Here is a 71,433-nt window from a genome sequence, read left to right on the forward strand (position 1 = left end):
GGCCCGGCATAACTTTGGTAATTCCTTCACAAGTTTATGCCGAGTCCGGCATAAAAGTTTGCCCATTAAAAGTATTCCCCCACCAGCATAAACTTCTTAAGTAATTATCAAAGTTATGTCGGACCCGGCATACTTATGCCAAGTCTACCCATAAGGCATGCCGAGTCCGGCATAAATTTGGTAATGCCTTAACAAGAGTATGCCGGGTCCGGCATACACACGACCCAAACCTTGCTTGCAATTTTTTTTTTTAATTTATGCTTGAGCGGGGGTTCGAACTCAGAACCTCATGATTTCTGAGTGAACGCTCAGAGTTGCAATGCGAAGGGCAAAAATTAAAGACCAGCAATATGAGGGGCATAATTTAAAGACCACAAATATGAGGGGCAAAATTTAAAGACCACCCCAAAAGAAGGGCAATCCGCGCAAAAAAATGACGCTAATTAATATGCTTCTTTGACTAACAAAAATACTAACAAAGCCTTCAAGATTTATCCAAGTAGAGTAACGTATTTTTTAATGGGACAAAATTTCAAACGGTAGCTAAATATTAAGCTAGCGTTTTGCCATTGATTTTGGATAAGAGTTTGAAAATTTATCTTCAAAATATCTGTTTTCCATGAGATTTGATCAGATTTTGAAAATTTATCTTCAAAATATCTATAAGTTCCAGCTTTTTAGAGAAGTTTCACTTCCACTCACAAAACATCAAATTTTTTTCAAGTAAAATACACGCCGAAACACAACTTCAAGTAGCAAAAATTACAAGTGAGAGGCCGAGAAAGGTTCCGATCATCACTATTGGGAGCTCGGTAAGCTCACGAGTCACCCAAGACAGACCGGACCCTTCATTGAAACAGGAAGCAGTGACCCCAATTCTAATGAACTTTTCAAGTGAGAGGGGAAACTCTAATGGCAATCCCAGGGGAACGGCGTTGAGATTACAGCTCTCACCATCACAGAGAGTAGCTCAAGGAAGTGATAAAGGTAAGAACAAAACCCCAGAGGCAGCAGATGGCTCAGATCGAGAAGACAACGCTAGCCCTAGTCAAGTACCGATTGCTATGGGTGACCCACCGGCGCAATCCATAGATCTGGACGATGCTAAGGTCCCTTGGGCTAGCCTTTTCTCAGGCAATCGAGCAGCGGCTAATGGTATGTCCCTCACCTACATCACCCCGACTCTGATAGATGGAATGATGGTGGCTACACTTGATAAAACTGAGATTGAGAACGAGAATTCCAAATGGAGATGTGCGCTTATTGTGTATATCTTGGGGGAGGTCCCAGTATTTAAGCAAATGGAGAGGTATATGCTATGAATTGGCAGAATGTGGCAACACCAGATCTGTATCTGCATGAAGAGGGGTATTATATGGTGAAATTTAAGAGCATGGATGATTTGAACGAAATTCTTCTAGCAGGACCTTACAGCTTCAACAGCAGGCCTATGATTCTCAAACAATGGGAACCTAAGCTAGATTTCTCTACGGCATTCTTGACTGATATACCTCTGTGGGTAAAATTGCCTAAATTGCATGTCAATTGTTGGAGCCCAGATTCCCTTAGTCGTATTGGCAGCACTATTGGTAATCCCCTATTTGCAGATGAATGCACAACAAATCAGTCTAGGGTGTCGTTTGCTCGTATGTTGATAGAGGTAAATGTTACTAAACCCCTCCCTGACATGATCTCAGTCATGGATCCTGATGGGGTGCGGTTTGATCAACAAATTACCTATGATTGGAAGCCCACCTACTGCACTAAATGTCTTAGTATTGGGCACCAATGTAGAGAAGAGGTTAGAGAACCACTTAAAGCTAGAGCACAACCAAGGAGGAGAAGAAGACAACAACAGCCGGCTTAAGCTTGGGCGAATAAGGCAGGGGGAAATGGTAAAATTGCTAATGATACGGGAATTAGTAATGGGCCTTTAGGGGAAGCTGACGAGACTGTGGTAGATCCTCAGCAAAATTCTCCATCTCAACAAGGCCAGCAAGTTCTAACAAGTCAACAAAACCAAGAAAATGGTGAGCGCAGTGAGCATGAGGGTCTCAAAACAGCTTCACGATATCAAAATGGGAATGCATTGGTGGAAGTACCTCTGACCACTACTCAGCCAATGGCTACACCAACTAAACTCGATTGTGGTAACGGGCAACAGGTCGAGGAACACGTGATTATCAGCCTTCTTCCATCTGTGAAGAAGGGGGTTTTTCACTCAATCAATGATTTGGATGACGTGGAATGTTAGGGGGCTCAATAAGCGACACAAGCAAAAAGAGTTGAGCCTCTATATAAAGGAAAATAAAATTAAACTGGCGGGATTACTTGAGACTAGAGTAAAGGAGGAGAAGACTACAGGAATATGTGATAGAATTGCACCTACTTGGTAGCTGATTCATAACTATAATTATGCCCTAACGGCAGAGTTTGGCTGATTTGGGATAACACTGTATTCAAGGTGATACCACTAGTAAGTGATGCTCAACTCATCCACTGCCAAGTATTCAATAGGAGATCTGGGGATAGCTGGTTGATGACAGTGGTTTATGCATTTAATACCATTGAACAGAGGAAAAGTTTATGGCAACAATTGTATACCTTAGGCCAGATGATTACCACACCATGGCTTATTTGGGGAGATTTCAATGCTATTATGTGTGCCCAAGACAGATTATATGGTGCGCCGGTTACTAGTGCTGAAGTTAAAGATTTTAATGAGTGTGTGCAACAGCTGATACTCACTGAATTATCATGGCGGGGTAATTACTATACCTGGTCAAACAAGCAAAGAGGTGATGCAAGGGTATGGAGTAGACTTGATAGAGCGCTTGGTAATGAAGAGTGGATGCTACATTACGGGCATTTGGTAACTGAATACAAACTGCCTCATATCTCCGATCATTCACCAATGCTCCTCCCACTGAAGACAGAAGTGAGAAGCATTAAGGTCCCCTTTAAGTTTTTCAATGTATGGGTAGAACACCCAAAGTTCCTGCAAATAGTAGAAAATGAGTGGAAAAGAAAATCTAGACGGAGTAAAATGCAGGATATATGGTAGAACTTGAAGGCACTTCGATCCCCTCTTAAAACTCTCAATTCTACAGAGTTCAGATCTATCACTGAGAAGATAGAACTAGCCAGAAGCAAACTTAGTGACATTCAGCAGTCCTTGGCGCAACAATATAGTGACCAACTTGAAGATGAAGAATTTCGGCTCACCCAACAGTTAGAGCATTGGTCCTTGATTGAAGAAAGGGTCCTACAACAGAAGTCCAGAGTCAGTTGGATTAAATTAGGGGATGCTAGCAACAAATACTTTAGTGCTGTCATGAAGGAGAGAAAGCATAGAAAACAGATCAATGAACTCACAGCAATCACTGGTGCACAATTGACTGATCCCGAAGCCATCCAAGAAGAAATCATCCAGTTTTACAAAAGCTTGATGGGTAGCTCTACTTATGTGCTTCTTGCTGTCAGTAGAAACACAATGAGGAAGGGACCTATGTTGGATTGTCACCAAAAATTAATGTTGTGTGCTTCAATAACAGATCAAGAAGTGTATGATGGCCTATGTGGAATTGGCGACGATAAATCTCCGGGAGTGGATGGATATAATGCTTATTTTTTCAAGAAAGCATGGAGTATAATTGGAAAACAAATTACTGAGGCAATACTTGAATACTTTGACACAGGGCAGCTGTACAAAGGCGTTAATTGTACAGCCATCACTTTGGTTCCCAAGGTCCCTAATCCTACTACTATAAAGATTATCGACCTATCACTTGCTGTACAGTGCTATACAAAATTATTGCTAAAGTGTTAGCGGCTAGACTCCAAAAAGTACTTCCGTCAATAATCTTAGAGGCACAATCAGGATTCGTACCAGGCAGGAAAATCTCGGACAATGTGATTCTGGCCCATGAATTGGTGAAGTCCTATGCTAGAAAGCACATTTCACCGAGATGTATGATTAAAGTAGATATGCAAAAAGCCTATGATTCGGTGGAATGGCCATGCTTGGAGCAAGTTATGGAGGGTCTCGGGTTTCCTACAAAATTCAGAGACTGGATATTTGGGTGTGTTAAAACGGTGAACTATTCAATAGTTATAAATGGGGAATCTACTAAACCTTTCAATGCAGCTAAAGGGCTAAGGCAGGGGGATCCCATCTCTCCATTCCTATTTGCCATAGCCATGGAGTATTTAAGTAGAAACCTCAACGAGCTCAAAGAAGATAAACAGTTTAAATACCATCCAAGATGTGGCAAACTCGGCATCACCCATTTAAGCTTCGCGGATGATCTACTCTTATTCACAAGAGGTGATCATAAATCAGTGGTACAACTCCAAGAGAAATTCCTGATCTTTTCAAAGGCATCTGGACTCCAAGCGAATTTAAATAAAAGCTCTGTGTATTTGGGGGTGTTGAAGACACTGAAAAAGACCTGATCATGAGACAGTTGGGATATGTGGCTGGGGAATTACCTTTCAAATATCTAGATATTCCCCTAGACACAAAGAAGCTGAAAATTACATAGTGGCAACCACTGATAATTAAGATAGTTGCGAAAATTTCTTCATGGACTGCGAAAAAATTATCTTATGCTGGTCGAGTGCAATTAGTAAAGACTATACTCTTTGGCATTCAGTCATACTGGGCTCAAATTTTTGTCTTTCCGACCAAAGTTATGAAAGCAGTCGAAGCATATTGCAGGAGTTACATCTGGTCCGGATCCAACATTATTACTAAAAGAGCTTTGGTGCCCTGGCAGCGAATGTGCTCACCTAAGACGGCTGGGGGCTTGAATTTACCAAATCTAAAGCTATGGAACAAGGCAGCTGTAGCAAAGAATTGTTGGGATCTGGCCAAGAAAGAGGACAAAATGTAGATTAAATGGATCCATGTGTATTACATGAAAGGAAAAACACTGAATGAGATGCACATCCCAACCCAAGCAAGTTGGATGGTCAGGAAAATCATAGGCTCCAGGGAGGAGATAAGCCAAATAAGTCTCACAGAGAACACCAAAAGGAGCTACATACACCAGATCTATCTACACCTCCTAGGACCACTGCCTAAGGTAAGTTGGAGGACGCTAATGTTTAGGAACACCACCAGGCCTAAAGTTATCTTCACGTTATGGTTACAGGTCCAAAATTGACTCATGACAGTGGATAAGTTATTGAAATGGGGCCTACCCGTCGATCCACTATGTGTGTTATGTACAGTTGAGAATGAGAATAGAGATCACTTATTTCTTCACTGCATATTTACTCAAAATCTATGGAGAAGAATAAGGAGCTGGCTATGATTAAATTGGCCAGATAGAGGGAACTGGGAACTACATATGAAGGAGGTGCTTACTAGAACCAAAGTCAAGACAACTCAAGCAAGTTTGTTAAGAATGGTGTATACAGAGTATGTCAATGCAGTTTGGAGGGAGAGGAACACAAGAATATTTGACAAGCGCCAACAAACAAAGGAAAAAATTGCAAGAGACATCGCCTGTACCTGCAATTTTCGAGCTACTCCAGCAGTCAGTATATTACTTCGAAAATGCTTATTTTGAGGTTGAGTATAGATGCGGTATTGAGGATTATCTTACTACTAGCTTAGTGAAGCAAGGGAAAGTCTCCTTAGGAGGTGTGCCATCTGTTTCCTGGCAGTGGGATAGGATTAGAGAACAGTCAGTATATAGCGAAAGCAGCCTGCGGTGGGTATGCTCAATTTTGTAATGTTATCCTTTGGTAATGAATAAAATGCATAGTTACCAAAAAAAAAAAATACAACTTTCAAAAACTCAAATTTTTAAGTTTCAACTTTCAAAATCTATTGCCAAACGAGAGCTAGTAAGCATTTTAAAAATTAGCCATCTCACCTAATTTTTTGGAAAAATTACGTGAGAAGTCACGATACCATAAATAAGAACATAAATAGCAGAACTTTTCGTATTCTACAAAAACAACACTGTTTATTACATATATAACACATTAAAAGAAGTATATGAAGAATGGGAATATTCCCAAAATCAGGGATTCAGTCATATCTTTTAGTCTTTATTTTCATCTATCCATCATTTAAGAGATAAACACATCATTTATTCTCTTATTTAAGATAAAATTGTACTACGTATCAATCTTCTCCAACATATATATCCTCCATCTCCTATTACTCATCCCTCCATTCCTTCATTTTCAAGTTGAAAAAACACCATGTCTATTTATGGTATAAATATATTTTTGCAAAAATACCATGTATATATATGGTGTGTGTGTGTGTGTATGTGTGTGTGTGTGTGTATATATATATATATATATATATATATTCGAAAATACCATGTACATTTATGCTATAAATATATTTTCGCCAAAATACCAAGTATATTTATGGTATAAATAGATAATTTCGAAAATACCATGTATTGTTATGATAGAAACTTTACATGTATTAAGAAAAAAGGAATAAACGTTTAACAAGAAAAGAAACAAAACTATATTTACGAATGATTGTATACGAAAGATAAATATTCTGCCCAAAAAAATAGGAAGAGTTAGTATGAGATTGATTCACGTTCAACTGAATTGCAGGGATTTTCCTTTGAAAGTTTTATAATTAGTTGCTATGAAATGAAAACTAAATAACCTTGCTACGACTATGCAATTATTTTCTAACTATTGCCTAGTTATGTTCTTTCCTTTGTCTAGTTATGTTCTAACTATTGCCTAGTTATGCAAAAAATTTCTCTTTACTGCTGTTGTGGCCTCGCTAAATTGGTCACAAAAATTGGGCCGGAAATCTTGTACCTCTGACCCAATGAGGCCTAAAGCCATTGGTCACTTATTTTACGGGTTCAATTTCATTCTCTCTCCTCCAAAATTTTCTTTTCTTCTATTTTATGTGTTAAAATCACTCTGTTAATAACCGAAGTTGGGACACATGTTTCATGTTTGTAAAGTGATGTATATCAGTGATTATTATCGAGAAAAAAATAAATTAAGGCATGTATTCATTCGTAAATTGTTCCATTATGGACACAGTGTATTTTTAACTAGAACAAATACAATGTGCCTTTTTTAATGTACATCACATGTGCAATTTGATTAGGACACACAACTTAACAAATTTTTTGTTCTTTTAGTTCATATTGTGTAAACCAAATTTTAGTCTGCAAGTAAAAAAAGGATGTATATCATGTTTGTAATGTGATGTATATCAATACCTCTTATGTAAATCAGTAATTACTATCGAGCAAAAGGAAATTAAAGCATATATTCATTCGTAAAATGTTGCATTAAAGGATACATAGTGTATTTATAATGAATCGGGGCATGCAAAAGTAGTTCTTTAACAAGTATCAGGCTGCGAATCTCAGTGTACATGGAATGAACTACGGGCAATTTGCTCAATTGCCCTTATTCGGGAGTGGTGTTTAATTTTTTCCCTTCGCCTAAACTACCCCAAGGTTGTGAGTTCGAATCTCGGGTCAGTAATAAATAAAAAAATCGCAAGATAGAATTTCGTAGCAAAAGTTGGCCTAACTTTTTGTAGAATTCCAGCAGAGTAAAAAAGAAAAAATTCTACCTTGCAAACTTTTGCTTTAAGGTAGAATTTTCGCCAATCCTTGCCTTGCGAAATTGTCTTTTTTTACTGAGTGGGATTCGAACCCAGAACCTTGAGATATTTTCGGCTACTTTTTTAAACGAAGGGCAAAATTAAAGACCAACGTCTTCGAAGGCCAATCCGTGCAAAAATATGATGAACTACGAGCCCAGAACTATTCCCTCTCGTTTCATGTAAGTCATATTTCATATTTGATGGGATGTAGAGTTTAATTTTTTTAAAAAAAATTAAGTCTTAAAATCATATAATTATAGTAAAATGAAAACTTAATATTTTGTTTTGTCTTCGAGTATTAAAATATGTCTTTTGAAGAACTAAAAATGACAGAGTGCCACATAAAATAAAATAGAAGAAGTATCACAAAATGGTTAAAACTTTTGAGATCAAGTGATTTGCATTTGGAAAAACATTTGGTATGTAGAAGTTGAATTTAATTGTGGTTGGACATGAATTTCACTTGAAAAATTAAATCTTGTGGCAAAAAGTATAAGTTTTACAATATTTTACTATCTTTTTCCTTCATCCATATTTATGTGATTGTGTTTTAAGGCCCACGAAACTTAAAATGAATGAAAATCTTTTGAAATTTATAATCTAAAATAAGTCATAAATATTTGTATAGCTATAAATTATTTCATTAAGATGACAATAATAAATTAAAATTAAATTATTTTTAATATCTAAAAATGACATTTTTATAGACCAATTAAATAAAAATATCACAAAAAATGAGTCAAAGGGTGTATAGATTTGAGGAGTCAAACTTTAACTTGCATACAGTGATTTCAGTATAAGCATTGTCACGGTCAAACACATTTAGTCAAGCCCAACCCCAATTCCAGATCTAAGCCCCGTTTGGTCATACAGATTTTTTAACCTTTTTAAAGACAATCTCGGTTATATATTGAACGGCAAAGGGTAAAAAATAACCCGAAAATGGCTCATAAATACCCTCTATTCACCTATTGGTCTAAAAATACCCCTAACCAATATTTTGGCTCAAAAAATACCTCTCAAACTAACACTCAAACCTTCCAATTTTAAAAAGTCATGTGGCTTATTGTGATTGGCTACAAATATTATCTACTCCTAATTAATTTAAAAAGTAAAACCCACCCACTTTTAAACTCATACCCGCTGACCCGACCCGTTTCTTTTAGATATGAATTTAAGTGATCCTTCGGACACACTTAATTCCCAAGTAAATAACTAGATAATCACCAGAAGTGGCTCAAACATATACGTACAAAAGGATTATGCTGCTCTTTCCTGCCATCAACCAAAGGACAAAGATATCGCAGCATACAACTATTCCTTGTGGCCAACTTTTTAATTCGTCTGGGATAGTAATTAAATGTAGAACGAAATCAAGTAGGTACTTGGCTGTTTGAATCACTTCTAAATTTTCACCTCATCAGTCACAACCTTTGCAGCACCACCATAGGACTGATTCTACATCGATGATTCAAGAATTAAGGACGAGAGTTGCTTATATTACAACTGCAAATTAAAATGTCACAGATTGCTAACTAAGCAAAAGTAGTATTTCAATTAATCACAACAAACAAATAACCAGAAACAAACCAAATACAGTAACCAAGTAATCTGCACCAAGGATAGCCTATATCATATTATAAATTAGTATCCTTATGGGAACTGTCCATCTGGAAAGGATCACATCTGGCCATCTGGGTATGATCTCTTGGTCTGGCAAAAATGGTCCAAGCCCATTTGACCCGCCCAACATTCCACGGTTTGGGCTGGGCATAATTTTAGCCCATCTTGACCCGTGAAATAAAGTCGCCCAAACCTAACCCGTGAAGTAGCCCAAATACAACCCGTGACAAGTTTTAACTAGAGCTGTCAATATGGGCTTGGCCCGCGAGGCCGGCCCAACCCAACCCTTCATTTAAGTAGGGTTGGGCTAAGATTTCTTTGGACCATATAGAAGTGAGGCTCAAAAGCCCAGCCTCTCTTGGCCCGCTGGCCTCAAGGGTTGGGCTGAGGCCAGCCCTTGAGGCCAGAAAAGAATAATAAATTAATTAATTTAAAAAAAAAATATAAGTAAATTAAACAAAAAGATAAAAAGTAATGATAAAAAAAGAATGTACTTACTACTAAGTAGTAAATTAGAAACTAAAGTAATACTTTTTAGTCTTAGAATTTATATTATGCTTAATTTCTTTTGAACGTGATCTGAATTAGCGATCAAAAATAATAATTTATATTTGTTCTCTTAAATTTTTTTCTTCTATGATATGATTTTGCTTAAGAAAGGTGTGGTAGAAGATTCTATTTCATATTGTAAAAGTTTCATGTTCAAATTGTACCAAAAATCACTTAGAAAATGTTATTTCGGAAGACGAAAAAACTTAAAGGGCTGGCCCATCCTAACCCGCGGCCCGCTTAAGGCTGGGTTGGACTGCCATTTTGTAGGCCCTTCAATTAAACGGGTCAACCCATCCTAGCCCATTTAATTCTTTGGCTCTTTAGGGCTGGGTTGGGTTGGGCTGGGTTGGCCCATATTGACACCTCTAGTTTTAACCATTGCTGTGTCGTGAACAATATTGATTGATTAGTAAGCAAAGCAGGCCAGCACAAAGGAAGTCATCATTGTTTATTCTATTTGAAGCCCTTTTTCAAGTGTAAAAAAAAAAAGAAAAAAGTTGAATAAAGTAATATGTCAATTATCCAAAAACATAGTGTTTGTCCACGTATCAACCTTGCATCATTGTATAAGAACTGTACAATTGTGAAGACTAGGGGTGTACAAAGTAAACCGATAAATCGAGTCAAACCGAGAAAAAAACTCGACTAGTGATTTAGTTTGACTTGGTTTGGTGTTGGAAAAAAAAACCCGACCATAATTGGTTTGGTTTGGTTTTAACTAAAAAAAGTCAAACCGAACCAAACCAACCCGACATTACATGTATTCAATTTTTTAAAAAATTTATGCATAAAAATATTTATTTGTAAAGTAATTTATAAATATTTCTTAAATTTTTCGTAATTTTTTATCTATTATCATATTATTCAAGCTTGAACTTAGAATTTTGAATTTCAATAAGTTTTATATCCTATGGATGTTAGTAACTCAAATAAAGTTCAAACCAAAACCAACTCAACACTAATCCTAACAAAAGAAATTCAATTTACCACTAGAAATGACAATAATGTTGGATATCTATTCTTTAGTTTTGCATAATTGATTTAGAGAGTAAAAATACATAACTTAAGTTTTTTTTCTTTGTCATATATTTAATACTTATTTTAGCATGACTTAATATTTTTAGATTATGGTCATTTTCTTTTATGGCTTGTTAATTAGCAATATTTATTTTAACCGATTATATTAGCTTTTGTTGAATATTTTAATACAATGTCATCACTCTTCTCACATTTTGTGTTATTTTCTTAAGAAACACCTTAATTATATAATTGTATCTTACTAGGACTAAAGAAATATTTAAAGTAAAAGTTATATGTTTTGTATCAAAACTACTCCGAAAAAAAACCCGAAAAATCCGAGAAAATCGAACAACCCGAACAACCCGAGAAAACCCGAGGTTGAAAAATCTGAATTTTATTGGTTTGGTTTGGTGTATAAATTTTAAAACCCGACGCAATTGGTTTGGTTTGGTTTGGTGTTTAAAAAATCCGAACCAACCCGGTCCATGTACACCCCTAGTGAAGACACTTCTATTACATTCTTTTAACTTAAATTGTAAAATAAAGTAAAACCTAGATATACTTATTTTTCTTTCCTTAAAAATGAAATCAAAGGCCAAAATGTCCAACACAAAAGAGTGAAGAACACAAATATTTCTAAAGGCAGTAAATGTTCTGGTTAAGAATACTTGAGTATTCATTAAAATGCAAGAAAATAAAAAAGAAAAAATAAAAGAAAAACTCTATTCAATACATTTTTTCATTCAGATGTTAGTAATAAAACACCTAGTTTAAAAAAAAAAAAATTGAATGCTCTCTTAGTTGAAGTGACAATGTAAGTACCACTGCAATTTGATAAAATCAGATAATATATATGCTTATGGTGAACTGCTGGGTTTAATTTATTAGAAAAGAAAAAAAATGAAAAGAAAATATCCTGAAAAAATCGCAATTCATGTTTTGGTGACGCAATTTTTTGAGAATAAGTTATACTAGATTTACAAACTAGTTAAAAAAATAGTTTGAAAAATCGTAAATGAGAAGATTGAATTTGTATTATTGATTAGTAATAAATAAGGTTGATGAGGATGTTTATTAATATCTTCAAAAGAAAAAAAGTTGGGCCAAGTTGGGCGGGTTAGGTTATAACCCATTATTTAGCCCGTGTTGATCCAACCCATCTTAGCCCAAACAACTTTGGGCAGGGTTGGGCATTGATTCATTTTTTTATTCAGCCCATCTTGACCCGCTCAATTTCAGCCCAAACCACCCATTTATCACCTCTAGATCTCTATAAAGATGTCCACAGAGATTCTCGCATCCGATGCCTGTGGAGTTTGTAGCCTTCTCCAATTGCTTCCGGTGGAATGTGGGGTTACCTTAAAAGAAATGGGTCGGGTCAGCCGGTATGGGGATAAAAGTGGGTGGGTTTTACTTTTTAAATTAATTAGGAGTAAATAATATATGTAGCCAATCACAATAAGTCACATGACTTTTTAAAATTGAAAGGTTTAGGGTGTTAGTTTGAGGGGTATTCTTCAGCCAAAAATATAGGTTAGGCGTATTTTTAGACCAATAGGTGGATGGAGGGTATTTATAAGTCAGGGTATTGGGCGTACAATAATGTAGGCCCAATACATCAAGGATACGTAGACGTTCGGATCGTCATTTTAGGGATTGAAAAGGTGCCCGAAGTAAGTTTTGTTTGAAAAAACTTACTGTTTTTTCCATACTTTGACCAATAATTAGTCGTGTGTCAAGACTCCGAAACGTCAATATTTTATATAAAACCTGATATTTTTTCTGCGTACAATAATGTAGGCCCAATACATCAAGGATACGTAAACGTTCGGATCGTCATTTTAGGGGTTGAAAAGGTGCCCGAAGTAAGTTTTGTTTGAAAAAATTTAGTGTTTTTTCCATACTTTGACCAACGATTAGTCGTGTGTCAAGACTCCGAAACGTTATACTTTGACCAACGTTTACTGCATTATAGAAAAAAAAAATTTAGTACTGTTTCTATAATGCAGTATTTTACTGCGTTATAGAATTACTATTTTTTTTGTAATGTTTCTATAACGCAGTAAAATACTACGCTAAAGCAGTTAATGGCTCTGTCTTCGTGAACTGCTTTAGCGCAGTAAATTACTGCTCTAAAGGTAGTTTTGTAACTTTTTTTTTGTTGAGATATTTTGATTCAAAGTGATTTTTTGGAGGCATTTTAGTTCCGGACTCTAATAATAGATAGTGTCAAGCCCGTTTGCACGTATCACAATTCATCCTAAATTATTTCTTGATTAGACCAACCATTACCAGAGTTCAATTGTTCATATGAGTAAATTTAATGGATTCAGCCACCTTGATGCAATGCAGCCAGCTATCAGTTAATGAAAAAGGGTACAGTGAAATTACATTCGTGCGTGAAACCTATTAACGTTTTTTTTTTCATACTAATTTGATTTAATTTATTTTTTTTACGCTACAAAAGTCGTGAATTCATAAAAAGGAGGCGGTGCTAATCTTATGACAGCGCCTAACAGACAACGTGGCGAGTAAACACGCAATTGTCCCATTTTCCAAGATAAGTCCACGTTTCATTTGGAGCCCTTTTGTTGAAAAATACAACTAAGGTAAAAGGCAAAGGAGGCGGCGATTTTAATTTGAAAATAATGCTAAGTGCTACTTACAAGCAATCTTTTTCTCTAAAGGTTGGCCAAAATAACCAAAATAAAGGTTGGCCAAAATAAAGGCTTTAACCAAACACTTCAACTCCTAAAATAAGTATTTTTAGCCTTCTAAAAATTTGGCCAAAACCGCTTATAATAAGAAGAGGTGCGTTGTCATAGAGATCATAGGAGTGCTTGCTTTGAAGTTTAATGTAACCATATGTGGTGTAGCGGATCAGTGGTCGGATACAAAATTTTCACTCAGGAAATTCGGAAAAAAATAATAAAAGCTAATATAAAAAATAAAGTTATTCGTGGGAATCAAATCTAGAACACTAGAGATAATTATGAATACTCTGGACCACTTGACCTAATCTTTTATAATATTCAGAGTATTCAAAAATTAATATATGTACAAAAATATAGAAAATCTACCCTATATATAATGTAATTTTTCACCTCCCCGCCCTCTTAATCTGCCCCTGTAGTTGATAGAGTTACTTCTCTCTTGACCAGAGGTCTCGAATTCAAGTCCTATATATAGAAAAATTCTTGATATGGAGTGATTCCTCATAAATTGGCCCTACACAGAACGAATTCGAATATAGTCAAGCTCCAATACAAATGCCAAACAACGGAAAAAAAAGGAGAAATTTAGGACCCGTTTGGCCATGAGAATTATTCACTTTTTTCTGAAAAATTATTTCACTTTATTTAGAAATTAACTTTCGGTTATGAAAATTTCAAATACAACTTGGTTGAAGTTGTATTGAATTTGAAAAACACCTAAAATCTTATTTTTACTTTCAATACATTCAAACAATTAAATATTTTTTACAAAACTTATAACCAATTACAACTCTATCTTTAACTCTTAACTTTAAAATTTTAAATAAAGTGAAAAATATTTGATTTTCTATCGCCAAACGCCTACTTAATGTAGGAAAGAGACAAGGAGGTGCGTTAATCTCAGATAGCACCTAACGTAGGAAGTGGCGAGTAAACACGCAATTGTCCCATTTTCCAACCGCATTCGGTGATAAGTCCACGTTTGGTTCGAGTCCTTTTGTTGAAAAAGACAACTCAGGCATAAAGCCTGAGGAGGCGGCGTTTTTTATTAGCTCCTCTCTTGTTCTCCTCCTCACACGTCATCATTATTCCCCACACGCATTCTGTGCCATTTAGCGCCGTACGTGCTTCCTTTGTCCCACGCAATAAAAACCCTCTGAGATGTGCTGTTTTTTTGTTTACCTTTTTCATTTTTGAGATTTTATTTTCCCTCCTTCAAGTGAAAATAACAAAAAAGATAATCTACTTTCATAGCTCTATTTTAGCATAAAGTTGACATTTCGTACTTAGATATCGTAATCTTTCCACTTTCACATTTCTTTTTATAGGTTGTGCTACATTAAAGACCAATAAAAATACCTCTATTCATGAATCATGCATGAGCATAAACAGAGGAGTGCAAGGGAGGTTAATTGAACTAGAGGTGTTCATGGTTCGGTTTGCGTCGGTTATTGATTAAAATCATAACCAAATCAATTTATCGGTTTTGAAAAAATCTCTTTATCTGAATTCTTGATTACCACTATCTGCATGTTATATGTTCTTTAATTTTTATGTCTAAGATTTCTGTAGAGGGGTGCGATGCAGTATTTATGAGATGCAAGGATTTTATTTTAAGACAATTAATTGTTAAAAACACACGTGAAGTATTTTTTTAGTTTTATACCTGAACTATCAAATGTGAGAGTTTCATTCCTAAATTATTATCAATTAGTTTGCAAAACATACCTCGAATATTACTTGTTCATTTTTCCTACCTGAACTATCACCAATTATTTTGTAAAACACACCTCATTAAATGTGAACAACTAATAATTGTGATGTGTTTTGCAACCAGGTGATATTTTAGGCAGGAAAAATAAATAACTGATAGTTGAAATATGTTTTGTAAATTAATTGATAATAATTTAGGTACAAAACTCTCACACTTAATAGTTCAATAAAAATAAAATTGAAGTGTGTTTCTGACCATTATTTTTTAATTTTAATTGGAAAAATAACCATGCTCCTGATGCCTGCCGGATGGCGTCTCCATAAGGAATTAAGAAAGGAATAAAAAAATCAAAAGATAGCTAAACCAAATCTACTCCAAAAAAATCCGCCGACTTAAAGTAGTAAATATAAATATAATGGGCGTAGGGCCCACTCGAAGCTGCAGCGACGAAACGACTCACACAAGTCTACATGTGGGGGCCTACACTGTCTCCTGTTAGCTTCTCTTGTTTTTTCCACCGTTTCATTTTCTCCTTCGTTCCTATTTACTTATTCATGATTTGACTTAACACACCCTTAAGAATAATAAATAATAGTAGACGCTCTATGCCCGTATCGCGTACGGGCCCAACACTTCGGATTATAGTGTATCTATGTATATGTAGTTGTGTTTAGATAGTGATAATATATATATATATATACACACACACTATGTTCCAAATACGATTAGTATAACACTGTAGTTTGTGCTCCGTATCTAAAACTTTATTATATTCGTGTTTGCTACGAAAATTTATTAATACTTTTTAAAAGAGAAGACTTGTTTAAAAGAAAACTATTTTCCTCTCTTTGAGATAAAATAATAGCAATATTTAAGCATCAGTTGATACTTTCAATTTTAATTCGATTAATTTAAAGATGTAAAATACTTATTGTTTTTTATTAACTTTTGATTTGGATAATTTTAATTCAAATTATTAAATTAATTTTACATGTTTAAAACAAAACAAAGTAGAAATTAATTTTCTATTTAAATGAAGAAATGCTATTTTTTAATTTTTGGTAAATATTCTCGGTTTAGCATATTTTACTTGTCATGTTGTCTTTTGCATGATTGTTTAAGGAAATGTGAATTAGAATTATTCATTTGATATTAATCTCTTTTCACATTTATTAGAGTAAGAATAAAAATAAAAAAGTAATTAAATTATATTTTATTTTTTAAATATATATACTTTGGGAATTACATGAATATTATTTGATTTTTTAATATATGGGGTGCACGTTCCTTTTTTTTTTTTTTTTTAACGTTGGCTTTTTTTTTTTAAATATGGGGTCCACTTTTTTTTTTATGAGTTCCGAGAGGGTGGGGTCCACTTTTTTTCATGAGTTCGGAGAGGGTGGGGTCCACCCTCCCTTTTTTTTTTTAAGAGTGACTGACGACGAAGCATGGATAAATCGATGCTTCTATATAGTAGAAAAATAGAAATATAATAAAGTATTTCTATCTACTTTTTAGAAGAGTTGGTAATATAAAGTATAAAAAGTCATTTTTTTGTCCTTAAATAAAAAAGTGGGTGGGACCACAAAGGATTTTTTTGCCGTTAAATAAAAAAGTAGGACTGAATACGGACGACGATCTTGCCTCTATAAACCGGCTCTTCTATATAGTAGTAATAGTAAAGTAATACATATCATTTTTTTATCAAATTTTGATTTGGATAATTCTAATTCAAATTATTATATTAATTTTACATGTTTAAAATGAAACAAAATAGAAATTGTAAATATTTTTTGTTTAACTCATTTTACTTGTCATGTTATTTTTCACACGGTTTTTTAAGGAAACGTCAATTCGAATTATAATTTCACTAATTTATCTTATTAATTATTTGATCTTCATTTAATATTATATTTTCTTTTATGACATTAATCTCTTTTCACATTTATTAGAGTAAGGAAAAAATGAAAAAATAATTAAATTCTATCTTATTTTAATATATAAGTATTTTAAATATGTTGCTGTACAATAATTTCATTTGCTCCCACTAATGGGTTGATACGCATGTGGCAATAAATCCATCATTATTGATTTAATTGTTTGATTTTCTAAGCACTTTTTTTTAACATTATTTGTTTTTTTTTTAATATGGGTTTCACTTTATTTTTTAATATTGCTTGATTGTTTTAGTATGGGATCCACTTTTCTTTTCCTGTGAGTTTGGATGTGGTGGGTTCTACTTTTTTTTTTTCTTAAATACTGGTTGGTGTTTAATATGGGGCCATGCAGAACTTCTATTTTTTAATTTTTATTAAATATTTTTTGTTTAACTCATTTTACTTGTCACGTTATTTTTTACACGATTTTTTAAGGAAACGTCAATTAGAATTATAATTTCACTAATTTACCTTATTAATTATTTGATCTCCATTTAGTATTATTTTTTCTTTTATGACATTAATCTCTTTTCACATTTATTAGAGTAAGGAAAAAATGAAAAAGTAATTAAAATCTATCTTATTTTAATATATAAGTATTTTAAGTATGTTGCTGTACAATAATTTCATTTGCTCCCACTAATGGGTTGATACGCATGTGGCAATGAATCCATCATTATTGATTTAATTGTTTGATTTTCTAAGCACTTTTTTTTTTAACATTGTTTTTTTTTTAATACGGGATTCACTTTTTTTTTTTTAATATTGCTTGATTTTGTTAATATGGGGTCCACTTTTTTTTGTGTGGCCTTTTTTGTTTAACTCATTTTACTTGTCATGTTATTTTTTACGCGATTTTGTAAGGAAACGTCAATTAGAATTATAATTTTATTAATTTACCTTATTAATTATTTGATCTCCATTTAATATTATTTTTTCTTTTATGACATTAATCTCTTTTCATATTTATTAGAGTAAGGAAAAAATGAAAAAGTAATTAAATTCTATCTTATTTTAATATATAAGTATTTTAAGTATGTTGTTGTACAATAATTTCATTTGCTCCCACTAATGGGTTGATACGCATGTGGCAATAAATCCATTATTATTGATTTAATTGTTTGATTTTCTAAGCACTTTTGTATTTTAAGTATGTTGCTGTATAATAATTCATTTGCTCCCTCTAATGGGTTAATATGCATGTAGCAATGAATCAATCATTATTCATTTAATTGTTTGATTTCTAAGCACTTTTTTCTTTTTAACATTGTTTGTTTTTTTAATATGGGATTCACTTTTTTTTTTAATATTCCTTGATTTTGTTAATATGGGATCCATTTTTTTTTTCTCGTGAGTTTGGATGTGGTGGATTCCACTTTTTTTTTTAATTACTGGTTGGCGTATAATATGGGGCCAATTTTATTTTTTTAATATTAGTTGTTGTTTAATATATATGGGGCCCATAATTTTTTATTTTTGAAACAGACGATACACAATTTTTTAAGAAAACGTCAATTAGAACTATAATTTCACTAATTTACCTTATTAATTATTTGATCTCCATTTAATTTTATTTTTCTTTTATGACATCAATCTATTTTCACATTTATTAGAGTAAGGAAAAAATGAAAAAGTAATTAAATTCTATCGTATTTTAATTATATAAGTATTTTAAGTATGTTGCTGTATAATAATTTTATTTGCTTCCACTATTAGGTTGATACGCATGTGGCAATAAATCCATCATTATTGATTTAATTGTTTGATTTTCTAAGCACTTAATTTTTTAACATTGTTTGTTTTTTTAATATGGGATTCACTTTTTTTTTTTTTTTTAATATTGCTTGTTTTTGTTAATATGGGATCCACTTTTTTTTTTAATTACTGGTTGGTGTTTAATATGGGGCCCAAATTTTATTTTTTTAATATTAATTATTGTTTAATATATATGGGGAATTTTTTTTTAATTATTAATTATTAGTTGTTGTTTAAAATAATAATATATATGGGGCCACAACTTTTTTGGGGCCCTCAATTTTTTATTACGAAAACGGACGACGAATAATATTCCACTCGTGCTTCTATATAGTGTAAATGTTATAATTATTATCTTTTTTTAGTTTTCTTTTCTTTAGTCCAAAATAAATAAATTTTATAAAGCCCAAACAAATATTTTTTTTCATTTTAATTTATGTGAACTCATTTTTTTGTGAACCCACTTTTTTATTAATTCGTGCAAAAAATAATGATCTCTTTCTAAATTTGAAAATAATTTATTTTTATGCAATAATTTATAGCCACACAAAATACATGTGACTTATTTAACTTTACAAGTTTAAAAGTGTTCTCTACTTTCTTAAACTGCGCACTCAGTCAAATAGGTTAACATAAATTGAAACAGCGGGAGTATTACTTAATTTTTGTCAAAGTTACTCTCCTGATGAGTTTTTTCAAATCTCAATATTGACTATTTCTAATTTTAAAAAGAAATTAAGAAAAATAACATGATAATATTGTCAATGACCCTTTAACTAATGTAATTAAATAACTTACTTTCTCAACGAGTGTGCCACATTTCAAAAATTTATTTATTTTGGGTTGAAGAAGTATAAGTCATTTCACTCATTGAGAAATGGATGAAAATAATCAGTACTTTATAATAAGGATAAAAAATGTATAAAAATATATTATCTCTTGAATTTTATATTAAACAAATATAAAAATGAACATCTAATTTAAGTATAGTAAATAAATAAAATTGGACTTGAAATAGCTTCTTACCTCAGTTAGCCATGAGCCCATCTGCTTCCTTCCACGAATATCCAACTGATGCTTTATATGGAATTATACTTTTTTCTTTCAATTTACAATTAAATAATTAAAGTACCATTTTATTAGACACTTGAACGTAGGAATGGGATGAACTCATGAGAGCAATTAATATAGTGGCAAATATAATATTTGTGGACGGCGAAATAATACACGTGCCGCCTACTTTGGACACGACAGGTTCCCCGTCAACACGGATTCGTAATGATCTAGGACCACATCACTGTTTTCTTGCCTTAAAATAATCCCCAGTGACTTGATTTCTGCGAGTTACAACGTGAGACTGCAGTAATTTACAATGCTCTCCTCCAACTACTCAGACTCTTCCATTTGAACTTCATTTGGTAGTTCCTTCTTTTGTTAAATAAAGCCTGGACTAGATGCAATAATATATTTTAATGGTTTCTCAAGTATTTTCCCAGAAAAAATTAGTAGTAGAAGGTTGTACCAAACAAATTTAGAATAACTGCCGCTCAACAAACATCATCCGACTTTGACAGAGCCCAGAAGGTCAATTTCCGGCTTGTCGCCTAACAATTGCTGAACCCAAGAAATAAACTTAGATGTAATCCACTTTACCCCATCCTAATTAACGGAAATACCTTTTCTTATTCTCACCTACATTTTCAGAAACAAACAACATTTGGATTGGCTTGTTAAGATTTGGCGGATCACTTGGCCGGTCGGTGGCTATAACGAATAATACGCTCTTAGTTCCCAATGATTAAGACCCACATTTGAACTATTTGCACTGTCAGGTGGCTAATAAAAACACCAAATTGTCAAAACAACTCCTCAAACCAATAGATAAAACAGAGTAAGAGCCCGTTTGGATTGGCTTATAAATTGCTTTATAAGTTGCTTATAAACTATTTTCAGCTTTTTTGAGTGTTTGGCTGGTCAGCTTAAAATCATTTTGTGCTTAAAATAAGTTCAAAAAAATAATTGAACTCTGACTTAGCTTATCTAAAACAAGCTTATAAGCTAAAAACAACTTATAAACTAAAAAAATAAGTTAGACTACCCAACTTATTTTTTTTAAGTTATAAGCAAAAACAACTTATAGGCATAAGCCCATCCAAACAAGCTCTAAGCAACTTGAGCAAAGCAAAGAATAGTTCTTGAACATCTAAGAAAAGAAGACAAGCGGATAGGAAACATCCATTTCTTTGAAAGAAGTAAAATCCGAAACTTTCATTAATCAACGGATGTAAAAGACGAGTAATTGAACTACAAATGGTAGAAACATCAATCAGAAGGCTGCAAAAAAAAAAAAAAAAGTCTTCAACGTATATACAAAAATTAGCCATTAATCACTCTCTCTAATTAGTAAACGTCAAGCTTCCATAGGGGGAGCAAGGTTAAGATCAAGATTTAGTTCTCTTCTAGCTATAGAAGATGAATCAGATTCACTATGAAGTACTCTACCAGTTACGCCATTAAACTGAGCCACCACCGGTTCAAACCGGCGTGGTTGTAGCCGGTTCACTAATCCTGTTCGCACAAAATTACCATCAAACAAGAAGACTGGTTGTCCATTTGGCAGAACCGCCATAGACGGTTGGTGATGGAAAACTGGGAACCCATTTCTAACATAGTCGCCACCTTCAACGACAGCCCCAAAGTGGCGCGTGAGACCAAGCTCAAGTGGCGCGTGCACACCAGTTTCTCCACTAGCTGAGTCAGTAGAACTGCTGTTATTACTAGGTGGAACTGACATCATAGCTAGTTGATGATAGAAAATCGGAAACCCGTTTCTTACTAACCCAACTTCAGCATTGCTACCGACTTTTTCGACTGTGCCAAGGCGGCGCGTGAGATCAAGCTCAGACAGCGCGTGAACAACAGTTTCCCCACTAGAAGACTCTGAAGCACTGCTACTAAGGAAAACCGGAAACCCAACTTCAGTAGAGCCGCCACCATCGTTACCTCCATCAACAGCAGTGCCAAGGCGGCGCGTGAGATCAAGCTGAAGCGGCGCGTGAACACCAGTTTCTCCACTAGACGACTCTGTAGGACTGCCACTATCACGGGAACTTTGATTTTCTGATGGTAGAGGGAAGTTTATCTTGGCTTTGGGTCCACGGAACTCTATAGCGGCAGCATCGTAAGCCTTTGCAGCCTCCTCAGCACTGTCAAAGGTGCCTAACCAAACACGACTCTTCTTGCCGGGGTCACGGATTTCAGCAGCATAACGACCCCATGGCCTCTTCCTTACTCCTCTGTAATGAACTTCTTTATTATTCACTCCATTTGTCTTCACATTTCCTACTTTCAAACAGCCGTTAGCTTTTTCTTTCATTTTTTTGTGACTGGATTTGTAAGAATAACTTAGAGTAGCTATGGGTGGGTTGTTCCACTTATGATGTGCATTGAGTTTGTTTATATAATGGAGGATAGAGGTGAAAGTAGAGCGGGTAAGAACTTTCTCTACATTTAACGGTGTAAATTAAAGGGTAAATCCGTTGGCGGCGTGTCGAACATTTTTCACTTGAACAAAACTAATTAGTAATACTCCCTCCCTTCATTTTTACTTGTACCACTTCTAATTATTAGTAAATTATCTAATAATTGAAAGCAACTAAATATATTTTAAAAATTAAACAAGTATGGAGGTTCAAACTGAACAAGTAAGGGGAGTAATTTATCTACTCCCTCTCAAATATAAGGATCAAACTTAATAACTTTAACAGTCAATTTTGATATAAATTTTTTAAAATTGTAAAAATAAAATTTTATATTTAAAAATTATATAATTTTTTTTTATAAATTATGATAATTTATAATTTTTACTGACGGAGTACTAGTCATAATTAACTTCTTACCTCCTTTTGAGAGTGAGATCCGTGAGTGGGGTTAAAAATGCGGTCAACGTGCAGTTTGATTGGAGATGGGGCGCGTGGGGGGGGGGGGGGGGGGGGTTTGGGGAGCTGAGAGTAATAATGTGTATGGGATTACGTGGGCAGGCGGGCATTTCTAAAGACAAAAGCGGCCCCGCCGGCTTTTGGATTTTTACATTTCACAAGACGGCCGCCGCTGTTTTCTGGAATTTGGGCTTCCCTGTGTTAATTCTAGAACACTCTTGTCCTAGAGTCCGCGATTTTTATAGCACAAAAAATAAAAAGTTAAACCAATTTAGCATAAAAAATAAATATTACTAGATTTTACGCATTAAATTAGTGCGTGAAAGGACCAAACTGCAAACAATGCAAATTAGGCCTTTCACGCACGAATTTCGTGCGTGAAGGAAGTCTTCTGATTTTTTTTTTGTGTTACCTTTCAAATCACGTATTTTTCATACTTTGGGCAAAGATTAATCATGTTTCAAAACCCCAAAATATCAATATTTTATATAAAACTTAATATCTTTTTTTACGTACAATAATGTCGGCTCATTACATCAAGTCCACCTAAACGTTTGGATCGTCGTTTTAGGGGTTCTAAAGTGCCCCGAAGTAAGTTTTGAAACTTGTCATATTTATAAAGTTTTGATTTAAGTGTTTTATTATATTTGAATGTACAAATATAAATATTTAATTTAATAATAATTCATTCAATACGAGAGGTTTATACTAATTAAAAAATAATTCATTCCATTTAATTACAATACTAATTCAAAGCAATACAATAATAAATTACAATAACAATACAATCTTCAAGTTCGAGAGGCTCTATTACTTTGAGACGTGCTTATACTACCACGGCCTTGTTGCCCACACGAACGCTTGTCATGGCCATATTGCTTACATGTAGAGCACTTGCGAGAGTAAGTTCTTTCACTAACATTCATTTGATTGGGTCTACGACTCCGTGAGTTAATGCCCAATTTCCTGATGTAATCCTTGTTAGCTACCATCGAAAACGACTCGTTTGGCCAATAAGCTTCATTACCAAGTGGGTGGAATTGGCCGGAATATGCTCTAAGGTAACTGTGGACCTTGTATTCCCCCGCCACATAACTTGTTACCGTTTCTCTCATTCTCTCGAAGCACTTGACAGCATGAGAACACGGCATGTGGTACGTTTGCCACTTACCGCAAGTGCATGTTCTTGTTGCCTCATAAACGGTATGCACGTTTCCACCCTTACCGTTGTAATAACCCGTCCTAACTTCATACACATGTTGAATTGGGTCATACTCGTTCATTTGGTGATGCTCACATTTTTTTCTATAATGCTCCATATTTTTTAAGGGCTTTGGCATCCATGTCCCACCGTCGGCTAATATCGCTCTGGCCTGCCTTATCCTAATAACAAATCGCTCCACAACCTGTTTGAAAGTCATTCTCACCATTGTGGTGACATGGAGTCCTCGAGCAGATTTCAGCAAACCATTGAAAGACTCTGAGCTGTTTGTTGTGAGCATGCCCCATCTTTTGCCTCCATCAGCATGGAGCGTCCATTTTTCAACTTGGAGTTTCATCAACCAAACGTATGCGGGTTCACTCACTGCCCTGATCAGATCCATTTTTGCAGCCCATTTTCGTTGTTGATGCTCCATCGCAGCCCCCCACATCAATTTGTTTAGAGTGTCATTATGAAACGTTGATTGGAAATTTACCTTCAAGTGCCTTAAACAATAGCGATGGTAAACAAAAGGAGGCTGCCACCCCGATAAATTATCCATATTGTGCAATATGCCTTTATAACGATCAGACAACACGCATATGGCGGTACGATCCTTAATAACATGAGTTTTCAAATGGGTCAAAAAGATCCCCCATCTGTCGTTGCTCTCGTTAGCGGCAATTGCGAAAGCAAGAGGAAATATTGACCCATTGACATCCATTCCTACTGCAATTAGGAGCTTGATGTCGTAGGCACCATATACATGTGTACCATCTATGCATATCACTGGTCGGCAGTGAGCAAAACCATCAATGTATGGTTTGAATGTCCAAAATACGAAGTTGAAGATTTTACCCTCTATAAGCCACCACTCTACAACAGTACCATTATTAAAATGTTGTAGAGCTGCCATATACCTTGGCAGCGATTACAAAGAAGTATGCCAATTTCCAAAGACCATCTCAAAAGCGCGTCTACGCCCGAGAAATCCCTTTCTGTCGCATATAGTTTTACTAGATGCGGTTTGAAGGTTTCGAATACAATCTTTGATGGGGTACCTGCACAAGTTTAAACAAACAACATTTAGTAATGATCTTTCAATTGATATAAGACATATAATGTACTAGGTAGGATAAGTTACCTTGGCGTTTCGACAATGTCTTTAAGTAACACTTGAGCAATCATGTTTGTATCTAAATTATAATGATCTGCTCGATTTTCTTCCATATCATAAATGTGTCTTTCGCGGAATTTTGTGATAGCCCACATACCATCAGGCTTAACAATTCCCCGAAGCAACCACTCACAGCCTTGATACTGTCGTCTACAAACTAGCCTCCATATCTTTGTGTTTGACTGATCAACCTTAAACTCCCTCATGTCCTTAAAATAATAAATTTTGACAGCCCGTTGCAACGCCTTTTTGGATGCGAACAACATTCCTTTTGCAAGGTAGCATCGATCTTTGTCGATGGAATATCTGTAGTCGCCGGCTGGTAAGAACTCGGCGGGATCTCTGAAGTCGACGGAGCCTCATCACCTCTGCCAGCCCTACCACCTCTACGACGGCCACCAACTCCTCGGCGACCACTACCACCTGCTGCCCCACGGGAACACGCTCATGGAGACGCTCAAAGTCATATGCCTGTCTCATACCAGTCTCGGCAAGATCAATCATCCGTGCGGCATACTCCGCCGTCTCGGGGGCCTCCGTACGGGCAGTGCTCTCATAGAGCATCGTCTGAACGGTCCGTACCAGCGCCTCGTACGTTCCTGCGAGAGCTACATATCCCTGGCCATCTGGACGACGCCTAGAGGGGTTGCCAATAATGATGCGAGTGATCCGCATGTACCACTCCATGTACACATGGATCGGAGTGTCATGTCTGACCACCGCTAGGCTCGTCATCCTAACATCCTAACTCTGGACCTGCTTCTGCATATAAAGTCGCCATGCATCATCGACTCCCGTACGCTCGTCCCTCGCATAGTGGTCATGCTCCCAAACTGTAGCCGCGGGTATATTCTGTACATATCCAAACTGCCGTAACACGCGGTCGGGCGCGTGATACTCAACGATATCCATATGTATCAATGGACACCGCGACATCCACATGTACTGACCAGCCCTACAAAACGCCGGCAGCTCATCCAAAATATGATCATACGGCGTCCATATAAAAGCCTGTAAAAAGAATTGAACTAGTTAACAATAAAAGACTAAAATAGTAGCTATGTGGTCTAGCGTGTGGATCCAAAATGTGAACATACCGTCTGCGCCGTCATGCGGTCTAGCTGATCCCTAAACGGGAGAAGGTTGTGATGCGTCTCCGCACGTCGACGTACGCCTCGCGACCATCTCCGCGCGTATGGCATCGGCACAGTAAGATAGTCAGCGGGAGGGTGAGCTGGTATGGGCTGAAAAGGTCTCAACCTAGTCCACACCCATATCTGATATAGTCATTTAAAAAACATTTTATCAGTCGTCGTTTTAAAAAAATATATTTTGTGTTTAATTACACACACTTAAATATATTACCTGAAGGAGTGAGCAAAATGCAGGGACCTCTACCCTTGTGCCCATAGAACATCGGCATAATCCTTGATACATATAGCCCAGCACAGCAGCGCCCCAACTATAACATCCTATCTCGGCGAGATCGTCGATATACCGAAGATACCGCAAGCTCAAATGCGAACCCGAAGTGTTCGGGAACAGGATGGCCCCGATATGATGAGTAGGTATAGACGCGCGCGTCGATCAACATCAGCCTGAGGCGTGTCCTCTCCAATCGGATGCTGCATGTCTGTGAGGCGCAAGTGAGCGTAAAGGGCCGACAACAAAAGCCGACTTTGGCCGGAAATATGACCATCCAGAGCCGCGAAACCAGTGAGCCTAGTCAACTCATCCCAGTAAGGCGGCAGCACAGGAGGCTCCTCAATATACAATGGGCGTCCATCAACCTGTAGCCCATAAATGACCTCCACATCCTGAAGGGTAATGGTAGCCTCACCGATGCAGAGATGAAATGTGTGCGTCTCCGGTCGCCACCTCTCAATTAATGCCGTCACTAGCGACCTATCATGCTGTACCCGACCAACTTCGACGCACCGGTAGATACCGCCCCGACGTAGTATATCCAGGACACGAGGATGTGGGGGGCGAGCAGCTAAGATCTCCCATGTTGAGTCCCCTAGCCGGGTACGGACCTGAGACTCAGGCTGCAGGTCGGATGTCCATATATGTCGCGACCTATGCTCGGGCTGAAGATACAGCAACTCTGGGACGAAGGGCCCCGGATCAAGAGGGTGGTGATCCATCTGTTTTACGCATTTTAAATCAATCATTAACAAGTAGTATTAGTTATGTAATCTTTTATCAAAATTTTTATTAAGGATTGTGGTGACCCATCTGTTTTACGTATTTTAAATCAATAATTAACAAGTGATATTAGTTATGTAATCTTTTATCGAAAATTTTATTAAGGATTGTGGTGATCCATCTGTTTTACGTATTTTAAATAAATCATTAACAAGTAATATTAGTTATGTAATCTTTTATCGAAAATTATATTAAGGGTTTTCAATCCTAAGCTACGGGTTATGAATCCTAAACTAAGGGTTTTCAATCCTAAAATATAAAGATTAAAAATTAATAAGTCAAATAATTAACAATTAGTTTGCATACAATTAGTATAAATAATTAATAAATAAACAATTAACTAACTAATCAAATAATTAACAAGTTATTATCATATATTTAATAAATAAAAAATTAAGTAACTAATCAAAAAATTAATAAATTATTATCATATATTTAACAAATAAACAATTAAGAAATTATTAACAAATAAACAATTGGCTTAGCAAAAACTAAATAAATAATTAGCTAGTCTAACAATTGAAATAGCTAGTCTAACAATTAATAAATACTTAAGTCGCTAATCGAACAATTAACAAATACTAAATAAACAATTAACTAATTAACAATAGATAAACAAATTAAAAAAAAAAAACGAAAAAATGGGCAGTCCCAACAGTGCATACGGACTGCCCAAAAACACACAAAAAAAAAATGCGCAAAACAAGAAATCCACTACAATTACACAATGATCATGCTTAGGGTAATAATATATTTAATAATGTAATAAATAATTCGTAGTGAAATACCTAGATTGAAGGTTTTTTTGAGTTTTCAAAATGACCTCTGCGCCGCTCTATTACAAAATCTAACCTTAGAAACTTGTTCCTACACTTCAATATACCAAGAATATTGAGTTTTGGATTGAAAAACAACAAGAAAATAGCGTTTTGGGGTTGGGGACCACCTGAAATCGCCGTTAATGGCGGGTGGGGGTGTCACTGTCGGGTCTGTGGTGGGGAAGGAGGGGGCGGCTTTTTGTTGCCCTCCTTTACGCACTAAATTCGTGCGTGAAAGGCCTAAGTTGCATTTTTGCAGTTTGGTCCTTTCACGCACGAAATTAGTGCGTGAAAGACCCAAGTTGCATTTGTGCAGTGTGGTCCTTTCACGCACTAATTTAGTGCGTGAAACCTAGTAATTTTTTTTTTTTTTTGCGCTAGTTTGGTTCAACTTTTTTTTTTGTGCTACAAAAGTCACGGATTCTCTTGTCCTATGACACGTTTAATCCACTCTTTTTATTTGACAACACATCCACACAAACCCAGGTTCTTCATTTTCTAAATATTTGACTCAGTAAAACTTACCTACTAACTAATGTGTGAATACAGAATTTAAAAACTTATTATTCCCTCCGTTTTCTTTTACTTGTATAATATTTTAAAAATACATTTTTATTTTTATTTTTTCAACTTTTAGCATATCAGGAAGAGTTAATTTCTTTCTTAATTTCTTCTGTTATTTATAATATTAATTACTCATTTCAGATCTTTTTTTAAATTTATTAATAATATGCACCAATTAATATGGGTATCATAATAAATTATTCACTTTATTTATTATTTTTTAAAGGGTGCACAAAGTTTATAATGGATAAATAAAAATATACGGAGGGCTTACCTACTAAGAGCCTGTTTGGATGGGCTTATGCCTATAAGCTGCAAACAACTTATAAGTTAAAAAAAATAAGTTGGGATAGTCTAACTTATTTTATTTGGCTTATAAGCTGTTTTCAGCTTATAAGCTGCTTTAGATAAGCTAAATTAAATAGACTCAATTATTTTTTTGAGCTTATTTTAAGCACAAAATTACTTTAAGCTGGCCAGCCAAACATTAAAAAAAAACTAAAAACAGCTTATAAGCAACTTATAAGTAACTTTTAAGCAACTTATAAGCCAATCCAAACGGGCTCTAAGCTTCCATCTCACATTTTACGAGAGGTTGGCAATGATTGGCCTTATGAGAGATGGATCAGATATAGAGATAGGCCAAAAAAATACTCCTATGTGGGAAGGTTACTAGATTAGATATGACCTTAAATAGGTGAATTTGAAGGTATCAAATTAGAATAGAAAATTAGTAAGTAGTTGAATTTGTTTCACTTTTTGCTAGATAGACTTTATGGTTGCTTGGAGCACCATATCAGTCTTTCTTACTAATAATATTATCACTATTCTCGTAGTTGCTTGTTGTTTGATTTCTGTGACTATCTCTGCTTCTTATGCTTCAGTTATCGCATTTCGTTATCGTTATTGTTCTTTTTTCTTAATGTTATGTACTGCTTTCTTTATTAGTTATTATATCTCCTTCATTTTTCCAGTTACTTCTTTGAAATACTTTGAAATGCTTTATTTTAATTGAAGGTTTTTCGAAACAACTTCTCTATCTTCACGAGATAGGGATAGGTTTGCATACACCTTATCCGCATAACCCAGTGAAATCACACTGACATTGTAGTTGTTGTTGATTGATCTATAATAAATGGGATACATTTTTATGATTAAAAAGTTATGTTATTAAAAACAATTGATATTGATGACCAATTCAAAAAGATTAGTCTGATATTAGCCCAAATTGCATAAAACTGGAGCATAGTCTTGGGTGTTCTTTTGGCGTTCGCTTCAAAAAATTGACAAAGAAGTTTATGAAAAATATTACTACCTGTTTTATTTTATCTGGTGTGTTTCTGTCCAAAAATAATATTCTTCTATACTTAAAGATAACTTAACTTTGATCTGTATTTATTTTTAAGAAATGTCATCATATATTTAAAAATATAAATTTCAAAATTTTTACTTTCTTGAATATTTATGTTCAATCATACATCATCAAGGTAAAATTACATTTCCTTTATGATTTGCGAGCTATTGCACATTGAACAAGTCACTCAGTGCGCATCCAAAAGATAGCAAACTATGGGTTTCACTGGGATTTTCAAAAAATAATAAAACAAAGAGTAAAATGAAATGGAGGGACTAATTATTTCTTGTAGAAATTGTTTTCAACTAGATCTAAAGAGGAAGCTTCTTCAAGTTTCGCAACAAAAATTGAAATTATATTACTATAAAATTTTCTTTGTCAAAAATTTTCTAGTAAATGCCACCTGCAAATTGGGACTTCTTAGCTGCCGACTGATGACCATAGTCTCGTTTGGTACGAGGAATACGTGATAAATACTGTTGTGATTAAATTTGGGATTACTTTATCTCACGTTTGATTAGAATAAAATTCGAATAAATTAGTTCCAAAATTAGTTATCCCATGATTATAGTGTTACTTTTATCCTCACATTAAGGGTGAAATAACAATCCCAAAATTGATTAATTTCGGGATAACTTGTTCCCATCCAAATGAGCCCACTGTGTTATAGAGCCTGTTTGGATGAACTTATGCTTATAAGCTGCAAACAGCTTATAAGCTAAAAAAAATAAGTTGGGTAGTCTAACTTATTTTTTTTTACTTATAAGTTATTTTCAGCTTATAAGCTGCTTTAGATAAGTTAAGTCAAATGAGCTCAATTATTTTTTTGAGCTTATTTTAAGCACAAAATGACTTTAAGCTGACTAGTCAAACACTCAAAAAAAATTAAAAATAGCTTATAAACAAGTTATAAGCCAATCCAAACGGGCTCATATTCGTCTATAGGTATTGTGAGTATAATTATTATTATTATACTATTAATAACCAGTACTCCTATTTTAGTACTGGACTTGTATTTTATACTCACTGTCACTGCTGCGCCAATAATTCAATTAGCCGTCTTCAGCTCCCATTCGACTCTGAAAGTGACAATTAATGTAAGGTTGCAGTCCACTATCTTCATCAGATGTAGGGCCACGCGTCTTCTTACAAACGCTGCGCTTTAAAATACACGACTTTCGGTAGTCGTTCGGTAAGAGGGATAAGTCATCACATATACATGGAATTAGACGGAATAAAATGAGATAACTTATTCCATTCTTTATATGGGATAATTTATCCCGCCTTTTATCCCATATAGATGAGATTGGGTGCGGTACTAAAGAAGTTATCCATCAACCAAATAGGAGATAATTCTAATCTCATGGGACTAATAATCTCATCCCATCTCTCCTACCAAACGATTTATTTTCTTATTCCTTTTATTTACTATTTCCTCCATGTCAAATTATGTGAACATTTATAGTAATCTAGTATGAGTTTAAGAATGAAAAAAGACCTTTGAAATTTATGGTTCAAAATAAATTGCATATATTATTTTTATCTAGAAAATATTTTATTAAGGATAAAATGAAAAGTTTAAAATTAAATTGTAAAGTATTAACTATAGAAAGGTGTTAGCTCTTTTTTAAACTGATTAGAAAAGAAAGAGTGTCACATAAATTAAAATGGACAAAATACTCTTATTAGTATTTGTCACAAAGTAGTGTTAACAAATCCGTGCTCTTGAAAGATAGTTGGTCTAGCTTTGAATTTACGTGTTTATGATTTTGTTTTCAGGAAATTAAATTTGCGCACAGTAAAAACTTTTATATTTTGAGATTTTTTACGTCAAAAAAAATTCTTAAATAAAGGTATTCGTACCTAGATGGAGGCTCAAAAGCAGTCTCATAAAAATCTTATATTCCTTGAAGAGGTTATTTATTACTTCCTTCAATCCTATTTAGTATTTACTTGTCACATTAGTTGTTTGCATGTATATACCTTAGGCAAAGTTTTATTACAAGCACACAGTGAAAAAAAACCGACAAAAAATCAAAAAAATTAATTGGTTGGTTTGGTTCAACAATTTGAAAAACCAACTTAATAAGAAAAAATCGATTCAAATCGAACCATGAATATCGCTAATCACACCTAAAGATTAGGGTTGTCCGCGTTAACAGGGTTCGGGGAAAGGCTGCACCCCAAGAGGTGTGACGCAGACAGCCTACCTAATACAAGCATTAGTGATTGCTTCCGTTGCTCGAACTCGTAACTTATAGGTCAAACGGAGATAGGCTTTTTTTCTGGCTTCCAATGCTGTATTGTTGACCATTTCACACATATCACGATTTCTGATTACGGAGAGTGGATCAGGAACTTCCTCAACAAAGGATGCAATTTTGAGAGAATGGATGAACAAATTAATATGAGTAGAATATTTGCCCCAAGGTATTGAAACAAGTAAAGAAAAGGAACCCTTCCTATTGAAAGCCTTCCTTGTGACAATGAGATTTAACAATTAATACATATACATTAAAAAAAAAAAAAATTAACCTATAATGTAACCTTCCGGTAAAGAGGATACAATTGACCACCCTCGGGCCTCGGCCAATGTGACCCCCTACATTGTCAAGAAGAATTAAGTACATGGGTCATCCAATAGCGATCCTGCATCTGAGACTTGTTTTAGATATTATTCGAGTGGTTTAGCCAAAGGGGAACGTGCGATGGTTGGATTTCACACTTTCTTAGACTACATCTACATAAAGACCAGTCTAGTTCAATATTTGTTGTCCTTAAAATATCATATATGCACCGCTGCTGATCTTTGATTCTTTTCTGAATCCAGCTTCAACCTAGCATATGTTTGTCTGGGTGTAGGGAGAATGGATATTGACTTTTATGTTAGACAATTGCGAACGAAAAAAGAAATATGAATCTAATGGCGTGAAAGAGGGAAGCCAATTCCATGGCGAGTGGTAGGAAATGCAACGAACATCAATGTGCAGATCAAGCCCACAGCCATTGGCAATATCGCGAGGATCTCCTGAGCATCTGGTGATGGAGAAGGATACAAGCATTTGATCACATTTTGATCAAACGTCGCGACAGCACCAAAAACAAGTATTGACAAAAGGGCATGAAAGAAATCCAAAAATTTCAGCTTGTACTTTTCTGCATCTTCAGGAGGGCGTGATCCATCAATAATCAACAGGCCACTGAATGTAGCCAATCCATAACGGACTTTGCCTCTTTCATCTCGAAAACTGTCCGTAAAACAGAGGATAAAACAAGAAATCGCGCAAAAGCCTAAAAGGCCTAATGTCATGGAATGGCTAATTGATGAATGACATTGGCCTCCATGTGTTATAACTGGTGACAATATTTGGAATGCAAGAACTGAACCTGAAGGCAGAAGATTTGATAAAAGGGCTGTTTTCTTGAATGTTTTTCTTATAACCTTTTGTGCTGGTGTTTTCTGTGGTTTTTCAGCCATTAGTACATCTTCTAACAAGGGTATTTCCAATTCATTTTCACTTGCAACCGCACTTTGTGTTCCTAATTTCTCTGCAGTAATCGCCACCGCGTCCGAATTCTTGTTGGTCTCCATATCAACAATGTGTTGAATCTTGTAAATTTTGTTAACAAAGTTTTAGTTCAATGCATGAAGACTATAGGGAATTTAGAGGATTATATAACGTAATTTAACGTGGTAATATGCTAAGCACTCTCTAAAAACAGAGATTCAAGATATAGGGTTCTGGTTCATTCGTTATTAAAGGGATATATGGGTTTTTAGTAAAAGGTTTAAAGGCCAGAATTAATTCACGCCTTTATTTTACGTAAAAGTTCAATTCCCTTATTTTTTTTTTTTTTTTTTCTCCCCACCCATTTAGGAGGATTTATAGTGTTTCCACACTTCCCCTCCAGTGTGACTCGAACCCAGGACCTACCGGTCGTGGGTGGAGGTGCTTAACCACTGAGCCATCCCTCACTTGTCCAATTCCCTTATTTAGAAAGTTGACGCCAGGGTTAAAATTTGGGGTTTATTAAATTAGTTTTAAAGTATGGTTGATAACGTAACCTAGTTGTTTCAACTGAGTTTAGGATACTTTAATAAATACTATTGAAAATTACTCTAAACAAAGAGCTGGCCAGACCTTTATAACCACTCTGGGGTAAAACCTGTCCCATTCAGTAAACAAAATGATCATTCTCATAGCATAAGTTCTAATTCATTTGTTCACCCCATGATTCTCTTGAAAACGAGCTAGCTAAAACTCTTAGGGCTCGTTTGGTTGGAAACAACTTATCCCGGGATTAGTTATTCCTCTCTCAAGGTGGGATAAAATAAGGCTACAATCCCGGGATAAGTTATTCCGGATTTTTATTCCAACCAAACATGGGATATAGAGGCACTAAAATTTTATCCTGAAACGATTTTTGCTTATCCTTCACACCAAACGACCCCTTACTAGTTAAAAACAGTGACAATAGGAAGCAAAGAGAAGTACTACTTACATTGTAGTGTTTCAATTGCTAATCCAATATTTTGTAAGGAAGTTTTTATTTTCTTGGGATTTTATACTTACTTTATTAGTGACCAGAATAAAAAAGATAGACACTTATAACAAGAATACTCCGCTAAAAGAAAGCACAGCATGAGTTGCTAACATGCTCCACTTCAGCGAGACGATAATTAGGGAGGAAGAAGAATGTTACGTTTCTCTCGTTTTCTTCAGTTTTTACATTTATTCTCATAGGAGCAAGACATTTAAAAGAACATATGGCCTGCAAGGAACATTTGCAGTTGAAAGAAGACAGATAAAAAGTGGGATCATAATTTTATTCCAATTGCCAATTTAACATCATCCGAGAGGATTACACCTGCAAACGATTCCCTATATCCAAGAATGGCCCCCAACTATTTAACAGGCTGAGGAAGATAATGAAGTGGTGAAATTGCAAACAGTTTAGCTAATGATAGCATCCTATTCACTTTCTTCCAGTGCTAGCCAGGTTCAAGTCCTGAAGATTGAGCAACAAATCATCAGCACTCAAGTACACCTTGTTGGCTGAATTCGAAATGGTATTTGCAATATCCCTTGCTGCTTCGATTTTCCTGAGCGTGATAAATGCTGGATTGTTGGCAATAGCTTCACCAATCAACTGTGCGCTCTTAGCCTCTCCCTGCAAGAACAATACAATAGGAACTCAAGCTCCATATAAAATGAGGTTGAAGAAGTAACTGAAGATTAGATTAAAGAGAGTAGCATAAGACTGGGAGCTATTTTGACCTGAGCTCTAATAACAGCGCTTCGTTTATCTTGCTCAGCTTTTTCCACAATAAACTTTGCTCTCTCAGCTTCTTGAGCAGCCACCTGCTTTCCTTCAATTGCAGCCGTGAACTCCTTCCCAAAAGTCAGGCTTGTTATGGAGACATCATCTAAAGCAATATTGAAGTTGGCTGCCCTTTCACTTAGGATCTTCCGTATTTCTCTACTAACATTCTGCATGAGTTACACAAAAGCAAAGATAAGATGGTGTAGAACCTTTATAATTCCAATGAGTTCGTATGGCAGCCAAATAAAAATTTGCATCCCTACTTCAGAGAGGGAAGTAGCATACATCCAATATCAGGACATCAACACATGAAGTAGGTACATACGTCCTCTTTGCACGTACCTCTCTCTGGGTGATGAGCTGGCTAGCATTGTACTGTGCAATCACAGCTTTCAATGTTTCATGAATAATTGAAGGCAGGACCCGTTCATTATAATTTTCACCAAGAGTTCGGTAAATAGTGGGTAGTTGGTCTGTTACTGGACGCGTGAGAACTCGAAGTCCAATTTTCACCTGAAAAATAATCAAGGAACAGGATCACTCCATAAAACCTGTAATGCTTCTAGCAAAAAAGCCTATCTGCTCCAAGGATTAATGAAAGCATCAGATGTACAAAATTTATCCTTCATTTGCATATTCTTTACCACATGTTACCTTTTCCCCCTAATCCCCCATCTTTGGGTTTTTTTTTCCTTATTTATTTTACGAAGCAATGCAAGTTTTGAGGAAAAACTTACCATCTGAAGGTCATGACTTCCCGAAGTACTTTCCACTAGATGTGGACGTGCACGGACGTCATATATCACAGGCCTTTCAAACCAAGGAATCATGAAATGTGTCCCTTCTGGATAAACCTATACATCAAATATTAAGTATCAACAAAACGTAAGGCAAGTCGAAAGTAAACGAAAAACAGGTCTAAAGGTCCATACACTAGGCTGTACAACATCATCAGAAAACCATATTGAAGATAAGATAACAATATCTTCGAACTCCTTGAGGATTGAATATAATTTACCTACTTTTATGTGGCATCAACCTAGCTCAACCTCCTCTTCAACAAGGCAACAATACCATGAGAGCATACGTGGTTAGAGGTTTGTATATCAGTGTAGGCAGTGTCGGCAAAAAGCATATGTATGACATCTAGAAAAACCTCTAGTTTTAGAAACTCCAGATGTTGTCTTAAAAGACAAATTACTAAATATTGGAATGAATGGGGCTGAAGAGACCAAAAAAGACATAGAGAATTCACTAGTTGACCCAACTAATATGGGATTAAGGTGCAATTAATTGATTGATTACTTTAATGTGCTTTGACATCACGGTGCTGAAGAAATATGAACAGCACATACTGATTTCTATTTTTACAAAAACGATAGAAACATACATATCCAGCCTGCTAAACCATGCCAAGGGAAGAATCTTGCAAGCATATCTAGAAAGGAAATATTAAGAAGCAAGCTACTTGAAGAACTTCCTTAACTGTAGAAGGGACTTAAATCCATCTCTGACCTAGCTAGATTCTTAAACAAAGATAGAATTTCAGAAATGACTGTTGACGGATGCTAGCCGTCAAGTCAATCTCATTTATGTACTGAAAAAAGGGATTCGGACATCATCTTAATTCAATAGAGAAAGGACAAGACATACCTTATCTTTAACACCAAGAATACGATTGAAAACAATGGCACGACTCCCTCCTTCAACGTTGTAGAGACTGTTAGTAACTCCATACACACCAAGACCAGCAACAAGTCCAAACTTGATCAAAGCAGAAGCAGGCCCACCACCAGGCATCTTAGGAACCTTAACATTCTTTAGATCCATCTTGCAAATCCCTGAAAGTAAAGCCAATACGCCCAATAATAGTCATTATTATAATCAAGTCATAACGTCCTGCTAATATGGAAAAGGAATGATCCATGAGCATCCTGAAGAGCTTTTGCAGGCAAACATACATTTCTTTGATCAGACAGCAGGCAATTTCGACATAGACGAAGGACTTGCCAAAATTAACAGTTTTTATTGAAGATCTTCACTCCAAAGCTGGACAAATAAAATTTAAAGTGCAAGTATAGCCTTTAAATCTCATTATATATATGGCCAAAAACACTTCTATGCCACTTAATCCGTCTATCTTTTAACAGAATAAGCTTAAGCTGTTAAACAGATCCAAACATTTCGAATAACAAGCAAGACGAATACAACAGTATATTCAAGCGATGAGTCAATGACTACTGTTTAACAAGATTGTACAATTGAGAAAATGTGTATAAGGCTTAATCTCAGTCTTCCACAGTCAACTGTTTGTCGCTATTTCTTAATACTTTTATGAAACACTCAAATATTTATTATCGACACTAAGACTCTAAACTGGTTAGCAGAAATTATCAACACTTCTATATCTGTCGATGTAAGTCAAGGAAATCTCTAGGGATACACCACCTGACAAAAACATCAATAGAGTAATACATGACCGTTTCATTAACCAATTCAATTACAAATCATATATTATGCTAAATGTAACCAAAATCCAGAGTGCTTACTGTTAGACTCATAAATAAACGTATTGAATTGTCTAGAGAATATATAACAGATTCAACGGCAAAGCAAACAGAAGCAGATATCTCAAAACAAAATCCTTTTTTTTTTTTTCAGATACAGTAAAACCAGGAGTGTAAGAAGTATATTTTACAAAGCTGCTAAAAGCAACCAAAGACAGAACCAAGATTTGAACTTTACGGGTTCGAGCTTGAAAATTTACAACAATCCATTTAAATTGCTGATTTTAAATGTATTATCCGTATTAATTTAATGAATTTTTTTAACACATATACAAGGTTTGAGCAAAAATTACCACGAACCCCGTCACTAGTCATAACCTCACAGAAAATTTTAGTTCATGAATCATTACCTGGTTCGATGCAACATTATATCGTTACAACAACAACAACAACATACCCAGTATAATCCCACAAGTGGGGCAATGTTAAATCGTTAGAATTTGATTAAGCAATATTAATGGCAAATTATGCACCAAAAACCACAGTCCATTAATTTCTCAGATTCTCATAATACAGTCAAAATCTTTCAAGTTACTAACACCATATCAGCACAAAGGTCAAAGGGACAAAATAAAATAACATGTGCCTAAATATAGCAGAATAGATACAGATGATTCACATAAACAGTACTTAATACAGATGATCAGTTATTATAGCTACTTCAATTTATTTATTTAAAAAAAATGCATCAACCAGAAGTTAAAAAAAAATATATCTTGTCTAGTAAGCACCATTTGAAACACAGAATCATACAAAAAAAAAACATAAAATTAATTAAGTTGGATAATAATCAAAATAAGAACTTAAGAACACACAAGTGGTTTAAAAAAAAAAAAAGATACCCCACATAACAAAAACACACAAAAGAATTTATAAATAAAGAAAATGGGATTTTTAAAAGAAGATCTTATTACCTGATAGAAATGCAGTGAAGAAATTTTCTTGAAAGTAGTTAGTAGAGAAAGAACTGATATGAGGTTTAACATATGCTTGGAGAAGGGGTTTTTAAATAGATTAGGGCTTAATGATTTATAGATTTTTTAAGGATAAAATGATAATATTTGCACGTGTACTAATTGAGATTTGACAATTGTTGGCTTTGTTAGATGTTTGGTCTAAAATAGCCCTATTGTTAGATGGAAATTGAATTTTTTGCCATTGACCTTTAACGAGGTCCAATTTAAAGGTAATTTTATTGATGGATAAATTTATTGGACTTTCTTTCGAATAAGTTGGACACGTGTAAGTCCAGGGTGAAAGATGATTAACTACACTAATGACATGAATAGGCAAAGAACGGTAAACTTGAATAATACATAAGTAAAAGTTAGACTTAATGCGTTTGGTAGGAACAAAAATATATTTTTAGGAATTAAGTGATTTTCTTATTTATTTTCTGATATTTAATAAATAAAACTGTCGTTTGTTTGGGAGCAGGATGGGGGTGGGGGTGGGGGTAGGGGGTGTAGTGTGTGGGGGGGGGGTTGGTTAAGTGTTGGGGGTAGGAAAGAGAATCGCCGTAAAATATCACTTATGTAATTTATTTTTCATATTTAATTTCATGAGAGAAGTCATTCTTTTTTACTCCTTCTTCTCCATTTCACCCTCTCCCCCCCCCCCCCCCAAACCCCTCAACCCACCCAAAATCCACCTTCTTCTTCTTTTTCTTCATTTCAGTAGCACCAGCACACCCCACTAAGGGTGCTTATCGGGCGGTTCAGTTGAATAATTGTGTTAAACGGTTCGGCTTATTGAATATCGATTTTTAAATATCTCATTTCGCTAACCAACCAATAAAATATCGGTTGGTTCGGTGTAGATTTAGCGGTTAACGGTCGGTTTATCGATTAATCAATAAAGTATATGAGATTTTTTTTCCTTCTATTGCTCGGACTATTGCGTCAATACAAAATTATCAAAACACAAAAGGCTCAATATTGATAGTGTATAGGTTGCAAACTCACATTTGACCCTATTTGCTTCACATCGCAAGATTTAAATGGATGTATTACTCATGGTGGGTATTCCTGGGGCACATGATTTTAAATTATTGGAAATACGAAATAAATTTTCACTAAAGTATCGTTATTAAATAAACTGTGCAGATTAAGTATGAGATTTTCATACTAAAGTGTGTCGATGTCCATAAGAAATCTTATTTCTTTCAAACAACCACTAGTAATTCTATCTTGTTCTCATCTTCACCATAGAAAAGGGAAGAAACATCCAAGGAAAGTAAAAATGTTTTGAATGATTCTAGTTAGTAACATGAGATAATAAGAAACAAACACCAGGCAGAAGCAATAAGGAAAATGAGAAACTGCTACTATGTTGCGGGAAGAAAAATGAGTTTTAGGCTCAAAGATTAGTATTTCTAATCTTTAGTACTTTATATACATAGGGATATATTTATAATTTAATTATTCTTAACGGGTTAACGGCTAAACTGATAAGAAAAATGAGGAAACCGTCCCCCGCACTGTTAAGCCGTTAACTATAAAATTCCAAACCATTCCCCATCCGTTAATCCACTTACCCGATACCAACAAACCAATAAACCTATTCTGCGGTTGGGTTGTCAGTTGCGGTTCGGTTTTGAACAACCCTACACTCCGCCCCTCAAACCCTTCTTCTTCTTCTTCTTCTTCTTCATTTCACCACCACCACCACGCCATCCCCTTCTCCTCCACCTTCACGCCACATCACCCTCACTCCTCCCCTTCTTCTTCTTCTTCTTCTTCTTCTTCTTCTTCTTCTTCTTCTTCTTCTTCATGATGAAAACATATACAAAAATCACAATGTTGAGTTAGGAAATAAAACTAAAATAGCCATTAGCAAAGAAAATAAACCGTCATCTTTTGAACTAGAACCTGCATTTTTCATGATATAGAAATAGAGTTAACAGATCTTGGCTGAATTTTTTTTCCGGCAAGCTTCCATTTTTTCCGATCAACGCTCCATCTCCTTTATTTTTCTCTCGAGATTTTGTGGTAGATGGTAAAATTTATGAGTAATTGTGATTTTTGGTGGTGGGTGGTCAACTCGTTGGTGGTGATTTAGCGGTTTTGATTGTGGTGGTGATATGATTCCGGTGGTGAATTTAGCTATGGGTGTTGAATTTATGGTGGCAGTGGTTGTGGCGTGATTTTGGTGGTGGATTTGGTTGGTGGCGGGCAGGCGGTAATGGTGGAATGGTTTGAAGAAGATATAATTATTGAAGGATTTTAATGGTTAATTAGAGATTAATTAGTGTAAATATAATTAGCAAAAGTAAAATCAAACAAATAAAAAAAAGGAAAAGAATATAAAATTAAAATTTAGAAGCCACGTGGCGCTGATGTGGCAGTAACTGTTTAACACCTCTCCTTGTGCAACTGGTTATGTGTGTATCAGGGTGGTATTATTTCACTTTTTAGATGGTCGGGTGGGAGGGGGGGGGGGGGGGTTAATAGGTCGCCCAATTAGTTTGAATGTGAACTCGATTTTTCAGGTATAGTTCAGGATGCATTTGATGTATTTATAATCTTTATATTTAGAGCCTGTTTGGATGGGCTTATTTTAAGCAGCTTATAAGCTGCTTTAGATAAGCTAAGTCAAACAAGCTCAATTATTTTTTTGAGCTTATTTTAAACACAAAATAACTTTAAGCTGACCAGCCAAACATTCAAAAAAGCTGAAAACAGCTTATAAGCCAACCCAAACGAACTCTTACATGAGTTGTTTAGTCTCAAATCCGGAGGAGTTACAGAAAACTTAGCATTGGCCCCACCACATTTATAACTTCACATGACCTACCAAAAATAAAATGAAAAATTATATTTGGCATAATTCATTTTGAAACAAACTGACACAAATAGGAGCATAAAAATAATTTTATATGACTTTTAAAGGCATTAAAGTAACTTTACATGACTTTTAACGCCGTAATAGTCACTCACTATGTTTTCTATACCAGAAATACCTTCTGTGAAAGGGGAAAAAAAAATTCAAATTTTGCTCTTACTCCTCAAGATAATTATTATTTTTTTCTCAATAAATTGAATTTCACTCTCTCTCCTCCATGTAATTAATGCTTGTCTTTCCATTGCCTTGATTAGATAAAATGGATGCCTTTTTTTTTGGTACAAAAAAAAAAAACTACCACAATAATGTCTTCATGTCTCAGAAGAAGCGTGCTTCGATTTACTAGTTTTAGGACAAGATGATAATATCTGCACGTGTACTAATTGAAATGTGACAATTGTTGGGTTTGTCAGTTGTTTGATGACTTGGTCTAATATAACCCTATTGTTAGACATAAATTCATTTTTGCCATTGATCTTTAACAAAATCCAATTTAAAGGTAGTTATAATTCATAGTAAAGAATTGATGGATTAAACCAAAAAAAAAGTTCAAAGCAGTTGGACATTCTTTGAACACGTAACGTCTTAGCCCGAAAGATGATTCGCTGAGCTAAGAGTAGGAACGGACAAAGAACGATGAAAATGAATAATTTTGAATAGTACATAAGTAAAAATTAGACTTTTTGATTGTGTTTGGTACAAAGGAAAATATGTTTCTAGAATATATAAGTGATTTTTTTATTATTTTCTGATATTTGATAAATAAATAAAAAGATATTATCCCCAGAGTATTCAGGCGAACACTATTAAGATTGAACACTAGCAGCGACAAGTTGATCACCTTCCTTGATTCTTCATTCTTCTTCGTTTTTTCATCACTTGACAAGATAAGAATATGTACAGGAAGTATCTTTGGACTACTGAAGAAGACTACGAAGTACTACAAATAGAGCAAATGGAAGTTCATAAATAATCTCTGCCTCATGTAAATTTGAATTTGTATGACGGTGTTGATTTTCAGTAATGCATCATTTTATATCCATGCAAGATGTTGTAACAAGTTTAAAAAGATGTTGTGATTCCAACAAGAAAGGATTAAATTATTACTTTTGTCAAAAAATGGATTCTTACAAAAACTGATTGAAAAGAAAAAAAGAAAGAAGGGTTAGCCCAACCGAGCCAGCGACTCTCACTACTAAAAAAACAGGTTTTCCCGACCTCAAAAAACCGACCTCATAAAGTCGTAATATTTATTTTTTAATTTTTTAAAAATTAAACCGACCTCATGAGGTCGGTAATATTATACCAAAATTTGAAAAAATAATATACCGACCTCACTAGGTCGGGAATTTATTTCATGATAAATATTATAACGTTATTTTAAATAAAAAATAAAATTATTAAATATACCGACCTCGTGAGGTCGGTATAATCCTTAACAAAAATACACACACAGTTCTCTCCCCCTCTCACTCTAACAAAAATACACACACACACTCGTTCCCATCTCTCCTCTCACTGTTCTCTCCCCCTCTCACTCTAACCCTAACTCCGGCGACGTCACCACCACGGCTTGGCCGGTCACCCCACGCCGCCGCTGTCCCTACCCACCTGAAAAAAGACTACTTCTTCCAGATCTCTCCCCCATTTTCTACGCTCTCAAACTTTCTTCACTTCATTTGAAACAATGTCTCACGCCCTTCTCTTCTTCCAATGCTCTCCACTTTCATTTTCCATCTTCTAGGTAAGCCCTAATTTCTCTTTTGATTCACTAATTTTCTTTCTCATTTTAATTCCCAAAGTTACTTCCCCTTTTTTTGTTACTCTTACTAAAATGTTTAGCCTTGGCTGGAATTGACCCAGTCTTTCCCTTATTTTTTTTTCCTTTTCTTTTCTCAGTGATTTAGGAGATTATTGTGTTGCTGCCTCTATTGACAGCTTTGACGATTAGTAGACAACCTCCTTAATCTTTCTGGTGTGTATTTTCCTATCTCAAAATGTGCTTTCTCTATTTTAATTGTTGAATTGATGCTTAATATAATTTGGAATTAGAAACACTGTAACTGTTATCTTGCTGTCTTTCGTCATGTAATTTGGAATTACAAACACCGTAATTGTTATGTTGCTGTCTTTTATCGTGTAATTTGGAATTAGAAACACCATAATTGTTATGTTGCTGTCTTTTGTCTTCCATTGTTTTGTACAACTTTATTTGGGGCATGATGGCATTCTTAACTGGCCAAAACAGTAGGCCATTTTGTCATATTAGTAAAGTTCGTGTAGGACTTTGACAAAAAAATAAATATAAAAAGAAAATAATTAATGAAGGATAATTAGGGGAGCTAGTGATTTGGGTTTTGAACATTGAATTAAATTAGACATTGAATTTGTTCCCTAACAATTTCAAATTTGGTGTTATTTGTGTAGATGGAATCTCGTAATTGGATGTATAATAGGACAAACGAAAACCGAGGGGGGATGAGGCAAGAATTTGTAGATGGTGTCGATGCTTTTGTTGGCTATGCAATGACACTTGAAACTTTTCTAAGTCATGGCTTGGTTAGGTGCCCTTGTGTGAAATGTCAATGTAGGAATTACGAGAATCGAGAGATTGTTAGGCTTCATCTCTATAAAGACGGCTTTCAAAAAGATTATACAGTGTGGACTAGTCATAGAGAAATGAATAGTAGTTTTGGTAGATTTCAAGACTTTGTTGTTGGTGAAAGTAGTAGGGCGGTGGAACCTAATGTCCAAAATTCTAGAATGCACGACATGGTTCAAGATGCTTATGGGATGCATTCCGATTTTGAATCCGGAAACTATGGTGAAGAAGCTCCAAATGAAGAAGCTAGTCGTTTTTTTGAACAGTTGAAAAAGGCTAGTCAGCCTTTATATAACGGGAGTCCCCACTCTCAATTGTCTATTGCTGTTAGATTATTAAGCATCAAAGCAGATTGGAATGTTCCTCAAGGTGTAATGGATGCTGTGATTGGCCTTATACATGAATTAGTTGACCCGAATTTAGAGATACCTGAAAATTACTATAAGGCAAAGAGACTAGTGTCTAAGTTAGGACTCTCGTCGATGAGAATTGATTGTTGTGAAAATGGATGCATGTTATACTATAAGGATGACGAAGGTCTAGAATCTTGTAAGTTTTGTGGAAGAGCTCGTTTTAAGCAGACTCATAGCGGGAAGAGGGTTGTCGTTAAAGCGATGCATTACTTACCTCTTACACCAAGGTTAAAGAGGTTGTACGCATCAAATAGCTGCGCTCGTCATATGAGATGGCACAGTGAAAATAGAAGGTCGCCTGGTGTTATGTGTCATCCATCAGACGGAGAGGCTTGGAAACATTTTGACACAACACATCCAGAATTTGCGGCTGAACCACGAAACATTAGGTTGGGTTTATGTTTCGATGGATTCACTCCACATTCTGTTTCTGCTGCACCATATTCTTGCTGGCCTGTTTTTTTAACACCATATAATCTTCCACCTGAGTTGTGTATGACTAGTCCATATATATTCCTTACTTGCATCATTCCTGGCCCACGTAATCCAAAAGTTTTGATTGATGTATACTTGCAACCTTTGATTGATGAGTTGAAAATGTTGTGGGTTGAAGGGGTTGAGACGTTTGACGTTTCTCTTAAGCAGAATTTTAATTTGCGGGCCACTTTAATGTGGACTATTAATGATTTTTCTGCCTACGGGATGTTGTCTGGGTGGATGACTGCTGGAAAGTTAGCCTGTCCTTACTGCATGGAGAATACTAAATCGTTCACTTTAAAGCATGGCAAAAAAAAATTCATGGTTTGATTGTCACCGTCAGTTCTTGCCAATGGATCATGAATTTAGGAGTATGAAAAATGCATTTAGGAAGAACAAAATTGAACGAAACTATCCACCTCCAAGACTTTCGGGAGTGGAAATTTGGGAGAGGGTTGAGAACTTTCCAAAAGTTACTGAAGAACCACCGTACAAGTTCGATGGGTATGGGCTTGCACATAACTGGACCAAACAGAGCATATTTTGGGAGTTACCATATTGGAAGGATAATCTTCTCCGGCATAATCTTGATGTTATGCACATTGAAAAAATTACTTTGATAATTTATTCAATACAGTAATGGATGTCAAGGGCAAGACAAAAGATAATCCAAAGGCAAGATTGGACTTACAGGAATATTGTATGCGTAAAGAGTTATGGTTGCAGGACAAAGGGAACGGGGTCTTCAAGCCTAAGGCTAGTTATTCATTCACAATGGATCATAAGCGAAAGATTTGTGAATGGGTTAAGAACTTGAAGATGCCTGATGGGTATGCATCAAATTTGGAAAAACGTGTTGATATGGCGCAAGGAAAGTTACATGGGATGAAAAGCCATGATTGTCATGTTTTCATGGAAACATTACTCCCCATTGCATTTAGTAGCTTTCCTGCCCGAATCTGGAAGCCTATGACAGAAATTAGTTTGTTCTTCAAAGACTTGTGCTCCAGTACGTTGAGGGTAGACAACTTGGATCGGATGCATCAGAATATTCCTGTAATAACAAGTAAGTTGGAGAAAATTCTTCCACCGGGGTTCTTCGATGTGATGGAACATCTTCCAATTCACCTTGCGGAGGAAGCTCGACTCGGAGGCCCAGTTCATTGTCGTTGGATGTATCCCTTCGAGAGGTAATAGGTGTAAATTTTTATTTATTTCTCTGTACTAATTTATTGTAAAAAAAAATAACGCTTAAAATAATATTATGTAGAACTATTGGCAAGTCTAAACGAGGTATCAAGCAGAAACATAGAGTTGAAGGATCAATTTGCGAAGCCTACCTTGCTAAGGAAACAACTCATTTCTGTTCTTACTACTTTGGGAATGATGTGCCATGCTTGCGAAACACACCCAATCGGCATTATGAAGGAGGTGAGAATGATGCTTTAGCAAAGCCAATATCAATCTTCAATCAACCGGGTTCAGGTTCAAAAAAACGTACAAGACAATTTAATGATATGGAGTCTAAATCTGCATCGATACATGTCTTGCTAAATTGCCCGGAAGTTCAACGATATTATGAGTAAGTTATTATTATTTTGCACTAAATATCCAAGTACAAAGCATAACAACTAACTCAAACTCCATTTTGTCGGACAACTACTTTGTGCATGTAAATGGCATTGAAAAAGTGTACGACCAGTTTGGGAAGTGGTTTAACAATTATGTAAGTGTTACAGCCTTTTCACAAAGCTAATATAATTTAAAACGTGCGCATTATATTATTGCTAACTTACTATTTCTTAACTACTAATAGGTTTATAGTACAGAGTATGGTTACCATGACCAACTTTTAAAGGACATATCTTGGGGACCCGGTATGGTCTATTCTATGGACAAATATATGGTAAATGGTTTTAAATTTACTACCGAAGAACGATCTAAGCATACAAAAACTAACAACAGCGGGGTTTGGGTTAAAGGTGGCGATGGAAACCAAGCCGGGGTCAATTATTATGGTGTAATTAAGGAGATCCTAGAACTAGAATATTCTGGTGGTGGCAAAAACAGAATTGTACTTTTTCAGTGCAAGTGGTTTGATCCAACCCCAAATAGAGGTACAAGGGTATTCAAGCAGTATAACATCATAGAAGTAAATCACACGAGGGAGTATGCGGCTTATGATCCTTTCATTATTGCACAAAATGTTAGACAAGTGTACTATGCTCCTTATCCCTTGCGTCCAGATAAGTCTGCTTGGTGGGTGGTAATTAAAGTCAAGCCTGTGGGTCGAGTGGAAGTGGAGAATGTGTTGCTTGTTGCGTTCCAGGACGACGACATATCAGTTGTTCACTAAACAGTTGACAATGAGTTAGAAGATGATTTAGAGCATGCAGAACACATATTGGAAGAAATAAATGCAGAGGTGAACGAATGTAATAATGGAAATGAAACAATTGATGAGGAAGAATGGTCAGAAGAGGGAGATGGGGATGGGGATGAGGATTAATAGCAATTAGTAAGTATTTTTTTTTAGCTTTAGTACTTGATTTTGGAATACTATCAGTGTTTTGAAATTGTCAACTTTTATGAAATTACATTTTTGTGCGTCTTTATTCTTCCTCCTTAGCCTCTTAAAAGCATCCTTATGTTGTTTCTTTCTCTTTTGTTTCCTTTCAGATACCTCAACGAAGACATTCTTTGAGCCATTTCGACATTTTAGAGATCTAAGAGGGGTAATGCACTTGATAATCTTGACGGTGTAGTGGTATGTTTTATGATTTTTTCACTTTTGTAGAATTTTACCTTACTAATCCTATTGAGGCAAACTAACATATCTGTGTACCATGTATACCACTGGTATATCTGTGTATATCAATTTGTTGTTCATATGCAAACTACAACCTGCATATTCTGACCATGCCTTATTCAGAAAAAATTAGAAATATTTTTCTCCTTCTGAAAGTATCTAATATTTACACTGGTACAACATTTGGTATACAGTATAGTTTTCTAGCAAAAGGGTATCAATTGAAATCCCCTGCCTAACTTGTATCTGTCATTTTTTGGCAATAAGAGATCTACTAATTACATAATGTTTCTTCATAACAAAATGTAGTGTTATGAAGAATGGTGGTCAGTCGTGTGGCTTCCCTTCTTGGGTCCTTTTGTAGTTGCTGGTTTGTTCAGGCATGTAATATGACCATATCGGGACTATTTATTTGTATCCCCTGGTTTCATGAATCGATAAGTAAAGAATGCATATTTTGGTCGACCTTTCTAGACAACTTTAGTCTCTTTACTGTCATACTTTGTTAGATGCTTTACATGTTGTCTTGTAGTCTTGAAAATAAAGGTGTGAACTTGTTTGAACGACCTATTATCATGTTCAAGAGTTTCAAGTTGAAATCATAGTTGCTTTATATTCTGGACGTATTTTATTTTAAAAGTTGATGTGCTTTCAGCTGGATGTTTAAAATCATTTGAGTCATGTAAAAAGTGATCAGTTGTTCTAAGTCACTAATCTCAGATTGTTGTATTTCTTTCTCTGGTGAAACTTTAAAATATAAAAGAAGGCTTTGGATTTGATCAATGGTCTGAATGTTTGAGGGCTAACTGTTTTTAAGGCTGCATATTAGACTGTTTGATGTATGAGATCTTTAATGATTTAACCAAAATTTGGAAATAATTGCTATTTGTGTGCCTAATTGTTAATTACCACATATACCATTTGATGGTTTCCATCTCTAATTGTTGGGACTGTACATCTAATCATTTGGAGTTGAAGTTTGCATATGAACAACAGATTGTCTGATAGGCACAGCACAAGCAGTAGTTTAACCTGCTGCTACTCCCATATTCTAACTCTGTTACAAATCAGCCCAACTTCAAGGCCTGCACACCCTGGTGTACAGCAGCAGCAAAAAAGATGCATTTATGCACACCTTGTGCCTATTAGTCTCCATAAATCACCTTGTGCACCAACAACAATAATCTGTGCTGGTTTCTACATTTGACCAAAATTAAGCACAATAACCAGCAATACTATCAGTCTCTATCTTCCTGCTGATGTGCCATTTCTCACACCAGTAGTCTAAAACAGATCTGCACATACTCCTTATTTCTCCATGTATTATTCTGGTGTTTAATAAACAACTCTAGCCAAGGCTATGATGTTAATGCCATCACTGCAGCCTTCAAATTGGTCCTTATCAAAATTCCTAGTGATGTGCAAAGTTCCTCACACCAGCAGCCTGTTTCCAGCAGTCACCTGATGTTTAGCAATCACCTCTAGCCTTCTCAGCATGTTCACCCCCTCCCCCCCCCCCCCCCCCCCCCCCCCCCTTTTTTTTTTTTTAAAATTCCCCTCTTGGTTCAGACCAGCAATCACTGCAGCACATCCAAGCACTGTATGCACAATCAGCTGTACCAAGCCTTGTGTAGCTGCTGCACCAAACTTACCAAGGTTGCAAAGTGACAGCACTTGTGCCTTTCCATGCTACTCCTCTGATGCATTTCTGAGGCCAGCAGTAATATAACCTGCTGCTAAAAAGGGTAAGAAAACAAAGAAGGCTAAGGAGACGGGGGTTTCCCAGAGACCACCACAAAACCTTGTGATTAGAGATAGAAGCCCGTCGCCACATCTCCCACCACACGGTGCTCCATTGCCTCATGATCCCTTCATGAACGGCATTGCATATAGTCTTCCACCTCCATACAGCTTTGGTCGGCCCTATATGGCTCCACGCGAGGGCTTTACTGAGGCGCCTCCCAAGAGCCCGTCGATGATGTCCACACCAGGTTATCCTACCCCACAGGGCTTCACTCGGTATACTTCCGGATCTCAGCAGGCTACGTCTAGTGGTACTCCGACGACCACTCCCAGTCCGACTGCATCACATCATTCTTCATCATCTATTGAACAGCACAATATTACAGGTCCAGATCTTCCAGAAAGTAGTACTGCGCCTCACACTCCTACCGCGAATGACTTACGTGGAGGTTTAAGTGCTTCACAACTGGAATCTTATGATTTATCAGGGCGACTGATCATTGAGCCTGCATGATACGGGTATAAGTTTCCTTCTGCTAGAAGCGCTCCTATCACCAGTTGCCTTTATCAAAAGATTATGCACTAAATCAATTCTAAGTGTTTAATTTTTATATTTTTGGTAGTTGGTTACCAGACAAAGCTTCAAGACTCCTTACGGATGAGATAGAAAAACTATTTAAAGACTCACCTACTTGGGGCCAGATGTCACCAAATCGCCAGAGACAGATCTATTATGCATTTAAGGTATATGCATTTATTATTTTTAAGTGTACAATCCGGTTATATTGATCGATTCCTTATTATTAAACTCATTTACTTTTCATTGCAGGATAAATGTGTCTGGCGCTCGGAACATGAGACGCAGCTAGCCCAAAACTTCAAGAAGAAAGCTCAGCGCTTACTAAGTGACATGTTAGGAAGGGTTCGTGAATCTAACAAGAAGCCCAAGTGGATCCTTCCTGAAAACTATGCCAAGCTACTTCATTACTGGGCAACTAATGAAAGATTCTTACAACTAAGTGACATAGGGAAGAAGGCTAGAAATTCGACAAAGGGTGGCTCCCTACACACTAGTGGGGCTATGAGCCAAGAGGCCGTGAGGAGGAAGCTGGCAAGTCTACCTTAAGTGTACTTGTAGGATTGTGAATTTACTTTATTTTTTTTATGTCTAATCAATTTATTCTTTTGTAGGAACTAAAACGGGGGATGCCAGTGCCTCAAGATGAGGCGTTCAAGATCACTCACGTGAAGAAGAAGGCAAACACTAATGATCCAGACCAGTGGTGTGAGGAACGGGCTAAGTAGACCTACGTAAGCTTTCTTTTATCTACTTCATCTAGTTTGTATATGGATTGAAGTAAACTGAATACAAGTTCACATCATCTTGACAGTATTTTAGTAGGAAAATATGCTTGTGTTGACAATGGCTGGAATCATGATAACAAAGTGAAGAGTAAAATCAGTAGTTAAACCTGTTTTTTTTTAAAGTCACTGCCACAATAAACATTTATATAACTTGATATATTATACCACATCAAATTAACTTACCTTCGTATTCCTTTTTCCATTTCATGCTAATGAGGTGGTTAGAGGGTTTCTACAACAGCTAATATGTCTCAATGTCAAACAAGCTGGGGCTAGCTATATGATTCTTGTTGTCCATGTCGCTCCATTTGAGCTCATCTCAGGCTGATATTATACAAAATAAAATGGTTGGAGAGTTTTTAGTGGCAGAAAATTGTGATGATATGTGACACCAACTGTTTGGCTCTATTTTAAATTAGTATTGTAGAGAAAGATGTCAAGAAATGTGGAAGTGAGTCCCATAAGGAGATTGGCTGCCACCATAAATTCCCCAATGGATTTAATTGCTAAGAAGAGAGGCATAACTCCCTTCCTCATGCTGATTATTAGAAAGTAGGGAATGTATTGACTCAAGTGTGAGGAATGGAGGACATACAAGATTTAAGAGGAAGAATTTTAGGTCTCATGCCAGATAACTTACCTTAATTATTATCACGTTTGAATAAAAAAATTGATGTCTGAACAAGGTACTTTAATTACTATTAAGTTTGTGTGTGCATGTTGATAGGTTAATTGAAGATACACTGTGAAGCATTATAAAGTAATTCATCGTCGGTGGTAATATGTAATGCTTCTTGTACCCAAGATTGTGCAGCTTACGTATCTCCTTGAAACTACTTTTTGGATTACTACTGTAGTACTGTTAAATGAGCTTATGTGAGTGATGATGCATTATTGGTTAAATGCTTCTGCAGCTTTTGCCTCTCTTGCTTTGCTGCAACTTTGCAGCAAGATCACTTGAAAAGACAAACCTGTAAAAGGATAAAGAAAAGTAAAAAAGAGGAAATGATCACTAGAATAACATATGAATTTGGTCATTGGGAATCTGATACACTGATAGGATCATCAGTGTTTTTCTTTGGGATAGAAACTAAATGAATTTAGCGTCCGTTGAGCCTTTTGTGACGGTACTTTATGCTTCAGCATGTCACTGTCACATCATCTAGTTGGACTTAGAAGTTATGTTTTATTCCTGTTGTCAGTTTGTGTCTAGTTTTACCCTGTAGTTCATGTATTCTTTTTCGGTGCCTTCATCTTCTTGTGTCTGTTGATGTACTTCATTCAGCCATAGAGAAGCTGTACTTTGCAGGTATTCTTATGTGATATATCAACCTGTGACATAAATTGGGAATGACAGTTTGGTGCCTAAAGAGAACTCCTCATTCCTTTTATGCAATCTGATGGACACTAGAAGTCACATGCTACTGGTGGTGCGGCCAAATTTGGCCAAACATCTCAAGTAAAAGGGATCTTCTTTACTAGTGGTCCAATTGCATATGTGGATGACAACCCCAACTATTCTATTTGTAGCTCACCTGAAGCTAGATGGTTAAGTTTATTGAACTGGGTTAAACTATTCTTTTAGTTGAATTATTAGTAGTATTGATTTCAACCATGTTCTATTTTGGTTGTTTACTAAATATTTGATAGTTTTTTCTATTGAATTCGAGATTTAACTTGGTTGCTAATTTTACTTTCTAATTTCAGAATCAATTTCAACATTCAAAGGCGGAGTTTCTTCATACTCAGCCACCCAACACACAGGTGGCAGAAGAACAAATGGAGGAAAGGGGGCTTGAGAGTGTTGGTGGTCCCACTAGGTTTGGCACAGCTTACGGAATGCCACATCGTGCATTTCGTCAATACCGGTCGCCCCTGGAAGGCGTACATTCTTCCAATACCGAGTCGTTTGATAGAGTGAGTGCCATGGCCATGGAGCAAAAGATTGCCGAGATATCTAGCCAACTACAGGCCTCAGAGGAAAGGGAGAGGCGAAGGGATATGCAGTTTGACGGTATGAGGGCCCAATTAGACGCATCACTTGCTTCGAGGGGGATTCCCTCATGTGCTGATGATGCTCGTAAACCCATACTCAATCTAGTGGTGCGGATGATGATGGGACTCACGTGTTAAACACACAAAGGCATGCTTGAATGTTAATGTTGTGGTGGATTTGTGGATTGTGTAAGTGTTTTGTGGATGTTTGCGACGGGTGAAGTAGTCTAGTGTTGTAGACTAACTTAGTGTAGATTAGTTTAATGTTTTGTGGATGTTTGTAAAGGTTGAAGTAGTTTAATGTCTCTTTTGAATGTTTCAATGACGTTTTGATTCAACTTTGAAGTAGTTTCGAATTTAATTTGATGTATTGGTGGTTGTAGTATATGTGTTTGTTGAAGTAGCTTAATGTTTTATGTATTTGTAGTAGTTTGGTGAATTGTTGGCTGCTATTTGGGTTGGTTTTAGTTGAATACTGCATTGTTTTCATCTTGACAGGGGGCAGCTGGAATGGTAGTTAGATTCTACCAATTTTTTTCCAGAATACCGACCTCATGAGGTCGGTTTCTGAAAAAAAAAAAAACAGAAAATTAAAAATTAGCGACCTCATGAGTTCGGTATTATGGAAAATTTTCCCAGAAATTGTAAATTACTAACCTCATGAGGTCGGTTTTATGTAAAATTTTCAATAGAAATTAGAAATTACCGACCTCATGAGGTCGGTTTTATGTAAAAATTTCAATAGAAATTAGAAATTACCGACCTCATGAGGTCGGTTTTCTGTAAAATTTTCCCAAAAATTAGAAATTACCGACCTCATGATGTCGGGTTTCTGTAAATATTTTGCAAAAATTGTAAATTTCCGATCTCGCGATGACGAAAATCTAAAACAATATATTACACAATCATATAAATTATCGACCTCATGAGGTCGTTAAACCCATATCATTATATTATTAATATAATTACCGACCTAACGAGGTCGGTAATTTATATAATTAATATCCAACGTAAAAAATCACGAGGTCGGTATTTTGCGATCTCGTGAGGTCGGTTATATTACCGACCCACTCTTTTCCGACCTAATTTTGAGGTCGGTTTTTGGCCAAAACCGACCTCATGAGGTCGGAAATAACCATTTTTTGAGGTCGGGATAACCTGTTTTTTTAGTAGTGTCTCTTAGGGCTGGGTTGGGGCTGGCCATTTTAAGGCCCTTTCAAATGGTCCGGCCTAGGCTAGCCCATCAAATTCTTGGCCCGCAAAGTTTGGACTGGGCTGGCCTGTTTTGACAGCTCTATTTATCGTTTGAATTGGCTAAGAAGTAGAACATACGAACATGAGAATGTAGAGGTTAATTAAAACTCTGCACACCTGTGTATTTTGGCCACGTAGAAGAGAAATAACTGTAATTTTTCATTTTTCCCTTTTAAGTACGCCATTCCTAAGTTGTAGATCCATTGTCTTCTATATTGAAGCTCAAAAAATCCATTTTCTTCCCCAAGTTTAGCGGCTATCGTGAAGCTGTAAGCTCTCATTTGTATAAATTTATGCTCTTTTTTCATTTCTATCTTACATTTAAAATGTTTGGGCTTGTAATTTCTTTCCCGAATTTCTAGATACAAAATTAGGAAAAATTGAAGAGTGAAGTAAAGGGTTTCCATTTTTTGTTTTGTTCGAAGAGTGACTGGACTGATAATGACCGGATCCCTTAGTCTTTTGTCCCTTTTCAACGCCTATGTGTAAACGAAATAAAAAGACTTGATTTGTTATTCAGCTGACTTGATAAATGACAAAGAAATGCTTTAAAAATATATCTGGTGGGGGGGGGGGGGGGGGGAGGGGATAATAGTACCCTGTAAAGTATGAGTGTGTTACTGTAAATCCGGTCATAGTTTAGACGTCATTTTAGCCATTTTGCCGTTAAAGTTTTTGACCTCACTCATCGAAAAAAATAATTTCGAATAATTTTTTTTTTTTGTTTTTGGTTGTGGAGATGAAATATAAACTTATAGCTTCTGTTTGACAGCAGAATAAGAAATATTTGTTATATCCCGCATTTTGTGCATTCGGATAATTTAAGATAATTGCGGGAAGCTAAGAGCAAGCCTATACGTTTGATCTTGTTTGGCACACAAGTTGTCCACAAAATATTGACGCGGAAATATTGAGGAAGGCTAAGAGCAAAATTGAAATTTTGAAAATTCGTTTCATGAATTACAAAAATATTAGTTATAGTAAGTTGGGCTTAAAAAAAAAAGGCAAAAGGCCCAACAAAGTGGCCGGCCATAGGGGTGGCATGGGCCAAGCCCATGTGAAATTAAATCCAAGTAAATATATAGGGAAAGGGCCACTATTATTTGCCACAAATTCAACAACTTTTAAGAAAACAAAAAGAGAGAGCAAGAAAGAAAGGGAATTCGGCCCTAGAAGAAAAAAATAATAATTTTGAGCCATCAATCTCGGATCCAAAAATTATAATTTTCTAGTATTCTTACTAAGTTCAAGACTCTCTTCAACGTGATATAATTATTTAAGCAAGAAAACTACTTTTGTGGCAAGTGGGAAATTGGAGAAAAGGTAAGAATTTCCATTCTTTCTCATGTTATGGAAGGTTTATATATGTTGTAGTGAGTAGAATTGAATTAAAAGCATGAAATTTGTGTGTTGAGGGTGTGAGTGTATGTGGCCGTGTATGTGTGTAGTGTAGGGAGGAAGATGGAAAATTCTTATGTAGTAATTTGGTTGTTGTTGATATGTATTCTATGATGAAAATGAGAATTTGATGATTCCAGTTGAAGTTGTGATGATTGTGGGCTGTTTTGGAAGCCACCATGGTCATTAATGTTGTTCTTGAATTTGCGGGAATAACATTGCTAACGTATGAATTATTGTTGTAGTTTATGACTTTGAAAGAAGAAAAATGCATCGTCGTAGTTTCGTTGCATTTGTAGAAGTTTCGGGTGGAATATGGTGTTAGTAGGGTTGTTTGAATATTGTACAAATTGCTTAAAGTGTTCTTGAATTGTGTTTGAATGATCTTGGATTAGTAATGAATACGTGAGTGTTGATATCGGTTTAAATGTACGTAGTTGAATTGAATGTTGATGAATTATGTAGAGAAGAAGGTTACTAATGTTAGAATATGTCTTAAATTAATTGTTGGTATTATTGGAATAATCGTTGGTATTGTTGTTGATATTTTGGCCGAGTTAAATTCTCGGATTTGTTGTTAATGATATAGCCGAGTTGGATTCTCGGGGATGGTAGTATTTACAGGGGAAATACTGCCGAAATTTCTGTAAAAAAAAAAAAGTGTTGGTTGGAATTGAATTCTTAAGTGTTTATGCCTAATGTTTGGTGCGAATTAATGTTATTGTAGATCTTGTGAAGCCAAAGACTTAACTTTGGATTTGCGTAGAAAGCGGGCAAGGTATGTAAGACTTACCTTTCTTTCTTATGGCATGATCTCTATGAAATGAACAAATGATGTATATGTATAATTTCAAAGAAATTCTCGTTCTTAGAGCCATTAGGGTGGCTAATATCTTTGACCTCCATAAGCCGTCTCATATGGTTTCGATACGTATTCACGATTCCAAAGCTCTATTTGATAAGTTTACGAGTTCGTCTACGATTTCTATTGGCCTATTGATACGAGTATACGTAGTATGGTTGAGATTATTGTATAATTGGATAGTAAGCCAAGTATAAGAATTTATGTCCTTAAAATGATTTTGTAAGTATTAATGTTCCTAACTTTTGCATACAATCTTGGATCGGGTCGAACGTTCCTCGGCAATACTATAATACGATTATGGATCGAGCTGCACGTTCCGCAGCAATACAATGCACGGTGTTCTACGAGTATGCATGCATAAATCTGTTATATGTATATGTAGATGATATATGATTAATGTCTTGATTTTCGAACGATAACACGTCCGACTATTCCGTTAAGCTTTGATATACCTTGATATGTGCGTACGGTTCCAAAAGTTATATTTGATTTCATCCATCACGAGATCCGAAAGGTACTTAACATGATTGTTCCAAAATCTGTTATATGTATATATGATGATTGCTTCGGTTTTCCAAAATGGCCTCTGAAATGTCCGCAAAGGTTTTGTGGTAAAATATCTGTAACTTTGCTATACTAGCTTCGATTGGTTTGGAACTTGTTCTGAACCTTCAGGTGTCGATAAGTATACCTATCTGTCGGGTCTCGATTTATGTATATATTGTTTCGCACTACTCTGTTCATGCAGCGTCAGTATGCCCTTCACTGAGCCTGGGCCAGGATATGTTCTCGTGCGTACTCCTCTGCATTGTTCACCGCGTCCCTCTCACTTGCGGACCGGGGCACGTTATATATGATATGTTGACATGATGATATGATGATGGGGTGGTGGCCAGGATGGCATATGATGACTCTATTCACCGCGCTCCGCAAAAGAGGGCCGGGGCACGTTACATGCATATATGATACATGATATTGACATACATGATATATGATTCACCGCGTCCCTCACCGAGGGCCGGGGCACGTTATATGCATACATGGCACATGATTTACCGCGTCCCTCACGGGAGGGTCGGGGCACGATATATGTTTACATGATACATGATCTACCGCGTCTCTCACGGGAAGGCCGGGGCACGTTATATGTATCTATGATATATGATTCTGTCATGCATGATCTGTGTCTGGAAAGTGAGATCTTTTAGCACTCTGGAAGATTCACTTATTTTTCTGTACTTTTCTGACATATGACATCGGTATACGTGATTGTGTCTGGAAGGTAAGTAGCTTGGTATTCTGGACGGTGTACCTAGTCCTGTACTGTTATTCCGGTTATGATTCTGTTTTCTGTATTTCATGCCTTACATACTCAGTACATACTCCGTACTGACCCCCTTTCTTCGGGGGCTGCATTTCATGCCCGCAAGTACAGACGCTTATTGTGGTGATCCGCCAGCCTAGGGTGCCCATTCTGCTACTTGAGAGTGCTCCTTTGATCCGGAGCCCACACTTTTGGTACCGATCTTTCCATTGTACATATTTATGCATATATGACTATTCAGGGGTACGGCGGGGCCCTGTCCCGCCATATGATTCAGTTATTTTTGTTAGAGGCCTGTAGACATGTATGTGGGTCATGGGTCGTTATGATTCTGTTATGTCTGTGTAGTTTGCGTCTAAGTGGCTCCAGTTGCTGTGACAGCCTTAACGGCTGGTGCGCGTATATATATGTGTGTGTGTTTATACGATACGTTTGTTATTTGCGACCGCTTAAGATTATATCCGATCTTAGCATCCATATGAACTAATATATGTTGGACAAGAATAAGTTATGGATATATCGATCGGTTAGGTAAGTGTGTATGGGTGTCCAGCTCGGGCACTAGTCACGGCCTACGAGGTTGGGTCGTGACAATATTAAACATAGTTATATTCTTTAATTGACTATATATCTCTCAATTATAAATGCAATTACTTTCTTTGTCCCAATTTATGTGGCATCGTTGGAATTTCGAAATTCAAATTTCTAAAAACTGTGAATTCGGATATAGAAAATTTTAAGTTTTTTGAAATAAAATTTATTTATTTAGAAATTACGTAAAACGTACTATATAAAACGCAATAATTAACAACTAAACAAAGGGTAGAAAGATGACTTTAGGAAACTAAATAAAGAAGAATTTCAAGGCATTACTGCAAAAATTTCCCAGGCCAGAAAGGAACTCACCCAAATTCAAGAACAAATCAGTCACCAATGTTCCGATGCTTTACTCTTGAAAGAAAAGCAATGTCTGATGGCCATAGAAAAATGTAATCTCGTTGAAGGGAGTATATTGAGGCAGAAGTCAAGGGCATAGTGTGTTAAATTGGGTGATGCAAACAACAAATATTTTTCAGCTGTGATCAAAGACAGAGCTAATAGAAAACAGCTGGTGGAACTCACTTCCCTTACTGGTATAAAATTGACAGAATCACAAGACATACAAGAAGAGGTGACAAAATTTTACAAAGGGCTTATGGGATCTGCTGCTCAATCGTTACCTGCAGTGAATAAGGTTATTATGAGGAAGGGACCAGTTTTAACTCATGCTCAGGGATTGGAACTATGTAAAGAGGTTAGTGAGGTAGAAATAGATGAAGCATTAATGTCCATTGGAGATGATAAGGCACCTGGAGTAGATGGCTACAATGCTTATTTCTATAAAAAAGCTTGGCCAACTATCAGATCAGATATCATTGCTGCTGTTAAAATATTTTTTCACACTAGTCAAATTTATAGGCCCATCAATTGTACTGTTATCACGCTAATCCCCAAGACTGCTGCACCACTTAATATCAAAGAGTATAGACCAATTGTTTGCTGCTCAGTTCTATACAAAAACATTGCCAAGGTAGTATCAGCTAGGATCCAACAGGTTATTGCTTCTATCATCTGTGAGTCTCAGTCTGGATTTATCCCAGGGAGAAAAATAGCAGATAACATAATCCTTGCTAATGAATTAGTCAGAGCATACTCCAGGAAACATATATCACCTAGGTGCATGATAAAGATTGATTTACAAAAAGCCTATGACTCGGTAGAACGGATATTCCTGGAACAAGTACTTGAAGCATTATGTTTTCCTACTAAATTCATACACTGGATTATGGAGTGTGTACGAACTGTACATTATTCAATTTTGATCAACGGTGAACCCACTGAGGCATTTGATGCGGCAAAGGGGCTCAGACAAGGGGATCCCATCTCCCCTTATTTATTTGCCATTGCCATGGAATAACTAAGCAGATGCTTACACACTCTCAAGGAGAATAAATAATTTAAATTTCATCCTAAGTGTGCTAGACTTGGTATCACCCATCTATGCTTCGCTGATGATCTATTATTGTTTGCTAGAGGTGATCAAACATCTGTTGCTGCCTTATATCAATGTTTCCAACAGTTCTCTCAAGCATCTGGGCTACAAGAAAACATTGGTAAAAGTTCCTTCTACTTTGGGGGTATAAGTGATACTATTCAATCTGCCCTTCTCCAACAATTTGGTTTTGGATTAGGCACATTGCCTTTCAAATATCTGGGGATACCCTTGTCCACCAAAAAATTAACTGTCCTCCAATGGTCCCCACTAATAGAGAAAATAGTAGCAAGGATTTCCTCCTAGACCGCTAAGAAACTCTCTTATGCCGGAAGGATACAACTGATGCAATCTGTACTATTTGGAATTCAATCTTATTGGGCTCAGTTATTTGTCATACCTGTAGCTATGTTGAAGGCAATCGAAGGCTACTGTAGGAGTTATATTTGGTCAGGCACAAATACAATTACTAAAAAGGCACTTGTGGCATGGGACAACATGTGCTTACCTAAATCAGCTGGTGGCTTTAACTTGATTAACATCTAGATCTTGAACCAAGCTGCAATTGCTAGAACCTGCTGGGATGTGGCCCATAAATTTGACAAACTATGGATCAGATGGATCCGTAGTTACTATATCAAGAACCAACAGTTCTTCACTATGCCAAGTCCGAATCAGGCATCCTGGATGGTGAAGCAGATCATGGGAACTAGAGGCATTTTGGAACAAAACCAGAACTTTGGAAATCAGAAACCAATTACTATAAAAGTAATATACCTACATCTGCTTCGAGAAAGGGACAGAATCTCTTGGAAGTGCCTGGTGTTTGCTAATGAAGCAAGGCCTAAAGCCAAATTTATTCTGTGGCTCTAAATGCAAAACAGACTGATCACAACAGATAGACTAACTGCTTGGGGTATAAATGTGGATCAAAGTTGCAAACTGTGTCAAGGACAATTTGAATCTAGAGATCACCTGTTTATGCAATGCTCCTACACTCAGACTCTGTGGAAAAAATTGCTGATATGGTTAAACAGACCTGGTTTCCAAGCTCAGTCATGGGGACAACAGGAAAACTGGATTGTAGCAAATACAAAAGGTAAATCACAGGCTGCTCAGATATTGAAGCTGGTATACACGGAATTTGTACATGTAGTATGGCAGGAAAGGAACCAGAGAACGTTTGAAAACAAGTCAAAACAATGGGGCGTGTTAGCTAGAGAAATAGCCTATGTGAGTAATGTTAGAGCCTCTCTGGGCATTAGAGCTAAGTTACAGCAGCTGCTGTTTTGATTGTAACTAGGGAATGCTAGATTTTTGAGTCTCACATTTTAGATAGCTATACTGTGTCAGTATGCTATGGATATGTAAATATTGCACTTGGTGATTAATAAGAAAAGTTAGTTACCAAAAAAATAATTAACAACTTAAAATATTTAAGAGGTATATAATGCCAAAGGAAAATTTTTTGGTTGACTCTCGAAATTCGAAAGGTGCCACATAAAAATGAGAGAGAATATAAGATCTAAGTATATAATTACCAAATAATCAATCACTAACACATATTTATTGACACACTTTCATATATTTAAATCATCATATAACGCTTAAGTAGTAATATAAGATGTCTGGTATTATTATTTTAATTTATACTCTCACCGGTTCAAAATAAGTGTTTACTTACAAAATCAAGAAGAAATTAACTTTATTTTTTCAGATTTATCGCTATTTACTTAAGGCAATAAATAAGTAAGAATCTTCTTAATTAAAGGTAGTCTAGTCACGTGTCTATTTTTTGTTCTAGGAGTAGTGTTTTATTAAGGGGTGTGAAAAAAGCTAAGTGAACACTTATTTTGAGCCGGAGGGTATATTGATTAAAATTCAATGTGTTTTCTGGTTTTTGTATTCTAATTACATAAAATGGAAAAGATTAACTAGTGTTTCGCAATAAACATTTAAATAATTTATCTATATACATGCTAAATTCGCAATGGCATTTTTAGTCAACCTAAAATCCTAGTCCTAGCAATGTTGGGAAAAGGAAACTTGGGCGGAAAGGAAACAAGGTTTTAAGGAAAGATTTCCCAAAGTCAAATCCCAATCAAATTCGGTAGTAAATCTTTTTCCTATAAGTAAGTTACATTAACACCAGTATCATTAAATTCCCTAGTTCAAAACTTTCAAAAAACTCTTGTTTTTTTTTCTTTTTTTCTTTTCAAGAAACATGTCTGAAAATCAATGTTATGCTAATAGAACATTACCACCTGCAGTAGTTTTTTACTTGAACCAACAACATCAGCAAACAAGTGAAGTGCCCACATTGGCTAGACCTTCACTGACCGTTGATTATTTCATGACTCGCTTTACGTTTGAGGATGAAGAATTTATAGAAGAAGAGGAAGAGGAGGAAGAGGAATTTGCGAATGACATATCCGAGTCGATTCTTCATGAAGAAATTATAGAAGAAGAAGAGGAGGAAGAAGATTTTGAAGTTGAAATATCTGAGAATTTGGAAACACGAACAAGAATGGAGTTTGCTCATAGTATGGATATTGATCAGCAACAGCCGCCTCATATTCCAAGTGGAACAATCGACGAAGTGCAGCCTACACGAGCTAGGGCGCCTCGAATGCGTGTCATTAATAACTAAGTTCGTCACACAATTCAACTCCCAGAATTGATTCTTGATAGTGATACCTATGGCTATGGTGATGAAATTGATGAAGAAGATGAAGAAATATAGGAAGAGGAAGAGGAAGAGGAATATAATGAGTTGGTGGATCATCAAGATATGTCTGAATATTTGGAAACAAGAACATATTATTATGATCCTGTTATGGATATAGATGTTAATGGAGGTGACCCAGTTGTTGAAGATGAGGAACAAGAAACATGTGCCATTTGTTTACTTGAATATAAAGACGAAAACACCATTAGCACACTTCAATGTGGCCATGAATTTCACTCTGGATGCATCAAGAAGTGGCTGCAGAGGAAAAAATCATGTCCCTTTTGTAGAGCTTCAGTTTTGCCCCTACATTAGTCTTAATCTCAAGAATTCAATTAGTGTAATGGTTAGTATTATTATTTTTATCATGGTCGTTGTAATCACAATTCTTATGTGAATTATAGTTTCTTGTAACTTTGAGAGGATATCCAGAATCATTGCAGATTATCATGTCAGAATTTTCTACACATCCAGTTCCTTATCATGTTTCTAAGATTGATAGCATTTTAATTTGTGCTGAATAATCTTTAGTTTACACTTATGTTTATGTAGTTTGCTCCTGAAACAGAAAAGTGTAACTCAAAAGCCTGTGGTTGATTAACTTGATTCAACTACAAAGAAGTGTAAGGGGCTGTACCTTGCATTTTTATGGTCCCTCAAACAAAAAGTAATGGAAGAAAATCAAAGAATCCATCAGAATTGCTTGTTATTGATACTCTGTGAAAACAATCTGCGAATTATTGACATCCATAAGTATTGAGGATACTTTTGCAGTACCTGACTCTCTTCTCTTTTTATAGCTCATGCAATATTCATTCATCGTCGTTATAATGCAGCACAACAACACAGCAGAAGAGCGACCATGCCCATTACTGGGAATTTTATGAAAAGATAGTAACGGGCATGGTCGCTCTTCTACTGTGTTGCTTTGCTGCATTATCATGATGATGAATGAATACTGCATGACATTTAAAAAAGGTGCTTCTGGTTACCTGTTGTCATCCCTAGAGAAATAGTTTAATCCTGAATTTCGGAATTGCAGCTATTGTATGGGCTGGGCGGGGGTGGGGGGGGGGGGGGATGGGGGAGCTAGGGTCACAGTGTGTGCATATCGGGTGAAAATCGGAGTCTTAATGCTAACTGTTGATACTTCAAGTAATTTGTTTTTGTTACACATATTTAAAGATTTCCAACTATATACATAATTCTTTCTCCAAAGAGTAGTACAAAAAAGAGGTAAAATTGTAAGAATGAAAAATCAACTTCGGCATAGTCATCGATCAGATCACGGCTAACAATACTGATAAAACCAAAATATCTTAAAAAAGAATGGGAGTAATAAGGCAAGCAGTCAATAGCCTTGTATTATAAACTCTGAAATCACGTGTACAAATTAACAAAAACAGAGAAAAAGAGAGAACACTATTATCTTTTGTATCATGAGATTTTTTTTTTTTTTTGGCAATTAAAATGATTTTCATTGATCACCAAATGAGCAATATAAAACCAGGGGCACGTAACCAACTACACCCCTCTCAGAAAATACATTAGAGACCTGCTCAACCTGACTACCTGTGATCCTTTGCTCCTAGTAACCGAAAAAAACTAAGTTACAACCAATTACTTTAATACTCAGTCATATCTCTATTTGACCTCACTTGAATGCAAAGATTAGTCTTCAATTAATGCAAAAGAACTGTTGTGCTTCTGCTCTTGTCCTGAAATACTCTGTCGTTCCTTTCAATCCATATGTCATACACCATAGCAGCAAATCCAGCTTTGAGTAGACAACTTTTAGCATTTCTACCCTTAGATTTCTGCACCATCCATTGCCATTCTTGGTCCCAATCCTGTATGGTTCTCCGCCATTTCAGCCACACCAGAATCTAATGCCAAACCTCCTTTTGGAGGTCCATACGAAGCTAATACTATAATCATTGACGAAGGGAAGCAAAATATAGAAACAAGATAAAGAATGCTATGAAATCACTTGGATATTCAATCTTAGGACTGCACTCAATTCAACAATGTCAGTGCTAAGCAATCCATGTGGTTACTTCATAGTAGATAGAGGCTGAAGTACAAATTTAGCTCAAAACAAAAAGAATCTTTTATACCATTTAGATTACTCTTCGTTCTAAGCAGAACAACACCCAGCTTTCTTTACTTCAGAAACATCATCCTTTCCTCCGAAATTAATCGTCTGCCCTTTGGGTAATGCTGCCGGATCATCTCCTACTTCAAGAGCTTTCCTGCTAACAACATGGTGTATTTGAGTGAGCACTTCTATGAAGGCGCCTTCCACATTCATGGACTCCAAAGCGGATGTTCCGTGAAAAATGTACTTTCCTTCTCTGCGAATGCCTTGGCATCCTCAGTCGAAACAGCCAGCAGATGACGCAAATCTGCCTTATTACGCACCAGCATTATGACGATGCTAAAGTCCGTGTGATCTCGGAGCTCTTTTAACCATCTCTCTACGTTCTCAAAAGTTACGTGACGGGTGACATCATAGACAAGCAATGCTCGAACAGCTCCTCGATAGTAGGCACTAGTAGTTGCGCGATATCTTAGCAAAGAGCACATATTGAAAAAATTATTATGATACAAAGCATCAAACGAAAACATTTCCATACTAGAAAATAAGATATAAGGTGACAAGAAAACTGTACCACGAAAAGAGAAGATGAACATAAAATATATATAGGACCTTAGACTGTAAAAGCTTATAGAAACTTGGGACAGTCAATGCTGGAAACCTAATGCAACAATAGATAGGAGAAAATAAGGAAGGAGAAGAGTCTCCTAGTACACCAAACTTATTAATAACAAGAACATGATCACATCTCATTTCCGACTTCAAAATAAAAAAAAAAAAAAAAAAGTACAGGGGTGAAATCGTTAGCATAATCAATGAAAATAAGGAAAGAATATTTGCATCTTAGATCCATGATAGAAAAAGGTGAGCACTAAAGACCGGGTCCCCTTGAAGTAGGGTGGGAACTCGGAAGTAACCTATAAACTCAAAGTTCACCATTGTAGCCTTAACCATCCTAGCTGATCCCCTGAGTCATCTATCCGAGGAAAACCACATGAAAGCCATCAAACTATATGATAATTTCGTAAACAAGCATGATTGTTCAAGTTGATATGAGCCACAGAGTTTAGCAAAGTCGGAAATTCTCTTAGCTTGGAGCTCACACCGGAAGAACACCGAAGCCAATGCTTCGCCGGTAAAGCAGATGCCAATGTATGACACTTTAGACACAACCAGCTTAAGACTATGGATGTTGTTTTTGATTAAGTAATAATCTTAAGGCTATTGTTATTCTTTTTAGCTTTTCGAAGTCACAATTTCTAGATCAGTTTAATCCTGGAACATACATCGTTGAAATCCCTCTTCGACAGGTATCATTAGAGGAGTCAGTGGAATACAATAAAAGGGAGATTCGAGAAGGAGAGCCAAGAAAGCCCTTGAACTCATTTTCTAGCCTGGGCCTGCAGTTCGCTTGTGAAGTGGTCTCAATGACAATTGGGAGGCTAGCTCGTTCAGGACGAGAAATAAGGAAAATAACAGTTTTTGGATTTCTGAGGGCGGTCTGTCCAATTCTTTCGCAATTTATTACGAAAAATCTATTGGTGCTAGAACAAAAAAAGGCAGTGGCGTTACCTATGAGAAGGACATGTGATCTCAAAAAATATTCAGACTAGCACTCCTGCACTTCCTACTCTGACAATCTTAGAGTTTGTACAGTTCAGTGTTATCGGTGGCGGATGGAGTGTTCAAGCACTGGGCTCATTTGAACCCAGTCCTTCCGATGCGAAGCATAAATTTATGCTTAGTCACACATGCAATTTCGTCAGAAAGGCCTCTAATATAGAGGACTTGACTAAATTTACAGCTTTTATTCAGTAAATTTTCCGTAAGATCTCCAAAGATAGAGAAAATTTAAAGGTGCAAGTATAAGACTTCCATATATACAGTGTGCACAAAGACTGCCAATAAATTACAAGTAAACTCGGTTACGATACTGTAAGAAGCTGAGAAATACACGTATACCCTTTTAATCTCATTATGTAGCCATCAAAATACTTGTATGCTACTTAATCCGTCTATCTTTCAACAGAATAAACTTAAGCTGTTAAACAGATCCAACCGATTCAAATAACAAGCAAGACGAATACTACAGTAGACACTAAGATTCTAAATGTGTTAGCAGAAATCATTGATACTTTTATATATGTAGATGTAGGTCAAGGAAATCTCTAAGGATACACTACCTGCCAAAAACAACAATATAAAATACATGTTCGTGTCATCATGCTAAATGTAAGCAAAATCCATAGAGGCTATTCTTTTACTCCAGAAAGAATCTAATTATGTTATGTGCATACTTACACTTAGACTCATAAATAAACATACTGAATTGACAGAGTCAAAGACAAAGCATTAGAATGTACAGCTGACTAGTAGGGAGGTATATTTTACAAAGCTACAAATACCAACCAAAAGGCAGAACCAAGATTTGAACTTTATGAGTTCGAGCCCGAAATTTTACTTCAGTCCATTTAGTTTGCTGATTTAAAATTTAATATTTGTATAAATTCAATGAATCTTTTAATACATATACAAGATTCGAGTTTGGATGAACCGATAAGTTGTACACCAAGTCTGTCATTAGTCATAACCTCACAGAAAATTAGTTCTTGAATCATTAGCGCGTTCATTCCAATGCTATATTGTTGGTAGAATTTTATTAAGCAATTCAATGGCAAATTATGCAGAATCTCATAAGCCAAGTAAAAACTTTCAAGTTACAAATAATAAATCAGCAAAAAGGGAAACAAAATAAAATGATACATATGATTCACATAAACAGGACTCAATACAGATGATCAGTTATTATAGCTACTTATAATTTGTTTTTATTTATTTTAAATGCACCAACCAGAAGTACAAAAAAAAAATTAAAAAAAAAAAAAAATCTTATCCAGTAAGGGCCATTTGAAACACAGAATCATGCAAAAAATAAAAGAAATATAAACTTACCCCCTGTTTGGATGGTGGTTTCCCGTGGTTCATTAATGTATTGTTTTCTATGTAACCATGTTTGTTTCCATTGTTCTTAAAAATATATAGTACGGTGTTGTAAACCCGTGGTTCATGCCATGGTTATATAACCATGAAAAGTCCTAATTTTTGTAACCACGGATTTGGTGGTTTTTCCGTGGTTACGTATTTCATTTCTCTATTATACCCCACCCTCCACCATCCACATCACCCCACCACCACGCTACCACTCACCCCCAACCCACCCCACTCCACCCTTGCCACTCACCCCACCCCCCGCCTTACCACCCACCCCCACCCCAACTACCCCACTCCTCTGCTACCCCACCCCCACCACCCCAACCACCACCCACTACCTCTCACCATTGCATAACTCCCACCCCACAACAACTCAGCCCCACCCTATCACCCACACCCTCATCCCACAACCACCCACCTCACACCACCTACCCCTCCACAACCCCCACTTACTATCCCTCACCACCACCCACCCCCATAACCACTCACCCCCACCCTACCACCCACTACCCCCACCCTCATCCCATGACCACGCACCCCTCCACCACCCCCACCCAGTACCTACTTATTTTTAAAGTTCCTATTTTATTCTTTACCTGAGTTTTATTAATATATATATATATATATATATATATATATATATATATATAAAAACTAATTTCTAATTAAGAGTTAAGGATATTTTAGTAAACCTACAAGTTATTATACAGTATCATACAGTTAAACCAAACAATACAAATGTTATTAAACCATAACAAACGATACAGTCTATCCAAACATTATGTTCATTAATACAGTACAATACAATACAACACCATACCATAAAAAGGCAGCCCGGTGTACTAAGCTCCCGCTATGCGCGGGGTCCGAGGAAGGGCCGGACCATAAGGGTCTATTGTACGCAGCCTTATCTTGCATTTCTGCAAGAGGCTGTTTCCACGGCTCGAACCCGTGACCTCCTGGTCACATGACAACAACTTTATCAGTTACGCCAAGGCTCCCCTTCATACTGTACCATACCATACTGTACATTAATGAACCACGGGAAACAACCATCCAAACAATGGGTTAATTAAGTTGGATAATTGTGACGATCCGCCTGGATGGCCCAGGACCGGGTTGCCCTCCATGACATGCATGCTTGACATACTTGGGTATTGTTGCAAGGATCACAGACAGTTCGCACAATAAACCATCTTCACGCTGCAGCGCTACGGGTATCGAACCCGTGACCTCTTGCCCTTTACATTCCCCAAAGGGAATCGCCTCTTACCAATTGAGCTGAAATTTCACTTCAACTCATAAAACTTTAATTTGTTTTTTCAAATAAAATGCATGTCCAAACACAACTTCAAGTTCCAAAAACTATTTTTCAACGCAACTTTAGAAACCATTTTTTGAAGTTTCAACTAAAGCGATGGACAAACGCTAACTTAACTCATAGAAAAGAATTTGATGAATTAAATTAGACTTTTTCTCGAAGAAGTGGATATGTAAAGTCCAGCGCGAATGATGATTAACTAAAGGTAATGATATGAATAGACAAAGAACAATAAACTAGAATAATTTTGAATAATACATACGTAAAAAATTAGACTTTTGAATGCATTTGGTAGGAAGGAATTTTTTTTTTTAAATAAATATTTTTTAATTCTATTTCTGATATTTAATAACTAGATAAATAATATTATCCCAAAATTACCATTTAGGCAAACACTATTAAAGTGGCGGTAGGGCGGAGGGATAGTTTGGTTGGGGGGGGGGGGGGTGTTGTCATTTGTGAAATTTGTTTTCTGTATTTTTATTTTTACGAGAGAAGTCATTTTTCTACTTTTTGAAGACTTACTTTCTTAGCAAAAATATTTTCAGAAAATTTTGATTAACTAAACACCAAAGATTAAAATAATTATTGAAAATTATTTTCCTTCGTACCAAACACAGCATTTATATCAACTAATTCTAATAAATTGTTGAAGGTATGGTGCTTGAACCAACTCTAACTTATGTATTTATGTTTATATCTTGGGGATACAATTTATAATCTTTATATTTTCATGAATTATTTAGTATCAGATCCAAAGGAGTTCAAAAAAAAAAAAAAAACACTTAGCATTTGCTCCACCCCTTTGCTTCACATGACCTACCTAAAATAAAATATCTAATGGACGTATAATTATCTAGAAAAATAAAAGAAAATAAAGAAAAGAAGAAATGTCCCATGAGGTCCAAGCAAGTGCAAACTTGTTCAAGTCATTGTAGCATGGACTTGATCAAAAGGAGTTTTACTAAATCTACTTCATCATAAAATTGTGCAGTGTAATATTTGTTTTTTTGAATTATCAGTTAGAAAGCTATGAATCAAATTTTACTAAAATATTTGGTTAGTGTAAAAAGAAATTACTTGAATCATTGAAAAATATATTTTTACATTAAGACACCCATTGCAAAGAAGGGTTTTTAAACTCAAGCAGGATTCTTAATGATACGGTATGTTTTATATATGTGTGTAATAAATTGATTGTTATCTTATTTAACTAATTTTAAGAAAACGAAATTACAAAATTGTCTAGCCGTTCCTAGAATAAACAAAAAGAACAAAGTGAAACAAAAGCTTCTCTAACGGTTCAAATTTATGAAAAGAAGTGTCAAAATTCTAGTTTACTTCAGAGTCCTCTGTATATTAAGGTAATATCCTAAATATATAAGGTGAAATTTTAATCGATTTTAAAGTCCTAAATATTAGGAAGTCCTATGTAGTTTAAATAAGCAAAAGTTTAATAACAAAATTTTAGTTGATTTCAGAATTCTAAATATTAGAGAAATAAATAAACGAAAATTCTATTCAATATGAAATATATCTTTAAAAGTTAATAAAGTCGATCAACATTTCACATATGAATTTAGTGCTTTTATATAATAGATTCCAAGTCATATGCTAAATTACCTTATTTTGAAAGAGTTAGAGTATTTATTTATCTTAAGAAAAAAAGTACTTACTTTGAAAGAGTTAAAACTATTTGACTGTACTTTTGAGCAGTGTTTTAAATAGCGTCGGCATAAGACGATGCTTTATACATATGTCCAGATAGGGTGTACACCCCATGAATATTTAATTTTTAATATTTTATAAATTATTAAAATTAACATATAAATAAAAAATACGTTAAAATTATAACAAGATAATAAAATTAATAGAAAAAGATGTATATCCATTATTACATTAAAGAAAATGCAAGCATGGAAGCGTAGAAAGAATTGGAGGACAAATCTCTTCGCTTTGTAGTTTGAACTTTGTATACAAAGGTCTAAAGTGTATCTTGTTACTCCATAAACAACAAAGAGAAAAGATTATGAAATTAGAATAAACAATTAGAACTTTTTCTGTTGACTTTTGAGATTTTTAGTTCG

General features: G+C 35.8%; 8 protein-coding genes and 1 pseudogene across 8 annotated transcripts; 4 read left to right on the forward strand and 5 right to left on the reverse strand.

The window, feature by feature from the left end:
* Positions 1-21,174: 21,174 nt before the first annotated feature.
* Positions 21,175-22,431, reverse strand: LOC132636605 (ethylene-responsive transcription factor 4-like). The gene has a single exon (XM_060353552.1). It carries the CDS (start codon positions 22,310-22,312, stop codon positions 21,347-21,349), a length of 966 nt encoding a protein of 321 aa, XP_060209535.1. The 5' UTR covers positions 22,313-22,431; the 3' UTR covers positions 21,175-21,346.
* Positions 22,432-25,996: 3,565 nt separating this feature from the next.
* Positions 25,997-26,778, reverse strand: LOC132637847 (serine/threonine-protein phosphatase 7 long form homolog). Its single transcript, XM_060354875.1, has 3 exons — positions 26,618-26,778; positions 26,350-26,529; positions 25,997-26,263 (listed from the first exon to the last, which is right to left on the reverse strand). Exons 1-3 carry the CDS (start codon positions 26,687-26,689, stop codon positions 25,997-25,999), a joined length of 519 nt encoding a protein of 172 aa, XP_060210858.1. The 5' UTR covers positions 26,690-26,778.
* Positions 26,779-32,509: 5,731 nt separating this feature from the next.
* On the reverse strand, positions 32,510-34,291 carry LOC132638655 (protein DMP7-like). Its single transcript, XM_060355464.1, has one exon. The coding sequence runs from the start codon at positions 33,786-33,788 to the stop codon at positions 33,117-33,119; it is 672 nt and encodes a 223-aa protein (XP_060211447.1). The 5' UTR covers positions 33,789-34,291; the 3' UTR covers positions 32,510-33,116.
* A 710-nt stretch (positions 34,292-35,001) lies between these two features.
* LOC132636606 (prohibitin-1, mitochondrial-like) lies at positions 35,002-39,159 on the reverse strand. The gene is made up of 6 exons (XM_060353553.1): positions 39,003-39,159; positions 37,175-37,362; positions 36,259-36,375; positions 35,864-36,034; positions 35,476-35,688; positions 35,002-35,368 (listed from the first exon to the last, which is right to left on the reverse strand). Exons 2-6 carry the CDS (start codon positions 37,349-37,351, stop codon positions 35,174-35,176), a joined length of 873 nt encoding a protein of 290 aa, XP_060209536.1. The 5' UTR covers positions 37,352-37,362; positions 39,003-39,159; the 3' UTR covers positions 35,002-35,173.
* A 5,199-nt stretch (positions 39,160-44,358) lies between these two features.
* LOC132637848 (uncharacterized) lies at positions 44,359-46,063 on the forward strand. The gene is made up of 3 exons (XM_060354876.1): positions 44,359-45,439; positions 45,560-45,677; positions 45,793-46,063. The coding sequence occupies exons 1-3, from the start codon at positions 44,359-44,361 to the stop codon at positions 46,061-46,063; spliced, it is 1,470 nt and encodes a 489-aa protein (XP_060210859.1).
* A 4,420-nt stretch (positions 46,064-50,483) lies between these two features.
* Positions 50,484-51,353, forward strand: LOC132638656 (uncharacterized). The gene is made up of 2 exons (XM_060355466.1): positions 50,484-50,719; positions 50,805-51,353. The coding sequence occupies exons 1-2, from the start codon at positions 50,678-50,680 to the stop codon at positions 51,099-51,101; spliced, it is 339 nt and encodes a 112-aa protein (XP_060211449.1). The 5' UTR covers positions 50,484-50,677; the 3' UTR covers positions 51,102-51,353.
* A 9,728-nt stretch (positions 51,354-61,081) lies between these two features.
* On the forward strand, positions 61,082-61,501 carry LOC132637849 (uncharacterized). The gene has a single exon (XM_060354877.1). It carries the CDS (start codon positions 61,082-61,084, stop codon positions 61,499-61,501), a length of 420 nt encoding a protein of 139 aa, XP_060210860.1.
* A 931-nt stretch (positions 61,502-62,432) lies between these two features.
* LOC132637850 (E3 ubiquitin ligase BIG BROTHER-related-like) lies at positions 62,433-63,460 on the forward strand. Its single transcript, XM_060354879.1, has 3 exons — positions 62,433-62,843; positions 62,952-63,233; positions 63,341-63,460. The coding sequence occupies exons 1-3, from the start codon at positions 62,433-62,435 to the stop codon at positions 63,458-63,460; spliced, it is 813 nt and encodes a 270-aa protein (XP_060210862.1).
* A 1,445-nt stretch (positions 63,461-64,905) lies between these two features.
* Positions 64,906-66,136, reverse strand: LOC132638657 (ras-related protein RABA1f-like; annotated as a pseudogene).
* Between the last annotated feature and the right edge of the window lie 5,297 nt (positions 66,137-71,433).

Source organism: Lycium barbarum, chromosome 4 (genome assembly GCF_019175385.1).
Source record: "Lycium barbarum isolate Lr01 chromosome 4, ASM1917538v2, whole genome shotgun sequence".
Taxonomy (NCBI): domain Eukaryota; kingdom Viridiplantae; phylum Streptophyta; class Magnoliopsida; order Solanales; family Solanaceae; genus Lycium; species Lycium barbarum.

Excerpts from the sequence above, each read along its gene's own strand:
- LOC132636605 (XM_060353552.1), bottom strand. The coding sequence starts at position 22,312 with ATGAAAGAAAAAGCTAACGGCTGTTTGAAAGTAGGAAATGTGAAGACA.
- LOC132637847 (XM_060354875.1), bottom strand. The coding sequence starts at position 26,689 with ATGTATCAAGGATTATGCCGATGTTCTATGGGCACAAGGGTAGAGGTC. Across the intron at positions 26,530-26,617 it reads CATTTTGCTCACTCCTTCAG|ATATGGGTGTGGACTAGGTT; the intron begins GTAATATATTTA and ends TGACTATATCAG. Across the intron at positions 26,264-26,349 it reads ACCGCATGACGGCGCAGACG|GCTTTTATATGGACGCCGTA; the intron begins GTATGTTCACAT and ends TTCTTTTTACAG.
- LOC132638655 (XM_060355464.1), bottom strand. The coding sequence starts at position 33,788 with ATGGAGACCAACAAGAATTCGGACGCGGTGGCGATTACTGCAGAGAAA.
- LOC132636606 (XM_060353553.1), bottom strand. The coding sequence starts at position 37,351 with ATGGATCTAAAGAATGTTAAGGTTCCTAAGATGCCTGGTGGTGGGCCT. Across the intron at positions 36,035-36,258 it reads GAAGTCATGACCTTCAGATG|GTGAAAATTGGACTTCGAGT; the intron begins GTAAGTTTTTCC and ends ATTATTTTTCAG. Across the intron at positions 35,369-35,475 it reads GCGCTGTTATTAGAGCTCAG|GGAGAGGCTAAGAGCGCACA; the intron begins GTCAAAATAGCT and ends TTGTTCTTGCAG.
- LOC132637848 (XM_060354876.1), top strand. The coding sequence starts at position 44,359 with ATGGAATCTCGTAATTGGATGTATAATAGGACAAACGAAAACCGAGGG. Across the intron at positions 45,440-45,559 it reads TAATCTTCCACCTGAGTTGT|GGGTTGAGACGTTTGACGTT; the intron begins GTATGACTAGTC and ends TGTGGGTTGAAG. Across the intron at positions 45,678-45,792 it reads GGGTGGATGACTGCTGGAAA|GAGTATGAAAAATGCATTTA; the intron begins GTTAGCCTGTCC and ends TCATGAATTTAG.
- LOC132638656 (XM_060355466.1), top strand. The coding sequence starts at position 50,678 with ATGTCACCAAATCGCCAGAGACAGATCTATTATGCATTTAAG. Across the intron at positions 50,720-50,804 it reads AGATCTATTATGCATTTAAG|GATAAATGTGTCTGGCGCTC; the intron begins GTATATGCATTT and ends TTTTCATTGCAG.
- LOC132637849 (XM_060354877.1), top strand. The coding sequence starts at position 61,082 with ATGCAAAACAGACTGATCACAACAGATAGACTAACTGCTTGGGGTATA.
- LOC132637850 (XM_060354879.1), top strand. The coding sequence starts at position 62,433 with ATGTCTGAAAATCAATGTTATGCTAATAGAACATTACCACCTGCAGTA. Across the intron at positions 62,844-62,951 it reads CTAGGGCGCCTCGAATGCGT|GAAGAGGAAGAGGAAGAGGA; the intron begins GTCATTAATAAC and ends GAAGAAATATAG. Across the intron at positions 63,234-63,340 it reads GTCCCTTTTGTAGAGCTTCA|TTTCTTGTAACTTTGAGAGG; the intron begins GTTTTGCCCCTA and ends TGTGAATTATAG.